General features: G+C 31.3%; 6 protein-coding genes across 10 annotated transcripts; 4 read left to right on the plus strand and 2 right to left on the minus strand.

The window, feature by feature from the left end:
• The first annotated feature begins 10,184 nt into the window (after positions 1-10,184).
• Positions 10,185-12,277, plus strand: LOC108343780 (nudix hydrolase 18, mitochondrial). Its single transcript, XM_017582166.2, has 5 exons — positions 10,185-10,478; positions 11,027-11,126; positions 11,232-11,315; positions 11,424-11,552; positions 11,670-12,277. Exons 1-5 carry the CDS (start codon positions 10,303-10,305, stop codon positions 11,784-11,786), a joined length of 606 nt encoding a protein of 201 aa, XP_017437655.1. The 5' UTR covers positions 10,185-10,302; the 3' UTR covers positions 11,787-12,277.
• Positions 12,278-20,964: 8,687 nt separating this feature from the next.
• On the minus strand, positions 20,965-21,972 carry LOC108345463 (NDR1/HIN1-like protein 10). Its single transcript, XM_017584055.2, has one exon. It carries the CDS (start codon positions 21,743-21,745, stop codon positions 21,122-21,124), a length of 624 nt encoding a protein of 207 aa, XP_017439544.1. The 5' UTR covers positions 21,746-21,972; the 3' UTR covers positions 20,965-21,121.
• A 2,995-nt stretch (positions 21,973-24,967) lies between these two features.
• LOC128193606 (uncharacterized) lies at positions 24,968-27,834 on the plus strand. The gene is made up of 10 exons (XM_052867473.1): positions 24,968-25,213; positions 25,294-25,497; positions 25,575-25,784; positions 25,866-26,525; positions 26,609-26,868; positions 26,949-27,116; positions 27,194-27,298; positions 27,401-27,449; positions 27,532-27,627; positions 27,716-27,834. Exons 3-10 carry the CDS (start codon positions 25,746-25,748, stop codon positions 27,803-27,805), a joined length of 1,467 nt encoding a protein of 488 aa, XP_052723433.1. The 5' UTR covers positions 24,968-25,213; positions 25,294-25,497; positions 25,575-25,745; the 3' UTR covers positions 27,806-27,834.
• A 951-nt stretch (positions 27,835-28,785) lies between these two features.
• Positions 28,786-31,908, plus strand: LOC108344046 (pentatricopeptide repeat-containing protein At1g62720). 3 transcript variants are annotated; one of them, XM_017582512.2, is made up of 2 exons: positions 28,786-28,875; positions 28,962-31,908. In XM_017582512.2, the coding sequence occupies exon 2, from the start codon at positions 28,993-28,995 to the stop codon at positions 30,553-30,555; it is 1,563 nt and encodes a 520-aa protein (XP_017438001.1). In that variant the 5' UTR covers positions 28,786-28,875; positions 28,962-28,992; the 3' UTR covers positions 30,556-31,908. The 3 variants fall into 3 exon arrangements, with proteins under 3 accessions (XP_017438001.1, XP_017438000.1, XP_017438002.1); XM_017582511.2 differs by having other exon boundaries at positions 28,793-30,561; positions 31,273-31,908; XM_017582513.2 differs by having other exon boundaries at positions 28,794-28,869.
• Positions 31,909-34,772: 2,864 nt separating this feature from the next.
• Positions 34,773-35,735, minus strand: LOC108344015 (NDR1/HIN1-like protein 10). The gene has a single exon (XM_017582476.2). The coding sequence runs from the start codon at positions 35,425-35,427 to the stop codon at positions 34,804-34,806; it is 624 nt and encodes a 207-aa protein (XP_017437965.1). The 5' UTR covers positions 35,428-35,735; the 3' UTR covers positions 34,773-34,803.
• A 3,898-nt stretch (positions 35,736-39,633) lies between these two features.
• On the plus strand, positions 39,634-49,582 carry LOC108344043 (uncharacterized). Of its 3 annotated transcripts, none has more exons than XM_017582506.2 (11): positions 39,634-40,035; positions 40,891-40,959; positions 41,253-41,345; positions 41,498-41,619; positions 42,895-43,090; positions 43,195-43,370; positions 43,971-44,100; positions 47,578-47,738; positions 48,393-48,475; positions 48,593-48,710; positions 48,883-49,582. In XM_017582506.2, exons 1-11 carry the CDS (start codon positions 39,748-39,750, stop codon positions 49,097-49,099), a joined length of 1,653 nt encoding a protein of 550 aa, XP_017437995.1. In that variant the 5' UTR covers positions 39,634-39,747; the 3' UTR covers positions 49,100-49,582. The 3 variants fall into 3 exon arrangements, with proteins under 3 accessions (XP_017437995.1, XP_052722961.1, XP_052722962.1); XM_052867001.1 differs by having other exon boundaries at positions 39,897-40,112; XM_052867002.1 differs by having other exon boundaries at positions 39,897-40,112; positions 41,263-41,393; positions 42,993-43,090.
• The last annotated feature ends 2,160 nt before the right edge of the window (positions 49,583-51,742 follow it).

Consider the following 51,742-nt stretch of genomic DNA (forward strand, 5'->3'; position numbering starts at 1 on the left):
TTAAACAAACTAACCCTTCACTTTTTATTTAATCTTTTATTTTCAAAACTAGTTTATATATATATATATATATATATATATATATATATATATATAAATAGTGAATATTAAAAACATATTTTGTAACATTCCAAAAATATAGCGTACAATCATATCATAAAATACTCACAATTAACAATATTAAAGTTCAGTTATGATAGAAAAATGGTACGTTTATGACCGAACGACCTTACAACAATACTCCAGAATTTAAACTTTACAAAACGAAAGACTAAACCGAACGGTTCCAAAACTATGCTTACACCGAACAATTATACAAAATAAAACTAATTCTAACGATCGAACGGTCCTATGGTTCAACTTTAACGTTCACTTCTTCCAAAGCCTCTTCCAGCAAACACTCATCCCCTTCTGCTCACATCCACAGGATGATCATTGCAATAAGAAGAAAACCGGACGGACAACATGACAAGACAAAAAAGTAGGGTAAGCTTATGTAATTTAATTAATCCAGTAAAACATATAATTCACACAAAATCTCAGATTTAATAAAATCAATAGGTCAATCATGCAACAACCAATCATACATTTCCCACAATAACCGAAAGGTAATACATGCAATGACCGACCACTTTACTCTGACTGTCCGGACTGTATGAATTCTGTGTAGCTACGACGTTTGTGCACCCGGGTGATGTAGTAGCTAGGATGCCCTCAACAGCTGCCACCCGAGGTTAGTCCGTTATACCTCGCCCAAGTTCACCTTATGGACTAGGACCTCCTGTCATTATCACACATGATTTACTCCTCTCTACTTGAGAATGAGTAATCACAGAATATCAGGATAAACGCCAGCTAAGCATAGCCACATTCATACTCTACCATTCAATAACCAATCCTGAGATATTTCTCCCTGGAATACTCCTTCATATCCATATTATTCCATTCATATCACACTTTAAATACCATCATACTTAATCATCAATACAATCAAACCGAACCAAGAAAAAAAGATCTCATCTTAGAACAGAACTGAAAGAGATAACATCAATCTTAGAAGCAAGACCGAACGAGAGAATACTTTTTAGGCTAACCTAACCGAACACTTAGTGTAAGACCGAGCAGTCTTTCACTTGTCCACAGAACAGGACCGAACGGTCTTTACTAGACAGAACTCCAAGAATGTACAGAATACTATAGAATACATATAATTAGACCTAACCGAAAATCATGAAAACTTTTATCAGAGAACTAAGAGTTTAAACCGAACACTACAAACTAGGGCCGAACACTATTGAGCTTGGCCGAACACTCTTAATACCTAATGCAGATATATTACGGAATATATTATAAGACCGAGCGCTTAGATCGAAACCGAGCACTACTGAGACCGAGCGCTTGGTTTAAGCACTCTAAAATTACACAACAAGTATAAGTTGGTTAAAAACACTAACATACGAAATGCTTATTTATAAACTGGAAAAAATAATTATAGGATCAAAGACTTACATTATCTGTAGAGTAACCTAACTAGACTGACTATTCAATGAAAAATAGAAAACCATTAATTGATCAAACTCTTAAATTTCAATTATACTCAATAGATCACCGATCGGTCATTGACTGAAATTCTCTCTACAAAAAGAGAATCCAATCCAGACCGAATACCCAATAGAAAACCGAACGGTCAAGACTGACTTTCGGAGACAATTACAAAATATTGCAGATTAAGCTCAAACCCTATTCATACCCAGTTTGCACCATGTATAAACCATCACTCATATACAGACAATCATACAACAACATTGATAATTCATATAAACCAATTAACTAAACAAAACATCATACAAACATGCCAACATTCAAAACAGAGAATCATAATTAAATTACAAGCTTCCCTTACCTCTAAACCCAGCTGAACGATCACGGTTGCAGTATATGGCTCACCACTACCAATCTTATACACTTAGAGTTCACCGCTTACGAAACTAGACCATATAAAAGACCATAATTGCTATCAGAATTTCATGGAAGAAGATAATAATCTCATGCAACCAGAAACTTGGTTTGCATGTGCCAGAAAACAACCGTGCTAAGAGATGAATGAACTTACAAGCTCAAACCAACAACTTGATCGGTGCAAAGTGAAGCCCTTAACACCAGGAAGACTCAGGCGTTGCCTGAATGATGATCGGAAGAAGAAAAAGATGAGAATTCGTAGAAAGAAGAATGAGAATTGTAGAGAGAAGGAGGAGAAAAACTCTGAAAGTTTGAAGAGAGAGAAGATGCATGCATAAGTGACTACCGTCAACAAACCGATCAGCCACTCAGCTCTGCACACCTGTCTTCCGCTAACTACTGATTTTAATGGTTCTGACATATTTTATAATATTTATATTTTTAAACGTTTTTAATTAGATAAATTGAAATAATTAATATATTTACATGTTAAACTATTCTATTATAACTAATAATTAGAATTTAATACTTAAGTATTAAATTACAATATTGTTATTTACACTTTTAAAAAATATAATTAAAAAAAATATTAGTATTCACACTTTTTAAAAAGTATAATATAGAAATTTTAATCTTTTAATTTATTTTGTATTTTAATTTTCATTTGAAAAAATGAGTCAAGTGACTAATCCATCAAATTGATGGACTGGCCGAGTTAGATCAAAACAAATTAACGAGTTGAAATTTTCAACTCCCATTTTGGATGGGTTGATGGATCGGCTCGTCAGACCCAACTTCTTCTGTAATCTTATAGTTTTTAAAATTTTAATAAAAAATATATTAGATATGAAATTGTAATGCTACCAATTGTATCGTCACTTAAAAAATCAAGTGATTATTATCATTACTACCACTAATATAAGTAAGGTAAGTTATCATATAATGGTTTTCATATCATTGCTTATTATGATTAAGAGATTTTTGTTTTCACCCCTATTAATATAAATGATATAGATCATTATATTTATGATGATTTTCACATCATCATTATAAGCATAAAATGATCATCATTGTCATACTAAAAATATTTTATTATCTAAAATACTTCTAAAAATAATAAAAAATATTTATTATTTGACATTAATTACAATTTTATTTTATATTATTCATCAAATTTCACATTTCTAAAAACAGATAATAAAAAAAAGATAGTAGTTGTTTTACTGAGTTAATAAAAAAATGGAATGACAGATATCCAATTGAAAAACATAAAAAGTTTACTTGATACACAACTTTTTATAAAGAACTCATAATATAATTAAATTTATTTGATGAATGTAGAAATCAAAGTTTGACAGTATATTTTTTTCAAAATAAGAACTATTTAATTCGAATAGAATTTATCATGGATAATTATAATGATATAAATTTTTATTTTGCTGTATAATATATAAAATTTATATTTCATATAAATTTACTAACCATATGCCATTTATTAAAAATTACTCTTATATATGCCTTTATTTATTTAAAAATGAGACAAAGTTCATGTAGCTAAACTTTACAATATATAGAATTTATGTTTTAGATTTTCAAGTAACAATTTAAAGTTATATAAGCTACTTTTACCTAATGATATTTTTTCTTCTCAATTACACTTTTGGATACTTTGGTTAGTGTAATCATACAAAAGGGATAAGTTGATATTTGAATGTAAAAGTTTGATATTTGAATGTAAAAGTTATTTTTTCGTGTATAGGGTTAAGTAACTCTTAACACTTATACAATTTTTTCTAAGTTTGTTTAGGAAGTCATGTCCTTCTAAGTTTGTTCAAGAAGTCATGTCCTTATTTTGTCTTCGTCTTCACTCCAATCGTTCGGAGGGGTATCTGTCAAAGGTTCTCTGATGTTTAAGTCAGTAAATCATCCGTATAGGAGTCAAAGCTAAAGTATTAAATGCACAGTAAATGCGATTACCTACATCTTATATTTGACCTTTTATTTATAGTTTTTGAGATGAATTTGATTAGGGATGGCAAAAAAATCTGTGCCCGCGAATATCCGCGGAGAAAATCCGCAACGGATAGTTGGTATCCGCGGGTTGCGGATAGCGGGTTTTTTAATACCCGCTTATAAACGGATCGGGTGCGGGTAGTATACTATCCGTACTCACGGATATCCGCTACCCACAAAAAATAAAAATAAAAATTTAATTTATATTTTATTAAGTTAAATTTAATTAAAATTAACATTAATTTATATTTTATAAGATTAAATATAATTAAAATTAAATTTTAATTTATATTTAATTTAATATATATTATATTTTATATATTTTTTGTAATTTTATTTAAGTTTTATTATAATATTTTATAAAAATATATTTTTTTAAATATTTGTGGGTATCCGCGGGTATCCATGGGTATACGTGAGTTTTAAAATATCCGCGAATATTTTTTAAGCAAATATCCATGCGGGTAACGGGTGGATTTTTTTTTCGGATCGGGTTGCGAGTAGGCACTATCCGTACCCGACGCGACCCGTTGTCATCCCTAAACTTGATATTAGTAAACCTTTAATTTCGGCTCAACTTCGACCCATTACCTTTAATGAGTACTTATTGTACTCTTTAATCTCCAAAAGTTAATTATTAGACTGAACCATCTGGTATTGATTGAGTACCTCACATATTCTAAGGTTGTTCGGTTCGTACATTCAAGGTTGTCCGACCCTACGGTACAGTAGTAAATGAATATTTGTAATGTATATTTATAAATAATAAGTAAGAGTATTTTATTATTGGTTTATTTATGAAACAAATATAAATATTATAGTATTTTGAATTTTAAATACTTGAAAAAAATTATTAGTAAATTTTATTTTAGTATCTTTTTAATAAAATTCAAGTAATTGAAATAAAATTATTAATTAAAAATATTAATCATTGAATAATTATTTAAAATTTGAATTTATTTAAATCTTTAAAATTTAAGTTCTTTTTAAGATATTAATTTTTAAAATTTATATTTTAACACAACTCAGAAAGTTGTTGTTTTAGAGTAATTAAACCTATTTATATTAATAGTTTAATGAGCAATTTATTTGAATTTGAATTGTACTTTAAAATTATTTTCTTTTATTTATATTTATATTTTAAAAATTTGTTTTAAAATAAATTTATTTTTAAATTAGATATATTCCTTGGTATCCACGTCTGCAAGTAAAATACGGATACTATCAGGAGGAAAGGCGACAACAAGAAAATTAATTTTTTTTTACTGTATCGCGCATTACTAGTACCGACCAATCAGCTATCAATCTTAATCATACAATTTTTGTCTATTAATTTTAATTACATCAATTTAGCCTTCTAATTATAATATTATAAGATTTTAACTCTTCCATCAATACAAATTTGTTAATGAGATTGAAAGTTGTTTAACTTCCGCGCCTGCATGTTTTTTAAGTTGATGGATTATAATAAAGAAAAATGATATTTTCACACATATAAATTCTTTTATACATATTATATTAGTTTTTAAAACAATTGCAAAAAATTATTTAATAATTATTATTAATATTTTATTTTCATAGTATGTATCAAAGTAAAAAAATGTGTTACTGTATCATTATTTATCCTAAAACAATTCACGTTCCTCAAACTAAATTGTGTGCACTAAATTTGCTGCTGGTTTAGTTGTGTTGTCCAACATTAAATCTTACTCGAATGGTGGATGAAGAGCCATATACAGCAAGAAAAAATTATTTAAAAAAAGTAAAAAAATAATAATTCTTTTACATTAACCCTGGAATTTAAACCTAAAAGTTCACGTAAATTTATAAATTTAGTTCCCATGGCTTCTCTGCAATTTTTTTTTCAAACTAACTTGTGTGCAGTGAATTTGCTGGTTTTGTTCAAGAAACAACCATGAAAAACACATCCCTCCTCCCATTTGAAAACGGTGGACTCACGATGAGGACGAAATTCGTATTTTCTGTAAAATAATAAAAAATTCAAAATATATATATATATATATATATATATATTTATTTATTTATTTTCTGTACCACGTCATTGTAGAGTCGTACCTTATTAGATATATTTTGGACAGACGAGAAATCACGAAACAGAGACTTGGACGAGTGGTGTAGTTTTTCTGTATTATTCATATTTTTTCTTTTATAGAAAGGTCAATAAATGTATACAAAACTGCGTCTATTTAGTTCCTAAAAAAAAGAAAAAATAAACCTGATAGAAAAAAAAATGACATTTTAACATATATAAATATTTTACATTATTTTTTTATTTTTAAAAATATATTCTTTTATAACGATTTTATTTTGTATTATATGTTAAATAAAAATGAAAGTGTGTCATCATATTATTCTTTAACATGATTTAGGAAAAAAATGTGTGATAATTATTTTATGTGGTTAAGTTTTTTAAATATTTTATCTTTAAAATACAATTTTAATCATTTAGATAAATTCTTATTAGTTTTTAGATATTCAATAATTAATGAGAATAAACGAGAGATGTTGATGCTGAAGTTCAAATAGTGTACATGTATATCCGGTAGGGTGACTAAGAGTTATTTTTTGTACGACACAATCATGAGATTCAAACCAATAATAAGATGTCTTAAATATAGTGACTTACAATGTTAACAAAAGTTCTCATCATCACTTTATTTGGATGGTTTGAGAAGTGAAAAATAAAAAGTAAAAATCTAAGAATAAATCAATATTTTTTTTTCTGTTTTTCTTTATATTATTTAATTTGAACTCATTATTTCCTTTTACTTTTTTATTTATTTATGTTTTTTAAAGACCATACATTAAAGAGGAAAGAATGGAATCAAATAAAAGAATAAGATGATTGGATTAAGGGGAGAAAAAAATTATATATAAAGTATTTTTTAAAAGGTAATTTGATATTAAAATAATTACAATGAAAATAAAATTCAAATTAATATAAAAGATATTCTCAAATTTCAACAGATAAAAAATTAAATTTTATCCTGTTTTTTATTATTTTATTTTCATTCTTATTGTTTTATTATATTGTAAAATATAAAAAAATACGTTTCAGTCTAATAATTTCATATAATTTAAAATTTAAAATTAAAAACAATTTAAATATATTTACATTCTCTAACTTTTTAAGACATTTTAATGATAAAAATAAAATTTGAAAGGAGACTATAGTTTAAATATAATAATTAATTTTAACAATATTATCTTAACATATTACTGGAATCGAAACAACTTTTATATATATATATATATATATATATATATATATATATATATATATATATATATATATATATATATATATATATATATGATTGAGATAAAAAATCGATTAATGTTTATTAATCTTTGAAATTTTATTTGCATTTCATCACATTATTGTAAGAAAAGTTTAAAAACAAAATTGATCTCATTTTCCAATTATTTTTATTTTAAAATTTTCCACATATTTTTATTATTGTAAACAAACATGATCTTAATAGTTTCCATTTTTATTTCTTTCATTTTTCACTTTCTCATATTCATTGATTTAAAACATTTGAATTCAAATTCAAATCCATATTAACATGATAAAATCCTAATCCTCCAAATGAATACGAAAACAAATATAGAGTTTTCTAAAACTTTTTTGTGTTATTTTTTTACAATCTCTTTAAAATAAAATATAAATTTCTGATGAAAAGAAATTATAATTATAAAAAAAAATACTTTTTTAATAATTTTTTTATAACTGTTTATATGATAATTTATGGTTGGTGTATTTTAAATATTCAATCTAATCAAATAATAAAAAATTATAAAAAAGATGGTTAACATTATTCTTATCAGAAATTAAAAGAAGAAAAAAAAAAACAGATATCTCCGGACCATAAAGCGTGTGGGTAGGAAGTGTTGTCAACTCAAAGTGAGTTTCTTTCCACTTCACTTTTTGAAAGCGGCCCTTCATTCACAAGCCGCGTCTAACCATAAACCTAACCATACTTCTGTTTCTGAACACGTTCTTCCATTTTTACCCTTCTAATTATTTTATTGCAAGAACACCAACTTCCATTTTCTCACCAATGCCCTCAATTTGTGACTTTTCTTCTCTCTATTTTTTTATTATCATGCAACAATTTTACAAACCCTAATCATTTTCGCAACAATCACTGTATAACACTAATTTAAAATAAATAAATCAATCTACTTGGTAGAAAAAGTAAAAAAATAATTGTGAGTTTAATTCTTTCTACTAATATTAATAATAAAATTTTTATAAAAAATAATTATTAATTTTTCTTATTTTAAATATATTTTTTCTTCTTCAAATTATATAAATAAATTATCATTTTAAACCAAAGAATAAATTGCTTATAATCTTCACATTTCCACCTTATAATCTACATTTCTTCAAAATCATAATTACTGCGTGATCATGTTTAATTAATAGGGGATTTACATGTGATAAGTGCTAAACATGGGTGTGTACTTATAAAAAAAATGGAAGATAATGTTGTGACATAACATAAGAGGGAGTTGAAATATTGGAACTTTTCTTATTAACAACTATAAGTAAATTACATAACTAAACTTTTATATCATATTTAAATATAAAAATATTAGAATTATATATTTTTCTTACACGTTGCTTACTTTTAAAAAAAATTGTTTGTTTCTTCTAGAAAAGAAATATTTTAATCCCTGTGTTTAAAACATAAGTTGTTGTTTATACGAAACTTATTTTTATGCATATGAAAATTAATTTGAAATATAATATTCTTTTGAATAGTTTTGTTTTATTTTTTTTACTTAGGTTCTCTAAATATAAAATCGTTCTGTTTTATTTATATGAAGTCGATGTGAACGCATTCTATAAAAAAAAAAAAATCTGACTGTGTCAATTCCGTAAAATAAATATTACACCTATGTTTCCGAAAGCTGGTAAATGTTAACCCTACCAAAATGTGGTGCAGTCTATATTTTTTTTAAGTTAAAAATTTTAAAGATAAATTTTTGTATTATATTATTTAAACCATATAAATATAAAATAATTCAGAACTTAATGTATTGATTATTATAATTAAATTTTAATTATTAGTTATAATAAAATGTAATGATAATTTTAGTTTACTTAACTAGAAATATTAATTAATTAATTAACTAATTAATTAAAAATTAAAAAAATATTCATATAATTGAGTTTGCATTATAATTATATATATATATATATAATAATTTTTAGTAAAAAACTTTCTCACTAATTAAAACTTTCAATCCATATTGTAATAGCATATAAACTTGCTGTCTTATTTTTTTTGTATGAATTTACTTTATTTTATTCTTTTCTAATACCCTTATGTTTTTAATTAAATACTCTTTTAATGGAAATTAATTATTTGATAATATTGTAATAAATTAAAAACTTATGAAAATCATAATAAGCTTTAATTTGTAATGATATTTATTTTTTTTACTTTAATTTTTTTTATTTAATTAAGTTTCTCTATAATAAATATAATCGGTTTTGATGTTAAATTGATGTTAAACGTCAAATGTAAATTTGTCACATGTAAATATTTAAATCACCTTTTATTTTGAAATTCTTTTAATTTTAACATGTAATAAAGACTGAAATACGATATTACTTTGAATTTAATTCAAAGTATTATAAAAACAAAGACTTAACTAATATTTATTACAATATACAAATTTAATTAAAAAACATAAAAGCTAAATTATTAATTAATTCTTATAATAACTAGTACATATAATTGTGCTCATTGTGTGTATAAGAACAAGTATGAGAATTAAAAAGGAACACTAAAATATGTAAACTAAAGAATAATTATAAATATCTATGCCTAATGGTAAATAATTAATTATTACAGTAATTTACTTTTGTAATGAACAAACCATAAAACTACTTATCACATGTACAGATTAAGAGAAAAGAGAGCGTTTCTAAACGTGGGAGAAGAAACTGGTTGGTGGAAATTTGAAACCCTCAAACGTTTTTAGAATTTTCTACCTAAAAAAGAAAGAAAGAAATTACCCCAAAAAAACGTTTCAATTGAAGAAAGCGCGTGAGTAAACGTACCGGTCATGCGCTGTGTCTTTTGAACGCTGTACTTATCTATACGCGCACACTTTTACACACATCTTCCACCCAAGAATCAAACAGATAGTTATATATAAAGAACCTCTTTGGCTGTCCCATACCATAATTCATGTCTGTTGCTTCTTTCTTCTCATCTTCTTCTCCCCTTTAATTTTATTATCGCTACTCCACTTTGCAAACACTACTCCAACAACAACAAGATTAGCGTTATGGGTCTCTTCCTTTCTCGGAATCTGGCTTGCAAATTCATATACCCTTTTCTTTTCTCCAAGAGAGTTTCCAAGGATTTGTTTCCCAAGCAGTTGGAGAACATGATGTCTCTGGTGTCCCCTCGTACTGGCAGGCATTTGCAGCGTTATGACCAAGGATGTCGCCAAGTTGTGGGGTGTGTTCTTGTTCCTTCCCATGCCTTTTTCTTCCTGTTTCTTCTTCTGGGGTTTCATCAAGTTCTGATTTTTAGGGGTTTCTTAGTTTCTTTCTTTCTCTCACTAAATGTTTCTCCCATAGTAATTTTACACTTTCCAGGGACTGGTTTTAATTTAAACTTGTTGAATTTGTAAAGTTATATTTGAAACGAGTGTTTCAAGAACTGAAATGAAAGAAATGGAAAGATAAGCACATATCAGAAAACAAAAACTAATTTTGAAAAAAAATAACCAAACTTACCAGCATCCCAGAGTCGAAGATGGTGGACACGCTTTGAAATTTTCAATTTTTTTCTCAATTGGGGGCTTTTTGTTTTTTGTTTTGGAAGAGGGTTTAAAGCGTGTCTTTGATTTAATCATTGATGGCCGGTGGCAGAAAAAAAATACATTTTTTGTAAATAATAATTTTTTTTGGTTTGGTGGGTTTGAAGTTAAATTTGTCCTTTTCTGTGTGTATATTGAGTTGTTAAGCTGACTTGTTCTGTGGGGTGTTTTTGGAAATGAACAGGTGCATTCCTTATAGATACAAGAACAATGGAACAAAAGATAAGGAGTTAGAGGTTCTTGTGATTAGTGCTCAGAAAGGCCATGGAATGCAGTTCCCAAAGGTATTGATTTTTCCTCCACATCTTGTATTGTTTTGAAGCTTAACTTTGGTTCATTTCAACCCTTTTTGATCTTGTTACTGATGTTAGAGTGTTATTTGGTCTCAGGGAGGTTGGGAAATTGATGAATCCATGGAACAAGCTGCTCTAAGAGAGACTATAGAAGAAGCTGGGGTTATTGGCAGTGTTGAGGTAAGTGTGTGTGAGCAAGTACTTTTTAGATTGGGTTTTTCTTCAGCCCTTAAATAATAGTGTCTTTGAATCTTACCTTATGTGTGGTGTTTGTTTGTTCTCTTGCAGAATAATTTGGGTAAATGGTATTACAAGAGCAAACGGCAACCCATAATGCATGAGGGATACATGTTCCCTTTGCTTGTTAAGAAGGAATTGGATAATTGGCCAGAGATGAACACAAGAAAACGCAGATGGGTAAGTGTTTAACCTATTTTTCAGTTGTCAAATTCACTTTCTCAAGAGCAATATATCTTAGTCATTTAACTTTGATTTTGTTAGTGTTCTAATGTTTAACTGATATGCATCATGCAGATGACTGTGGCTGAGGCAAAAGAAATATGTCCTTATCCTTGGATGAAAGAGGCTTTGGATGTGTTGGTAATGAGGCAAAATCAGCTGCAAAAGGATGTGGATATGAGTAGGCTGTAAATTATGTATGGGGTGTTTGGTTTAACGTTTCAGATGTGATTTTTCACGCCTAGAGAGGAAGTAGTAGGTTATAACTTTTGCATCTCCAAGGTGGTTTCTTACTTCTCAACGATTTTCCAAACACGGATGTGGCAGATAATCGCTTTTGGAATCCACTAAGTGGTAAAACAGAAGCACTCAGAAGCTGTTAGTGGAAGAGAAACTGAGACATCATAGCCATGAAGAGAGAAACCTGATTTTCAAGGTTGCAATTTCTCCCTTGAGTTTGTTTCTGTCTTCAAATTGGCTATAGTTTGAAAGTTTAGCTGAGTTTGCAGTGGGTTTAGTTGAGATCTAGCCATAGAAATCAGCTGTAGATGTACAAAATCAATTCATTCTTTGATTCATTTCATTCTTTCTAATGTAATGTATGTGTAGGTCTTGTGTAGAACACATTCTTCCTGTATCCAAAAAAATGAAAAAGAGAGTAACTTCCATCTTGTGACTGAAAACTACACTACACTTATCTTCTGTTACTATCACATATCTGAGACTTCAACAGCTTTTCTCCATTCATTGTGTGACTGGTGAGTTTGTGTAGCTAAGTTTAAACCTTTTGTATTCTACTGTAAAATGTCAGAACTAAATAAACTTATGATGATAGGAACATCACTGGCTCAACTCTGATCTGATCCTCAGTGCATCAAACACTTCATTTGATAATTTTTAATGTTTTTTCAATGATTCAACTTGAATGGAAGTGTTTTATGGAGTAGGGGCATAGCATGATCTGATATGAGGTCTCAGAAACTGAAGCAAATTTTATAAGCATAAACTGAATAAAATTACATTTGATGTTACACAAAATGAGTTCTGCTATTTTTGGTGATGAACCAAACACAAAAGACTTTGAAGCCAATTATTATGTTGAATAGCATCAAACTATGGAATCTTTGCGGCAAAACCTTTTTGTGGTTATGTTAGGTAAAGATAGAGTGGTTGAGTTGAGAAGTGAGAACACAAAGACAATGATTGAGTAGAGAATATACCTAAATTTGTTTTTGATAATCTCTTCCTAATAAAATGATAAGTATAAATAAAGTGAAATACTTTCTCCTAATCATATTTAATTAAAACTTCTCATCCAAAAAAAATGAATCATAATATAGGGTGCATACTTGGCTAAGCACAATCAATTACAAAGTTTCTTTATAGCCCCTTTCTATGACAATGTCATTGTTAGCAATTTCTTAACAAGGAAACATATTTAAGACAAACAGAGTCCTAATCAGTTAATTTATTAAAGCGTTTTTATAACTACCATAATTACCACTTTCTGCTGTAAAACATTGAAACTATCCTAAGAAGCTTCTTGTCATTTTTTTCAAAGTCTGAAGTGAGAGAAAGTTGTGTTTTTTAATGAAAAACAAAATCACGAATTAAAAAATCATTAGACACAAGGTAAGACTTTTAACTTAGGCCGGCCAGCTCGGATTATTACAAGTTAATTTAAATTGGAAAACTTTATTTTTACAAATTATTTAAGTTTATGATTAATAACATGAAATGAAACACTTATATATATATATATATATATATATATATATATATATATATATAGAGAGAGAGAGAGAGAGAGAGAGAGAGAGAGAGAGTATAGGAAAAGGGTACTCTTTGTATGAGTGATGAAAACATGAAACATAAGAAAGGACAAAGCATGCTACTAGGTCAAGCAATGAGATGATAAGGTAACATTATTACATGATTCTTATTGGCCAACCTAAAAGGTAGATGGAGATGGGTATTTATTTATTTATCTCTCACTCTATGGATGGCCATGGGTTTGAAGCCAATGATGTTGCCATCACCATTTCATATTATCAATCATGCTTGCAAAGTACCTTTCCAAAATGATGTGGAAAACATCAACTCTGTTACAATTCCTATATATAGTGATAGACCTTATATGGGTGGGGCTAGTCTCCATATTCTAACTCTGTCCATAGATTTATTATTTTTTTAGTTTTTTTAAGGTCAATGTGTTATTGGTGATTAAAGATAGTATTGTTTTAGAATACAGATTCAGTATATATATATATATATATATATATATATATATATATATTTTAATTACGTAACTTACAAATAATTACCTTGTGATCAAGAAAACGGAGTTTATCAGTTTTATACAAAAATTATATATTAAAATTATGCTTAATTTAAATATATAATTGTCTTTTTAAAAATTACTGCTCAAGATTTGATATTTATTTATATTAGAAGCGAGTTTACAAGTGTAACATCCCAAAAATTATATATGAACTACATTAATGAGACATCACATAATAATAAGATAGAACATGTACAAAACATAAGAACAAACCGAACGGTTATACAAGCGATGTATAAACCGAATGGTCCTAAACTAAGAGGTTGGAGGCTCCTCGCTCAACACCTGCTTCAGACGACACTCTTCACACTCTACTCACACCTACAGGGTGATCATTGCAAAGGAAAACCAAACAGACAAACAAGACAAGACAGAAAAGAAGGGTAAGCTAGTGTAATTTAATTAATCATGTTAACATGAAATTTAGACAAACATAATATAATTATACGCATATAGATATCATATAAGCATGTTATGACCGATCACTTTACTCTGACCGTCCGGACAAGTATGAATATGTAGCTATGGTTGTTCATGCACTCGTGGGAGGTAACCTGAAAACCTTACGATTACCATAGCTGGAAACCCAAGCTGCCACACGAGGTTAGCCCTTCATCCCTCACTGTAGCTGGAAACCCAAACTACCACATGAGTTTTGTCCGTTAGCTGGAAACCCAAGCTATCACGCGACCAAGCCTCCTACTATTCTCACCACCTGCCTCACCATTCTTTACTTGAGACTCGGTGACCATTAGAATGTCAGGATGAACGCCAACTTAGCACGATACCCACATTTATACTTTAAAATTCAATAACCATCCACGATACATTCCTCCTTGGAATACTCTTTCACATCCATATTACAAATATCATATCATACTCTCGCTTTGACATCATTATAATAATGCATACATAAGCCATTAAAGCAACTGAAATAAATATAAATATATCCCGAACAAAAATCACCAAACACATATAAACAATATTGAACACCCTATGAATGTTGGAGACCGAACAATCTCTCACTACCTAAAGAACAAGAGCGAACGGTCCATAACAGGTATGGCTAAAGAGATGGTCGAGCGATATTTAAAAACCGACCACTATAAGATACCGAGTACACAACATGACCGAATACTACAACCAGTCTAGGAACTAAGTTAGATCTAACGCTTATGGCTTAGACCGAACACTTATATTTTAAGCCGAACACCTATAGCTTAGGTCAAACACCCATAGCTTAGGCCGAACATTAAGATATAACCAAACGGTCATTAATGGGTAAGATCCATAAGAGGTCGAATGCGGTTAAGACCGAAAGTTATGATTAGACTGAGCACTAAATTCAATTGAATATTGACACAATACCGATCGGTCATTAACTGAAGATCCACAATAGCAGAACTCAGTTAAGACCAAGCACCAGAGAAAACCGAACGGTCAATGAAGGACCCTCAGCGAACTGCATAATTCTGATGACTGCAGAATTATGATCAACACCAAATCCTTACCAATTCCCTGTATTATTCCCAACTTCTAATCCTCCAAACTTGTATCATCCATATCTATACACATTAATTAAGAGTATCTAAGCCTTTCTAACATCATTAAGAGAGTTTCATCTCAGATTTGAGAGTCAATTCTGTATAATCATGAACTCAAGGACCGAACATCAAATTTTCTAGTTTTGGTACAATTTGAGTGACTTAAGGGTTCTAACAAATATTAAATAACTTAACCAGATTTTCCATACAAGCCAAACTCATAACAGACACAAATTTTCCATTTTCACTACCACACTTCCTCACAATTCACTCGACCAATGAACCAAAATTATGCAGAAAGGCATTCAATATGAACACAACACACACTAACAATTTCGAACACACAATCATTCAATTTCACATACATGCAGAACCATCAAGCAGTATTTTCATACATAGTAAATCATAATTAAATTAACTAGCTTCCCTTACCTCTTTGACCGAATAGAACAACGTTTATCTTCTCCAGAAATTGCTTTCACACCAGAAAATCCTAGAAACACCTATAGTTTACCGATTGGTGAAAAAAGACCATCCAACAGACCAAAATGAAGTTAGAAAGGAGAAGATAAGGTTGAAGAACACATGCAACCAGCAGGGCTACCTTGCATGTGGCAGAATTTTCCAGATTTTCACAAAAACTCAAGAAACGAAACTTACCCGTTCAAAACACAAGTTTGATCGGTGAATAAGAAAATATTGACACCAGGATGACTTAGGCACAATCTGATTGTAGATCAGATGAGGTGAGATGAGAGATTTTTTTAGAGAGAAGGAGGAGAAAAGAGGACAGAGCTTTGGAGAGTGATAATGGTTTCTCAGATAATGAAACCAACTTTGAATTCGACATTTATATATCAATATTATTTTATTATTAAATGCTCGGTCCCATTATCTGATGTCACTTGTTCACTCCCAAGGCTGACTCCTTTCCGTCTTTACATGAAACACTTGACCCTCTATAAATTAAATTTTCTAGGTTCTTACATTCTCCCCAAGAGATTTGAAGTAGAAGACAAGTTTCTAGATCTCTTAGACTACTTTTTAAACGTTAGACATTGATTTCGACCTTACACTCCAAAACAAAGAGATGTTTTTAGATGTAAGAGACAAGTCTCTTGGGTAAAACCGTCCAAGGAAAAAATATCACATACTTGTTTTGTTTTGAGACGATGAGTGAGGTGCCGGTCAATGGATGTTGATGAGGAATATGAATGAGTTTTTGGAAAGTAAAGGGAACGACAGGGTCAACTATTGTGTTGGATGAATGATTGTGTGTGAGAATGTTGTGGAAGGAAAAATGGAAGTTATCTTTCCATTTGGAAAGTGATCCTAAATTTGTAAACAATATTAGGGTTATATCAATTTTTCCTCGAGCGAGAAAAAATAAAGTTTAAATTTTCATTTGAATTTATTAAGAACTAAAAGCACAATTTTGTAATTGTTCCACAAAATTAAGTATAGATCTCCTTTTTATCATTTTACTTTGTTGTTATTCCTATCTAATCTATTCATGTTTTCATTCTTACGATTTTTTCCCCATCACCAACCTTACATATGACACCCTTATCAATACAGAACTAGGTTTTTCAATCAAGATTATTCATTAAAAAGGTAGCAAATATACTTCCTACTAACATTTATAAAAAATGTATTTTTTAATTGATCGAAACTGTAAAATATCAATCATAATAAAAATATATTTTATTTTATTTTAGAAAATAAAAATATTTAATTATCTATCTTACTAATATCTGTGACTAAAGACTCATTAGAAACCAGTAAGAAAAAAACAGCACACCCATTGTTGGACTTTGTTTTTTGTATTATTCTTTTGTGGTGCCTTTAAACTATGTTTCAATATATATATATATATACTAAAACACTAGCGTCAGTGTATGATTTTGAAGAAAAAAATTCAATAGAGAATTTGAACTTTTAATAGCTGTTTTGGTGTAAATGTTGTCCGGTGTGTTTTTGTTGCTTCTAAATGTCTGGGACGCTCTCTTCTCCTCCATTGTTGTCGTTCGCGCTCCTTCAGCTCGTACCGCTCATCTACTTTCGCCAACGAAGGGGGAGGTACCTGCGAAGATACTCCGACGCTCAAGTCAGATGTGAGTTATGGAGCCTCAGCTCTCAAGAAAGTGATTATATTATCACTGTAGAATATTATTTAGAGTTCCTCTGGCCTAAGTGGAAAGGACTTTTGCCCTGTCATTGTATTTATAGGCCAATAAAAATAACCTTACCTAAAAATCTGGTTAGTTACTCATAAATATCTTAACCGCTTAAAATATCTAAAATATTTTATCCAATAAATATCTTACTATACAATAGCTTTTCCAAATAGAAAGTAATAAATCCGTCGGTGATTGTTGAATTTTCAGGCAAATAACTTTTTCCTCCAAAATAAAATTTTAATAGTGAATAAAACTAAAGAAAATTAAGAACAATAAATAAAATTATCTCACTTTCTATTAATTTCTAATATCTTTCGCATAATTCATCTTTTGCTTTTTTTCTTTCCTTGTTTTTACTTTCTCACTTTCCATATTCTATTCAAAACAAAAACATCAGACACCTTCGGAGTATTTGTTTTGTTCTGATACGACAAGAGCATTGGTCAATGGAAACTGATCTGTATATGAAGTTTTGAAAATTTAACTTAGTAGATAGGTGTAAGGAAATTAAAGAGAGACACACTTATGAATAAGATCCGAGGAAGAGAAAAACTAAGTTATTTCACACTTCAAAAAATTAGCTTTAAACTATCCAACCAATGGATGGCTCAATCATACTCAAACAAAGAACACTGAGTAGAATTTCATTTGCTGTTTCATAGTGTAGTAGGTATTCATTTTCTGTTTCAGATTAGTATATGAGTATGATAAGTCTAGTGTAGTTTTGATTTTTGCTTTGCTACTTAGTTTGTACTAACCAGTTTTTCTTTTGATTTGATTAGCAACTTGAGTTTCTACTAACTAGTTTGTAACTTTTCTGACCTAGTATGATTTTGGTATGCTGTTTTTACTAGTGTATTAGTTGATTTTGCATTTACTTTTTGCTAGCTTTGACTAACATTTTACTATGATTACAGTTTTAATAGATGATTTTTGCTGATTCTTTTTGCTGTTTTAAACTTTCTGCGCTAGTTTTGATTGAGTAGTTAGTTTTACCTGGTAGCTTTTATTTTTATTTTTTAGTGCTATTTTCATTTCAGATTTAGATTTAATTTGCTGACTTTATTTTGACTAACATGTTTACTAACAATTTTCTTTACTAACCTTCTAACCAGTTTCTGATTTTGATTTAGTTGTTAACCTTGTTTCTGTTTTGCAGGTATAGCTACCAGCTCTTATTTTCTCCTTTCAGTTGCAGCTGGTTTATTTCAACCCTTACTTTTTGATAATTTGGTTCTTTTAACATGTTTGCTTTACTGATTTTAGTTCGTAGATTTTGTTCTTTTACTTTACTGATTCTAGTTCGCTGTTTACATTCCGGTACTTGATTTTACTACTGTTTTAATGTCTCAATGCTTTCTAATCAATTGGATCCTGTTCTCAAGTTCATTTCCAGTTTTTACAGTTTAGTTAGTTAATTCTATTAGTTTAGGTTTCATGCTTGGTTAGAATTAGGAATTTTAATTCTGCATTTTATATTGTTAAAATTCTTCATTCCAGTAGTTAATTAGGATGAATTTACATATGGTTGCATGTGAATTTTACCATTCAATTCAGTTCTACATAAAAAATCAGATTATGCATTTGCTGTCATTAGTGTTGTCACCCTAATACAGTGGTTTTGCTGCCATATTTGGTTTTCAGCCGTGATTTTGTGAATTTTACATTGTTAGACAGTTATTCGTGCATAGCATTAGTAGATTTAGGTATATGAATATGTTCGAAGAATTTCCATTGCATAATTCGTAGTTTTCTTTCTCTTAGGGATTTTGTCGAACACATTATGGAAATTAGGTTTTCTCTGTGACATTTTATCAAACACTTTTGTAATTCACTGTTCTGCATTGTTTTAGGTAGTTTTAATTGTTAGAACATGTTTCTTTGCATACTGTCATGCATTTTAGGTGTTCAGACATAATTTTCATGCATTAAAAATCATTTTACAGATCATTGCATCTTGTACATATAGAAAATCATGCTCACTCTTTTATGAGTAGTTTCTGCATTATACTAAAACTCTTTCTAATATATTTTAAAACATCAAAATTAGTGTCTATTAATGTATTTTACAAACACAACATAGGAACAATACAGAAAAACTCAATAAGTCCGTCCATACATTAAACAGAAAAACACATCCAAAGATGCATCCACTCCTATATCTTGTTCTGTTTACACCAAAAAAGACAAAACAACAGAAGCAACAAAACAAGAGGGTAAGTTAGCTAAAAAATACATATATTCACAATATGAGAAACCATGAAAATAGCATAATATTATACATACAATCTGATTCTTCTAGACTAGTTTATCCAAATAAGTACAAGTGAGTAGAATTTATGATGAAACTATGCACTTGTTGTGATGGTTAAATAACTTGTCCACTCGAACTATCACATACAAAATTAATCCCTCATATAGTCATAAAACCTTTGAAGCCGTTCTCATAAGAGGATTTTTTACCATTCTCACCACTACCTAATCATTTAGTGGATAGAAGATCGTATGATACCATTAATCTCTACAAACATGTATATATGGTTTTAATTACAACAACTCCATCTTATTTTTAATTTGTTGTCTGCTTTTACATGTTTATGCAGAAAACACTGAATCATTCTGTTTTCTGTTTAAATGCTTGAAAATACAAATCATGATAAAAATAAGGTAAGAATTAGGCACCTGAATATAGATAAAAAAGATATAAAAGAAAATGCCTCTTAGAATCTCTTAGTGTTCATATTAATTAGCATCACCTGTGGGTGTTTCAGTTCAGAGTTGAAACAAGAATAAAATTGAGTACACTTTTTTTATATGACAGAATATTTTGAGATAAGGACTTGTGATTAACTTTTAAAATAATTAAGAATTTAAGAGCTCTTATTGTAAAATTATATATATGAGGTGGATCGCCATTATTGTCAAAAAAAGAAATAATTAATATTTAAATATAAAATTCAAATACAATCAGATGTAAAATATTATAAAATATAGTTCAATTAATGCTTAGCAAGAGACACCGATTGGTTCCAATGTGAATACATTTATTATTCCACTTTTGACATTTCAAACACAATATACAACATGTCCTTATCAGATGTTCTAACTTCCAAAACCATTCATTAATGTCTTACAGATCTTTAATGTTAAGCAACATGTCAACTTAATTCTATATAAACAGTAGCCATATGAATTTCCATTAAGCCAGAAAAGACAATGCTCAAGTTATATAAATAAACATAGTGATCAAGCACAGACTAGGAAGTAGGAGATCAACAGAATATTACATAAGCAAATCAAAGTGGTACATCAAAAGAAAAATTTTCTTTATTTTGGTACACATGACAGTATTTTTCTTTGTATACATAGATATATCTTGGTAACATTTAATTTACAAATCTCTGCAGATTTGTGAATGGAAAAACTGTGTATGTAAAACTAAGTTTTCATACGAGGTTTCTTCTATGCATCAGCATCACGATCAGAAAAGAAATAGGCACTGCTGCATCTGGTGACAGAAAAAGGAGATGCTGATTTGCCATTAGAAATCAAAGGAACTCTTAAGCGACGACACTGAACAATGGGTGGATTGAAACGAGAACTCTTGAACCTTGCATACTTGGCTCTGATATTAAGATCAAAATCCACAGCTAAGTCCTTGTGAATCCCAGCATTTGTCTCCTCTTTATACTCACCAAGTTGTTTAGCTTTGAGCTTAATGAACCTCTGCCCTACAAACACTGCTTGAAGGAAGGTGGTGTTCTTGTGGCCTTGGTCAAAGGGTGTTAAGCTCACCCAACCAAAAGCATTATCTTTGTACCAAGCTATTGCTGTGATCTTCCTATAGTACACTATGATGTTGTTGTTGGGATTTCTCACTGTGACATTGACCTTGAAGTTGTAATACAAGGTGTTGTTGCTTGTGGTGAGGTTGAACTGTGTTAGAGAGGCATCGGTTACGTGGAACTTGACACTTGAAGGAGATATGATTATCCAGAAGAGGATAAAGGAAAACATGAACATGAACATAAGGGTGTAAAGTGTGAGGAAGATGTAGCAGAAGCCGCAGCGTGGTTTGAAACACATGATGATTGATTATTAGGTGTAAGTGGTTGATGAACATAAGCGTATTTGTAGCAGTTGCCATTGATGGTCTGTTGCTTGATCTTTTTCTTGGAGATTTCCTTGCAAAATACAAGTGACAGGCATTGACTTTTGCAGCTGAATTTTTTTTTCAATAAATTTTGAAATTCATTGAAATTTTTTTTAATGAATTTCAAGATTTGTTGAAAAATCTTTTTTAAAATTGTTGAAAAAAATTTAAATTCGTAAAAGAAAAAGTAAAATATATATTTTTTTAAAATATAAAAGATAGTTTTAAAATTTTATAAAATGCAAAAAAAAAGGAAAAATGTTGAGAAGCAGAAGGAGAAACAATCCTAAAGAAAAACTTTTCTTCAATTGTTTGGTTAACAAATACATGGAGAGATGAAAGTACAAAATATTTTATGTAAGAAAACAAAAGGGGTTTTTCATTATTTAATAGGTCATATATATATATATATATACCATCTAGTTTTAGGAATATATGTTGTCATTTTGCAGATCCATTTTCTACTCTGGTTTGTGATTAAAAATTGGAGATTAATTTAACATTTTAGTTTTTGGTCACAAATACTTAGTTTGTTATTTGTGCTATATTTAAGATTCAGAGTTTGTGGTTATTGGTTTTTTTATTACGAGCAATAGTTCCAAAATTTCATTAGCAAAAATTTGACATGTATCCCATCTAAGTCAATAAATGTTATAGCTAGGCCTTGTAGAAATTCCTGATATATAATAGATAAAAAGGTTTAATATGGAGGTAGGTATGAATAAGTGAAACCAAATATTCGTTCTAGCTTCCAAAATAAATATTTCTTAATAATAACTCAAAATAATTTAATTAATAAAATAGAAAAATAAACTTTGAAATACAATTGAATTTTTTTTTAATAAACATATGTATAATGGATTATTATGTTAGAATAAATTCATTTGAAAAAACATAAAAAAATGTGTAAATGGGTCAATATTTTTTTGCGTAGAACGCGTTTAGTATAAAACCCTACACAAATTAAGTATTCCATCTTTGACATTTTAAGCTCGACCATGTCCACGTCAAATGTTCCAACTGCATTGAAAATCATTCATTAACATTATACAAAACTTTAGAAGAAGATAAAGAATTGATTGATCATATATTTAATTTGTGCCCCCAAGTGAAATCCATGTTAATTTCTATGCAAATGGGGTCTGTGTGATGCATGATGCAAAAGTGTTGCATAACATGTGTATGAATGCACTGATAGAAAGAAAATGTTAAATGAATTTGTTAATATACTGATTATATTTTATAGTAATACATATTAGACGAGTGTGTTTATATTATTACTATGAGTATAACAAAAAAACATTAGACAAGTAATTTTATATATTAATCAAACAAGTTAAAAAGTACTAAAGTTATTCATACACAAATCATATTAGTTTTGTTAATATATTAAATGAGTTTGTCCATTCACTGATTAAACAAGTCTTGTAATAAACATTAAACGAGTTCGAACATACATTAATTAGATGACTTTTTCCATACATCGATTAAAAAAAGTCTAGTTACAAACACTAAAAAAACCTTTGTCTACACTGATTAAACGAATTTATTAATACACATTAGATGAGTTTGTTCACTCACGGATTAAATGAGTCTTAGAATACACACTACATAAGTATGAACATACACAAATTAGACAAATATAGAAATACATGTTATACAAGTGTGTCTATATACTGATTAGACAATCCAACAATACATATTAATGGAAGAGTCTAACAATACATATTACATTAAATGAGTTTTTTATGCATTGATTAGACAATCTACCAATACACGTCAAACAATGGGATCAGGTTATGATTTTGAAAGAGTTCATCATAAGTTTTATGTTGTTGATCATATATGTTGTGATCTTAGGAAGCTTATTACTGACACTGTTGCTATTATTGATTTAATTGAAATTTCTTCTCATTTTAATATTCTTGCTTCAGCATTTGCCATTGAAAGTTTATGTTGCAGATTTGGATTTTAGTTCTAATACTGCTAATATTAATGTGATGCTGATTTCATTTTTGAAGTTTATCATATTGGAGCAGATACTCTTATTGTTTATGATTTTAATAGTGTTCCTAGAGCAGTTTTCACTAGCCTTAGTGTTGATGCTGATAATTCTGCTTTTTCTGTTTACTGTTTTGCTTTACTAATTTGAAATTCTCTTTAGCTGATCTGAACATTGCTACTTTTGTAGTTTTTCATTTATTTGTTAATTTAAAAGCTTTAAGAATCTAATTGCATTATAGATTTGATGTGACTCTGAAGACTGTTTTGATGATTCCTTTTACTACTTTCTTTCATATTTTCTGTTTTAGTTTATAGTTACTATGTTGCTTTTTGAATTTGCAGTTTTAATTATGAATATTAGTAGCTTATTTAGATTGTTTTAGTTTATTGTTTTGTTTCTTTAGACCAGCACCTGAAATTGTATATTCCATTTAGATAAACATCCAGTTACACGATTACTTAGAGTTCCATTTTCTTGTAGAGTTCTAAGGGATGGTTTTGTTTCAAGCACTAGTGTAGAATTGGCCATTAACGTCACCCAGTAGACGTCCATCCACAAAAACACCAACGTAAATAATTGACCGGTGGCATATCCGTAAATAAGTGGGACTGTAGATGTTTGTTGTGAGGGGGGCCGGACGTCTATAATATTATACACGTCGGGGCCCCTCCAACGAACGTTTAACAGGCTGAAACAATTAACTCTTCAACTACCATGTCAGCAACTTAAACGTCCGTTGAGGGGGGGGGGAGACGCCTATAATATTATACACGTCGGGGCCCCTCCAACGGACGTTTAAGAGGCTGAAAAAGTTAACTCTTCAAACAGCAAGACAAATATTCTAAGTAAATGATCCAGCGAATAAAAAATGGTCAGTGGTTTTAGAAGGAAAAAACATGCATGGACATGATGATGACGATTCTCTTGATATACTTGAGACAACATCTGTTGCATCTAGACCCATTGAAGACCCAGTTGATGACATTGCCGATGTCATCCAGGCAATTCGTAGTGATCACAATGAAGGGATTTGGGAAAAAACAATATCTTAATAGGTTGTGATATTTTTTGTATTGACTTTATATGTATGTTCATCATAATTGAATTATTACTAACCTTGTATAATTTTTCAGGTATGTCGGCCTCAGACTCAGGATCGGGACAAACCAGACGTGGTCGAGGCGTCACACGATTGCCAGATGTGACATCTGGACGCGTGGATGGGCAGAGGAGACATGTTGACATCGACCCCAGATCAGGTCATCCATCAGGGCCAAATGCTGATAGGTTTAGGAGTTATCTGGGTAAGTTAGCAAAAAGTCATGTCTCTATCCTTCATGCAACTTGGGATGACGTCCCAGAGGTCGACAAGAACTTCTTATGGCAAGATATTCAGGTATGTTTACTTAAAAGATTTTTGATATACTTATTTCTTTCATGTTTTCTTATCAATAACATGTTTTTTGTTTTAAACAGCAACATTATGATATTCCAAACACAATACAAATTAGAAAGAAAGTGTTATCGCATATAGCGATAAGATGGAGGGATTTCAAGACAAGGCTGACACGACTATATGTCTTTGGAGACAGGAAACATGAAAATCCATGTCAGCAATATACCTTCACAGAGGAGGACTGGATACAGTTTCGTGCATCTAGAGAGTCTGACGAATGAAAGGTATGTTTCTTAACATCTGAAAAGTCTTTCATTGAGTTTTTATGATTTTACACTTATTTATATACATGGTTTCACAGGGTAAAAGGTTAGCTGCCCAAGAAAGACAAAGGCTAAACGATGCACCACACTTGTTATCACGAGGTGGTTATGCAAAACTAGATGCCTTGGGATTTGAGTCGCCGGACCTTGCACCTGCACCTGCTAGGTACGAGCTGTGGAAGGCTGCTCGGACTAAATCTGATGGGAACATGACATCTTCCTCAGCTGCCTTGATCTCACAAAGAATTGTAAGTTCAAATTTTAAACATTGTTTGATTGTGTATCTATCACAACATGTCTTCTAAGTAACTTAGTCTTTTTATGTGCAGGATGAGTTGGTTGAGCAGCAGACTCAGGGAACATTTGCTGGCCAAGGTAGGGACGACATTCTAACAATGGCCATTGGAAAGCTCGAGCACCCAGGACGTGTACGTGGAGTTGCTAGGGCGATTGGTCTTCCTGACTACTTTGGCCCTACACAGAAAACCACAACATCAATGAGTCAGGAGACACTGAGGCAGATGGACCTTCAGTGGGAGGAAAGACTCAACCAAAGCATGAGATCAATGGAGCAACGATTCATGGAGCAACTACAAGAACAAAAAGAAATACAAAGAGCGCTTGAAGAGAAGCTGCATTCCATGATGCAAGGCAACATGGGGACCGCTGAAACTCCCACACCACCTCGTGTCAGCACTAGAGGATCATGCTCTGCTGTAGAACCTACTCAGTATAGCGGTCAATATGAGCTGTTGGTTGATGGGGATCCCCCACGCATTGTGGCTGTCGGACGCGTGCTTGAGGGAGGGCAAACTATTCATGGTGTTCCCATATTACCCCATCACGTGCGTGTGACGATTGACGAGATTCGGGATCCCCAGGCTCAGGTGCCTGTACCCACTCCAGAAATTAATTTATTGGGGGAGGCCATAGGATCATTTATAGCCTGGCCTAGAGCATTGATCATGTCACACATCGCTACTCCACAGGTATAATGTCTTTTTTATTAGTATTTCTATGTTTATTCTTCAAATATTTGTTGATAACTCTTTGATGAAATTCTTATCTTCAGTTCACACGTCCTCAGAAGCAGCCGATTCATGATACAGTCATACATGAAGATGATGACATGGCTGAAGCGGAGGATGATCCTCTATCAAAGCTAATGACAAGATTACCCAGGTTGAAGAAAGCACCATTAGAACTATACTGGGATTTGAGAGTATTTGGTCTTCCCCCCCTTGTGCCAGTATATATCACATTGCCTGATGCATTGGAGGTGATTGGGGGAGACAGGATGTTGAATATTTCCATCATTCAACTGTGGTGCATGTAAGATAGTTAATTTTGTCTTTCATATTACTTTTATTTAGATTCTTATAGTTTCTAACAACTTAACTTTGTTGTTTTAGGTACATGGACACAATCGTTGTAGACCAAGGTCGGTCTTCCATGTACGGATTTGTTGAACCTCAGACTATTCAACCTTCTAGTAACACACTTGAAAACAGACAACATTATTTGCAAACATGGATGGATGAGTCAAAAAGAGACGTATACCTTATGCAATACATTGATAGGTAGGTGTTGTTATATGTAAAAGTTCATTATTAAAGTTTCCTTAATTAGTTAAATAACTATTTGTCCTTCGTGATAGGTCGCACTGGCAGCTGATGGTCATCATTTCCAAACAATGTAAAATTATATGGTTTTGTTTGTTGCATAGGAAGATGAAAAATGACTTGAGAACAATGCTTCAAGGGTAAGTGTTTCTCCAAAAATGACTTTGAATTTGATGTTCACCTTAAACTTTTATGATAAATATAGTTATATTAATTTTACTTTGTGTTTTCAATCTATACAGAGTTATTGGTAAATCTCGAGGTCAACTCGTTCAAATTTTGTATCCAAAGGTTGTAAGTCATTTATAGTTCTAATTCATTTCCTATGTTATTGAATGATCTAAATTCTTAACTATTTAGTTTGTCATTTTAGTGTAACCAGCAGCTAGATTCATGGGAATATGGCTTCTATGTCATGTGTTGGATTAAGACCATCATTCGAGCTGTCATTACAGATGACTGGAATGAGGTAATGATGTATACCTTGAATACATTACAAATCAAATTCATCTTCAAACATATATGAAACCATAATGAATCTTTCTTCAATTTTGCAGTGCTTCAAGAGTACATCTCCTATACCAGAGGACACAATTAGGCAGATAAGGCAGGAGTGGACAGCTTATCTTCTGCAAATATGGAGTTAGAAATAGTTTTATTTGTTGTTGAACATTGCTTAGTTTTAGTTTAAGTTTATATCTTGATAGTTTTGGTAGTGGATTATTTTTTACATTAAGTAGAACTTTCTTTATATGAAACGCATATATATATATATATATATATATATATATATATATATATATATATATATATATATATATATTATACTATATTGTTCTGGGACAATTTTTTGCTTTTCAGGTGTGGTTTTATTGCAAAAATAAATTAATTTTTTTTAAAAAAAGTACCAGTAGAGGTCGGTTAGTGCACTAACGGACGTCTATAAACGTCTGGTAGTGCACGAACCGACGTCCAACCCCTATCCCTAGTACAAAACCGTTCAGGCATATGGCCGTCGGGGGATACACCTTGGACGTCTGTGTAGACGTCAGGGCTCATACAGCGGACGTCTACATAGACGTCGGGGGTACACATCGGACGTCTATGTGGACGTCCGAGGGGTATATATCGGACGTCTACACAGACGTCGGGGCTGATAGACGTCCGATGTGTACCCCCGATGTCTGACTAACGTTACCCACAAAGACGTCGGGAGGAGATCGGATGTCAAAAAGTCAAAAGAACATACGTCTAAAGTACTTTCTGCATCAGTAAAGTTTTCAAGATGTTTTTCATATAGTGACAGTTTAATCCAATAATAATTATCTAATTTATCTATCTATTTTCTCTATCAGTATATATAATTTCTCTGTTGATTATAAATTTTAGTTTCATTTCAAAGTAACTTTATATCATAATATAAATTATCAATTACAAAATATAAAATATAATATCTAATATATATTCTTAAAAACATCTTTCATATATTTTAATTATAATATAGTTCATAAACTAAAACTATTTATTATATGTAAAAATAAGTATGAATCTTAGATAATGCACAAAATTTTAAAAAAATAGTATATAAAGGATTGAGAGATGCCGTGAGAAACAGAAAATTCAAATCTATTTATGTGTTTTTAGAGAAACACTAACACCCACTCTTTTGTTTCAGCACAGCATTGGACTCCTCTCCCTCTCTAACCTAACAGTTAAGGTTCTTCCTTCTGTTCCTTTCACTTACTCTATCACTTTGTGTGTTTTTAGAGAAACACTAACACCCAATCTTTTGTTTCCTCACAGCATCGCACTCCTCTTCATCTTTAACCTAACAATGTCACTCCCAATATCAAAGTTAAGGTTCTCTCTTTCTTATTCCATTTCCAAGTTTTCTCCTTTTCTTTCAAACCCTTCTTCCTTCTCTTCCTTTCACTTACACTATCACTCTCAGCCTCCTTCACCTGACCATGACAATGTTCACGACGTGGTCTCCCAATTTCGTCGCATGTTTCATATGCGTCCTGTTCCTCCCATCTACGAATTTGGGCAGATTTTGGGATCTCTTACACGGATGAAACACTATTCTACAACTATTTCCCTTTTTAAGCAAATGGAACTCAAGGGTATTCAGAGTAATTTTGTCATACTCAACATCGTCATCAATTGTTTCTGCCACTTACATCAAATGACCTTCGCTTTCTCTGTATTTGCCAAAATTCTCAAACTTGGTTATCATCCAAATGTCATAACCTTAAGTACCCTCATGAAAGGTCTTTGTCTTAATAGTGAGGTCAAGAAAGCACTTACCTTTCATGACAAGGTAGTTGCACAAGGATTTCGACTTAACGAGGTTAGTTACGGGATTTTGATCAATGGCTTATGCAAGGTAGGAAAAACCGGAGCTGCCATCAAATTGCTCAGAATAATAGAAAGTGGATTATGTAAGTCTAATGTGGTAATGTACTCCACTATAATTGACTCTCTATTCAAAGATAATCATGAAAAAGAGGCTTATGATATGGTTAATAAAATGATATCAAATAATATCATGCCTCATGTTTATATCTATAATATAATGATTGATGCTTTGTGTAAGGAAGGAAAGATAAAAGAAGCTAAGAATGTGCTAACTGTGATGGTGAAAGCTTGTGTGAAACCTGATATTGTTACCTTTAGCACTTTGATGGATGGAAATTTTTTAGTTAACCAGGTGCAAAGTGCTAAACACATATTTAATGCTATGACCCAAATTGGAGTAACTTCTGATGTTTACAGCTACAGTATCATGATTAATGGATTATGTAAGAGTAAAAGAGTGGATGAGGCCATGAATCTCTTTCAGAAAATGCACAAGAGGAACATGATTCCTGATGCAGTGACTTACACTACTCTTATAGATGGTTTCTGCAAATCTGGGAGAATAGCTGATGTTTGGGATCTTATTGATGAGATGCATGATAGAAATCAACAATTAAATCTAATCACTTACAATTGCTTGATACATGCTTTATGTAAAAACTGTCATCTAGACCAGGCATTTGAGTTATTCAAGACAATGATGGAAAAGGGAATCCTGCCAAATATGTACATCTGGAACACACTTATTGATGGAATGTGCAGAGGAGGAAGACTTGAGGAGGCACAAGAGACCTTCCAAGATCTTTTAATTAAAGGCTATCCTTTAGACGTACATAGTTATACTATTATGATCAATGGTCTTTGTAAAAAAGGTTTAATTGATGAGGCATTTACCTTATGGTCCAAAATGGAAGACAATGGCTGCTTACCTGATGCAATAACTTTCGAAATAATGATTACAACCCTTTTTGGAAGGGATGAGAATGATAAGGCAGAGACATTTCTTCGTGAAATGATATTTAGAGGCTTGTTGACATGATAAAAGGTGAAATCTCATTTCTGTATTTAGTTACATTTATGTCTTGCTACATATTGTACTTGAATGGTTTGTATATGTTGTGTCTGTTTGATCAGAGAAGTGTGACCTTACGCAATTGATGCTTGTCTTGCTACGATTTGGATGTGAAGAGTTGAAAATTTTTAACTGTTTTTTTTACATTGCATTGCATTGCATTGTCTGTCAAGACCAAAACCCTGACCTCCCTCCATAAACTCTAATGGTTTTTTTTTTTCAAGTTTATTTAACTTTCTAGAGGTTCTCTACCACTTAAGTAATTGAGGAAGTGTACTATCATACTATATTATCTTATTGATATTGATATAAGTCATGACAAGTTTCAAATTGTGTAAATAAGGTTCAATCCATTGAAAAGAGGGCCCACCGGTAAATCCATGTAATTGAAATTTTGGATATTTTGTTATAGGTAGCATATGCAATGACTCTTTCTGGCTTTTACTGCAGCGTCCCTGTCTCTTAAATATTTTACCTTGAAGTTTGAAATTGTCTACTATATTAATTGCTAATCATGGTGGTGACAACATAAGGATCCATGTTAGAAGCAGGCTTTCTGTCCTCAAATTAACATTTACCTTTTTTCTGTGTCTCTTCCAACTCTAATTTTTTTACCTTGAAGTTTTGAATATTTTGTTATCAAGTTGTAGCATATGCCATTACACTTTCTGGCTTTTGCTGCAGGATCCAGTCTCTTGAATATTTTACCCTGAACTTCTTCAACAAATCCTACAGTATCACACCATCCTTCGTGTGTGTATGATTCCAAAATAGTTGAGTTGTTATCACTTTATTAAGTTATGAGGTGCCTCCAATTGATAGTTTCATAAGAAAACTGCAATTAAATTAACATTGTATCATAAGAAACAGTAAAAGGTGGCATTTTAAAGATACAATTCTTTGTGGGATTATAATCTGCATAAGAAGTATGAAATTGTCTGCTGTATCAGTCCCCTGATAGACCCTGGGAGACTGGGACTTCAAGAGAAGTGTGAAATTGTCTTTTTTTTATGAGAAGTGGACTTCAAGAGTCTGGGACTGTCCCACATATTCTAGATATGTTTTTTTTATGCTTCTTGCATATATAGTTTACATCTATTATGATAGCCTATATGTTACTGTCTTATATATCTGACAGTGTTTTATCACTCCAATTCACGTGCTGTGTATAAACATAGTCAAATCTGTTGCAGAGACTTAAAACTAGTCACAATATTCATTCACTAAATTCTTGGAATGCAGGTAAGTTCATTTAATCATTTCCTGCACATATGAACAAAATAAAATTGTGTAGCAGAGCAAACAGTTCATTTATGCATACATTTGGCGTATCATGTTCTACAGATAAACTTCAAATTTTATTATCAAACTTTGTTTTGTCATATTCTATTGAGCTTTTTGACACAAGTTATCCATTCATTCCAAGTCCAGAATCCACTGATGGGTGAAAAAAAGAAATATTATATTTTTAATTCAATATACAATTTTAATCTTGTTTATTTTTTTTTATGTACCATGCCCAATTCATCTATATAGGTCAAAGGCAAATGGCATTTTGATAAGAACACTGTAATTGGCCTAATTTATTTTACCTCACTAAATTTGTTAGAATAAAATAACTAATGTAATATAAGAGTACATGTCTAAAGTGTGAACTCAAGAATCAATTCTTGTTATTATTGGTGAAGTCATTCTCAAACATACAAAGGACAAACTGAGGCTTAAAAGACGTCAGGAAACAACAATTCCTTGGGTGGTCTAAACACGTGTTCATGGTTCCCAGAGGATTGTGGTCTCTTCAATCATGGAGGTGACTACATAAGGATCCTTGTTTCCATTATTAATTGCTAATCTCATAAAACATCATAAGATACCAAAAGATGATGAATTACCCAAGAGAAGGTGTTGATGTCTGCAGTTTCATGTTTTCCAGTTAGACGACTCTCATTACCTTTTCCATATCCTGCAATGTGCTCTTTGTGTCTCAATCCAAACTTTTCCGTGGCCTTCTTAATCACCCCATAACCACCCTCTTTCATTACATCTCTCAGAAAATCATACATTTCAAACAATAATAACTCAAATATATAACTCTTCATCTTCAGCAGAGATTCCAACAGAAGGACCAACTTGGAATTCCCTCTACAAAATAAGCATAAAATTATTAAATATTTTTAATTTTTAATGAAAGCCAATCACATTGTAGTAATAAATAGAAGACTCATTAGTTTTCCAAAAAAGATAAGTTTGTTCATTAAATCACACCATGGAAATGCTTTGATAACACTATTATCAGTCACTACAATTTAAGTATTTAAATTTCTGATTGTACCTGGCATAACCTCTCTATTGATGCCACTAATGTTAATTCCTGCATAAACACAAGCTTTGTAATGTGCATCTTCAATATCACGACCATAGGCTTTATCAGCACAAACTCCACAGTAGTATGGTCCCTGTTCAAGTTAAACATTGATTGAGTTAGAATTATGAAGAAAAGAGAAGAGAAATGCATAGATTAATTCAAACAATAATTGATTATTTTCATTAACATTAATTTTACCCAATTAGTATGTTTTTATAAATTAAATTCTATTTATGTAAAACTTATTTGACACAAACACGTGGTTCTCTTGTGTTCATTACACAAGAAACTTGAGATTTTGACAAATAAAAATACATTAATAAAATAAGTTTTTAATAATTTATTTGATGTGTACACATAATTAAGTTTACTAAGTTTTATATTGAGCACAAATTTTAATGTACATTTAACTTTTACAGACTGTTGAGACTTATTTGAGGTTGTAAAGAACACATATCACCTCTAGAAAGAAGTTGGAGTTCATTGCGCCAACTATAAGTAGTTAATCTTTTAGATTATTGAAATACAATTATAAAGTTTATGATATTTTATGAATTTAACTTGTAGTGTTCACGTCAACCGGAGAGCTTTGAGTGCGAATATTATGTGATGAGGCATATGTAGAAAATCATATCCGCAAATGTTCTTAACTTATGGAATTTGGTAATGTGAACATTTTATAACTAACATCTTAAGTATTTATTACTATAAGTTGACTCAAACTATTTATTGTGTAGATTTTCGGTGACACGTCTCTCATGGAGCAAAAGATCCTAAAGGAAGTTCATAAGTAATGTGCTTTGTTCCTTTTAAGTGTTTATTGAAGATGATATTAGGTATTTTCTGAGGTTTTGTGTAAATATTAGATGTATTCATTATTTGATGAGATTATTTTATATGTAAATAGTAGAAAGTATAGTCATTATTTAGTTTCTTTTATATGCTATCTTGGGCTGTTTTAGACTGTTGTGGTCTAAATTTTATGCAGGTTTGTATATGGTAAGTAATACATACAAACATGCTATTAAAAAAAGTGAAACTTTTTATACTGATTAATGTTTGGACCAGTATAGAAAGTGACATTCTATACTGGTTAAGATTTTTTTTTATATTGGTTGAGGCCTTAACCAGTATAAAAAATTAAGCTTATTATACCAGTTAGCACTCCAACCTGTATAGAATGTCAAACTTTTTATACGTGTTAGTTAACGAAAAGGTATAAAAAATCTGGATCATATACAAGTTTATCTTGTCCTTAACGAACTTTCTATACCAGTTACAAAATGGTATAAAAATGGACTTTTTATATCGGTTCTAGAATTGGTATAAAATTGAATAGTTTTTATATTTTTTTTATTCTATTTTGATTCGAAAATTGGTATGAAAAATCTTTTTTAACTGGTGTAAAAAAATTTCTATAATAATGTACTTTGAAAATCATTCATTAACATTTTTCAAAACATCATAGGAAGATAAAGATTAATTGATTGGTCATACATTTAGTTTATGGCCAAGTGAAATCCATGTCAAATTCTATGCAAATGGGGTGCGTGTGTGCATGATGCAAACCAAAGTGCTCCATAAAATAGGCAAGTTTAGAAAGCCACCATAATGGATTTTTACCTCTAAAATTACATAAAAAAAAATATGAAAAAATTTGGTTTGCCTTTCAATCGGTTAATCTTTATTTGGATATACATGTTTGCTTTCGTTATGCATTAACTATATATTTATGTCTGTTTCTATATTTATATAGATAAACATGTAACACTTTTGATAACTTTGCAGATGAGGTAATGAAAAAATTTGTACAAATTAATTGACAATATAGGGTGTTATATATAGAAGTTTCATTCAGCTTCAGCATCACGATCAACAAAGAAAGAACGACCAACTCTACAGTTTCTGACGCTAAAAGGAGGTGATGATTTACCCTTAGAAATCAAAGGAACACTCAAACGCCGACACTGAACGATGGGAGGATTGAAACGACTACTCTTGAACTTTCCAAACTTGGCTCTGATTCTGAAATCAAAATCCACAGCCATGTCATTGTAAACCTCGACACTTGTCTCTTCTTTATACTCACCAAGTTGTTGACGTCTGAGCTTAAGCAAACTTTGCCCTTCAAACAATACCTGAAGGACGGTGGTGTTCTTGTGGCCTTGGTCAAAGGGTGTTAAGGTTACCCGACCAAAATCATTGTCTTTGTACCAAGCTATCGCTTTGATCCTCCTATAGTACACTACGATGTTGTTGTTGGGGTTTCTCACTGTGCCGTTGACCTTGAAGTTGTAATACAAGGTGTTGTTGTTTGTGAGGTTGAATTGTGTGATGGAGGCATCAGTTACATGGAACTTCACGTTTGATGGAGAGATGATTATCCAGAAGATGATTGAGAAAACTATGAACAGCAATACGAGGGTGATGAATGTGCAGCAAATGCAACGTATGCAGCGGTCTCTGCAACACATGGTGTCACTGATTTTCTAAGGTTTCTAAGGTGATTGGTGAAAGATGGCTTAACAATTTTTTTGCTTCTAAGGGTATTTGAAGGAGTTAACCATTGATGGTTCTGGTGTGGCTTTGTCACTGATTCAGGTTATTTCTGAGAGTTTTCTTACATAATACAATGCAAATGCAGAGAGAGGCATTGACTTTTGAAGGCCAAGTGAAGAACTTTTCAATGGTTTGATTCACAAGTAACAATGAAACTTAGAAGAATAAAATAGTAATGGCATGTGAAGAAAACAGCAAAACTAGGAAGCTTAAACTTTTAAAGATATGGATTTGAATAATGGTCATGAGATTCTAGCTATTGCATTAATTTTATCAATATAATATATTTCTAAATTAAACAGCAAGATATATTAGAACAAATTCATAGACTCGATTGAAAAAATAATTAAGTTTACTAAAAAAATAATAGTTTCAAGATCTATTGAATAATTTAATCATTTCTCTCTAAAAAATACTGAGGATTTATTTACTATGTACATACTTTAATTTATTTTAATATTAGATGATACAATATTTTCTTAGACCAACTTTGTTTATGCAAATTGAAACTTGGTGTTTAAGGTATGTTTATATATTTTCTAACTACCTAATTTGTTTTAAAAAAATAGCCACTTTCTGGTACACTGGAAATAAACTATTGAGTCCAGGAATGCCTATGCAGTTTCCAAGAAAAATAACAATTCAGAAAATTAAAACGAAATATTTATTTATTTGCACCACAACATTCGGTTCTAGCCTTCTAGAAAAAGCCGACAAGAAGAAAATTAAGTACATATTTACGCAATTTATTTATAAAAAGGGGCTATTCAGGTTATTTTTTTAAAATGAATAATTAAAAAAAGTTAACAGATAAAGTAATTTAAATACAATAGTAAGATATTTAAATACAATAGTAAGATATTAGGCCAAGTCTTTGTAGGTTGGTCGTAGTAAGATATTATCCGTTCTACTTCAAGTCTTCAGGATTTACTTTTTTATTATTACTTTAAAAAAAATTTAATAAAGATATTTTTATACGTATATAAATTTACGTTTATCTCTTGTATTATCTTATTATTGATTTTTGTTTGTATTCTAACATATATGATATTAATCTTTGTCAGTCTTAATTTTTTGGTGGATGAGACTTTAGATAAAGTTCGGTTAGTCAATCTAGCTTATGACTGAGAATCTAGCTTATGACTGAGAATGATATACACTAGTACGAAAACAACGTATAACATCACGCGTTCAACATCTAATAACAAAATAGACAACGTTAAAAATGACCGGTGATATGATTGTAAATAAATGCAATAATTAGACGCCGTTTAGGCCTCCCAACCCATATGTATTTACTAATGACGTCTGACGATACCCATAAACGACGTTAAATTGCATCTTGACTAATATAACGTTCGCTTAGGCAACAACAAACCCATACCAAAATAAATGAATATGAAAGGCTCCTTTGTTGCCCTATAGTTTCACTTTAAATAAAGTTTCCAATCCTTTGAAAACCCTACACCTCCATTCACAAAACTTTTACAGAGCTTTCGTAACCAATAATCATTTTGTTAACTTTTTTTCTCTGAATTTCTATTAATTCCTTTAAGTTCACAAAAGCAAGACACTTTTTTTTTTGTCATTGGTTCATCTCATTATGAAAAGTTTTTGTAAAACTTGAAGGTATGATAGAAATCCAGAGAAAAAAGTTAACAAATCTGTATTTCAAAAACCTTCTCCATTTTACATAACCCGTGGTTCTTTTTCTGGTTCTTTTGTTATAATGTATTTCTTTTGGTTTTGTTTTCATCTTTTACCCTATGTTTTGAAAAAATGGATTTCTTTTTTAAATCCTCTAAGGTATATGACGTCGGACTAAGTAATTATTCGACGTCATATGATATATTGACGTCGACCACTGACAATGTACACGCCATTTCGTACATCGTACATTTGGATGATTCATTTTTTAAGTTTCTTGAAGTTGTTTTTCACATAATGAATCAGTTTGCTTTGAAATCTGATTGTAAAAAACAACTCCAGGAAAACTTAAAAAATAAATCATCCAAATATGATAAACATTTAGACTGTATTAGATCAAACTATGCAACTGTAGTGATATTTCTTAAAATCGTTTCACCATTAACCATACTGTGAACCATGGTTGAGTTTCCTGAAAATTTTCCTTCCAGTAAGATTTCATCACATTTGTATGTCCCAAAACTCATTTTCCTGTCTTCGAATTTCAAAGTGCACCTTCATTGGTAGATGAATGAGTACTGAATGCATGTGCACTTTGAAATTCAAGACAACAAGTTGCTTTTTGAAGAAGACAAATGCTTTGAAATCTGAAAAAAAAAGAATAATTTACAGGAAAACATAAAAATAGATCCTAATATGTTCAATAGGAAAACCGTTCTGAACAAAAGTAAGTCATGTGCATGGTATTTGAATATGAGTTCTGAACCAATTTGACATCGAACTCCTTCTCAACTCGATGTCAAACCCTTCATTGTAACTACAATGTAATAAATGTTCTCAACTACCCTTTTCTCATACCCATATGACGTCGGACCCCAGCCTAGTTCGATGTCAAACCCTTAGTTAGTAACAACAATGTAATTAATGTTTCCAAATGCCCCCTTTCCCTAAGCAACATTGACGTTGAAGCTTAGTCGTATCCGACATCAACACCTGCGTTGGTAACAACATCATAATTACTGCTCCTCCTAATTGCCCCCATCCCCTGACATAATTGACGTCAAACCCTAGCATACTTTGACGTAAACTTGTATTGGTAACTAAAGTGGAGTAAACATTCATCACCTTCAATGTTCGAGGTATATTGACGTCGGCCCGTGACAACGACTGACATATTTGGATGATTTACTTTTTAAGTTTCTTGAAGTTGTTTTTTACATAATGAATCAGTTTGCTCTGAAATCTGATTGTAAAAAACAACTTCAAGAAAACTTAAAAAATGAATCATCCAAATATGATAAACATTTAGACTATATTAGATCAAACTATGCAATGGTAGTGATAATTCTTAAAATTGTTTCACCATTAAACATATTGTGAATCATGGTTTGAGTTTTCTGAAGACTCTCCTTTTAGTTAGATTTCATCACATTTTTATCTTCCAAAACACATTTAGCTCTCTTCGAATTTGAAAGTGAACCTTCATATAGATGAGTCTTGAAGATGAATGTGCACTTTCAATTCAAGAGGGCAAATTACAATTTGAAGAAGAAAAATGCTCTGAAATTTGAATGAAAGAAAAATCTTTTAGAAAACATAAAAATAGATCTTAATGTGTTCAATAGAGAAACAGTTCTGAACAAAAGAAGTCATGTGGATGGTATTTGTAGATGAGTTATAGACGTCGAACCCAAGCCTAGCTCAACGATAAATCATTCAATAATTAAGGCATTTGTCCTAAGCGAATTTTAGTCATATGTGAAGTTAAACCTTTTATTGATAACAACACTGTAATTAATGCTCCCAATTATCTTCAAATTTGATTTTAATTTAGAAATAAACAGAATTTTTCCATTTAAAAAAAATTATAGAATCGAGACTATAAAAATACAAACTAAAATCATGACAAAAAGTAACATGTATCCCAACCACTATTAATTTAACATGTAACAACTTTTTTTAAATTAAAAAGATCAAAAGAAATCATAAAAGCCAAAAACTCGTAACATCACTTTAACTTTGTTAGTACAACAAGAAGATGGTATCAAATCTCTCAAAATAAAAACTTAATTGAAACGCATAAAAATAAAAAGAAAATTGTCTATTTGAGATTTCTCTGGACAAAATAAATAATTTAACCTTCTCTTAAAGATTGATTATTAAAAACTATTCGACCATTAATAAAGTAAAAATAAAATTAATAAAATAACATTTTTTACAACTATTTTTTTATGATATTAAAAATAAAAATATCTTAATACTTATTATATTAAATTCAACCATTTACTCCTTATTTAATTAACTTTCAAGATTGATTAATTTATATTCCTGTATCCAACTAAACAACCATACATATTTTCTTGTTACTCACTCAGTTTGATTATTAATCGTCAGATATAATAAAATTAGATTAAAATTTATTTATATTTTAAATCAGTTTCATTTTTTATTTATTTTTTTCTTGTTATCGAATATGGAAGAGTATCAATGAACTTCACCTCTATCTCCCTAACCCCTCTAAAACCCTCTCTCATGAATCATTGTCGTTAGTCCTTTCGTCCATTCCGAATCAATTTTCTTCCGTACCCATGCCATTGATTCGCACTACTCCACCGCTTCCTTATGCCATTTCCACACTCACTAAACTTACCAATGCATCTCTATCATCATCTTCCACTCTTTCTGCTGCCACATTCGGTTCCCACCTCCTGCGTAAAATTCAGAACCCAATTATTGGGTTTTCCGCAACCAGGAATCGCTCGCGTGCTGCGCTGATCAGAGCCAAAGCAGGGGCCGATTACTATTCCACCTTGAACGTTAGCCCCAGCGCTTCGCTGCAAGAAATCAAGGCCTCCTATCGCAAGCTGGCGCGCAAGGTTCCCACTTTCTCGCGTGTTTGCGTGCCAATTTTAATGGGTCGTGTTTGGTTTTGGGGAAAATGGAGCAAACTAGGGTAATTGGAATATGCGTTGTTATGTTTATGGGAAATTCATGTCATAACTCAGCATATTTAGGTGTTCTATTGACATTAATAGTTGTAATTTGATATTTCTGAGTACTTGTATGAAAATGTGATACGTGATTTGGTGCATTCATAGTTACAGTAATATACAACTTAAGGCTGTGTTTTTTATTATAAAGCCATGCATGAGGGATGCTAGTAATATACTCTCTAACACACTCTTTTATACACCTTCTATTAATAACGTTTTATTGGATAAAATTTTTTTGAAACTGCAAAATTAATAGTAAATTCATTGAATAAGAAGTGCCACTTACAAAATTTTGTAATTATTCATTTCAGTCATTGATACAATGCGTTGTATGATGAAAGCAATTAACAAATCACACATGCGTCTTCATCCAACAGCTTACACTTTTAGGGATTGCAGCTAATGTTGCTGGCATCTTTTAACAAACCATTATTGCCTTCACCCAACAACTTGCTTTTGGGAGTATTGATTCATGACATGTTGGAGCTTCTATGACCTTGTTGTCTAGACTTCAATTTTTGTTTCTAGCATGTTCCTTCATGAAAGTTTAAAGCCATATGGACAATACATAGGCTCATGTTTCTTCATGAGCCTGAGTATTGTCCCCACTTTAACCTCAAAGAGCTCTTGTATCTGGGGACATGTTAGATGAAAAATGGTCGATGTTACTTTATCAAACAGTTTAGTCTTTTTGAAGAATTGATTTTTGACTGTTTGATTTTTAATTTTTGGGATCAGTACCATCCAGATATGAACAAAAGCCCTGGGGCTGAGGAGAAGTTCAAAGAAATAAGTGCTGCATATGAGGTAAGTCTTGCCCTAGAATGATGCTTTTTCTATCATTGGTAATGCTTGCTCAGGCAGGACATATTTTTAATTCACTAAGGAGCTTATTTTACATTTTTTTGCACTGTTAATTTTTTAATATCTGTCCTGCTACTCTTTTATGATCTGAACATTGGCATTGTAATCTTTACCTGTCTGGGATACAGTACTGGATTAATGAAATTCATATATACTACTTCAGGGACAATAACCGCATATGTAATATACTTTCATCTGTCCCTTTTTATTTTTGTGGTGACAAGTTTTGACTATAGGTCCTGTCAGATGAGGAGAAAAGATCTTTATATGATCGTTTTGGTGAGTCAGGTCTTCAAGAAGAAAATGGAGGGTCAAGTGGTGCTCCAGGGGTGTGTGCATATTCATGTCTTTCACTTTTTGCAATCTCAATATAACTGGTGACTCTTTTGATATGATGATATATTTATACAGGAGTATCACATGTCCCTTTTTTTCCTTTTCCACCTCATTACTTACTGTTGATGGCTTATGAATTGATCAGGTGGATCCTTTTGATTTATTTGATACATTCTTTGGTCGTTCTGATGGAATATTTAGAGAGGGTGATGCAGGGGGCATCAACTTCAATTTTGGTTACAAGAGAAACCATAGTCATGATATTCGGTAACTATCCTCTCAATATGTTGATTAATTTCTGCGAATTAACTATTTACTGGACTCATTATGAGTGAGAGTTTTGAAAATTTTGTTTGTTCTTATTGAGCATTCTCCTACCCAAAGGGATTTTTTCTTCCCTTGTGTATAATTAGAAGAATTTTGTCTAGCAGAAGATAAGAGAATGGCCAGCAGAAGGATGAGGTGTTTTCCAGAATAAACTAACGTATCCCAGTGTCATAAGCTCCTCACTACATGAAGAAATGGGAAAGGGTCATTGTATGCAGCCTACCTTTTTATATGAAAAGATGTTTTTTGATTTCAACTTGTGACTAACTCTGATCACGAAGGCACAAAATTACTGTTGGACCAAGGCTTGCATTGAGTTGTTGTCGAGAAACAAAATCAAATAAAATAAAAGATAAAGAAGAACTAGCACAATGAATCTCTCAAATCACTTGGAATAATAATTATAAAATACCTTGAGTCAAGTGCCAAATAGCAGGCAGACAAAGTTATCTGCTGTACAATTAATTTCCAAGAAAGCACTATAAATCCACAAAGTTAACCACTTTTTACTGTAAGAATTCTAAACTTGATTATTGAAAAAGGCTCGCTAGCTGCAAGAAAAAACTTGGTTATCCAGTAACAGTAAGCACTGAACAGTCTTTGCCCTATTTCCCAAAACTCCAGATAACACACTATCAAACTGCTTTGTGTCTGAATTTAGATTCCAATAGAGTTTTGTAGGGTTTACTATTTCTCCAACTGGATTTTAGTATTGATCTTATTGTGTATCATAGGATGGGAATTTTTTTTAGCTTTCATTAAGGCCGTAACTACAAAGAAATCACAAATTTGAAACATGGGTAGGACTCAGATTACAAATAATGTATAAAAAAAGAGTGTTACAGGCAAAGGATAGAAATTATCCAAATGTCCAACTGTTGAACTGGAGAAAAGTTAACAGAAATAAAATAACTACTCAAGGGAATATTATTGTAAGTAACAAATTATCAGTGAAAGTCTGTGGATGTTTAGTATAATGTGCTTTTATAATTTGATTAAATGAATACTCAGCAAATATAAGTGATTTAAGTAGAAATCACTTAAATCACTTAAATGAAAGAAGATGGTCAAAGTTTGTCTGCACTTAGAATATATTGCCCCTGGAAGATATTGCGCATGTTCCTACCTGTAAAATGCCATTAAATATGACCTTCATTTGATTCCAACAAATGTGTGTAAAATTTGGCATTAACTTTATTTCGTTCTGTCATGAAGATATGACCTTAATTTGAGCTTTGAAGAATCAATATTTGGAGCACAAAGGGAGATTGAAGTTTCCTGTTTTCAGACATGTGACACTTGTGATGGTACAGGAGCCAAATCAAAGAATTGCATTAAGCAATGCATAAATTGCGGTGGCAGAGGGGGAGAAATGAAAAGTCAGAGAACACCCTTTGGAATGATGTCTCAGGTAATCTAAATTAAATAGATTTAATTAGTGAGTGACTGTGTTGCCAATGATTTTTATATTACCTGAGACATAACATGGTGATATTTGTAACATGCGATATTCAGGTTTCTACCTGCTCTAAGTGTAGTGGCCTTGGTAAAATAATCACAGATCACTGTCGAAGGTGTGATGGCAGTGGTCAGGTGCAATCCAAAGAAACAATCGAAGTGGACATTCCTGCTGGAGTCAATGATGGAGACACAATGCAAATTCAAGGACAAGGGAATTTTGATAAAAAGAGGTTAGAAGGATTCCTATGAATTTTTCACTTCCAACAATGTTTCAACTTCATTATACAGTGAGCTGTTGGGTGAATTCTACTTTGGTTAGTCAGTTTGATAAAGAGAAAATAGATTTGCATTAAAGACTGTGAAGCATCTACTTTATTATCATTTAATAAGTAAATATGAAATTGTTTCTACATCTGGATGGTCAACTTGCCAACATTAAATGTGTAATTACTCTGTCCATATTCACAGTTTTAAGCAAACTCGCCAACTCATTTACATAAAGTCACAAGTGAATGGCCCAAAGATTTCCTACTACCAATTTGATTAATTGTCCCATTTCATTCCTGTATTCTAAATTATCAATTTACTACTAGATTAACCAGATCTGCTGATACCATGATTATCTATTAATGATGGATTACCTCAAAAGCATTCCAGATTATCATGTGTCTCAATAAAAAATGATATCACTTAATTTGAGACACGAGAAGTTACTTAAATAAAATTAAATCTCGTTTTCAAAAAAATATTTTATTGGCAACCTAGATGGGTGAGATTCACTGAAAGTTTAACTTATCTAACTGCTATTAATTTGGCACATTTTATTTCAGGCAAATTACTGGGGATCTTTTTGTTGTCCTGCATGTAGATGAAAAGCAAGGAATTTGGAGAGAGGGTCTTCATTTGTACTCAAAGATTAACATTGACTTCACAGATGCAATATTGGGGTCAGTTAAAAAGGTAATATCAATTACCCTCTTTGCGCTCGTAAGAAAAATAAATTTGTTGGGGCAAAATTTAGAATCACATTGGATAATTATGTTATGTATGGATTTTATGTTAATTGTGTTATTTAGAGATTTATTCTTCTTTTTAAGGGATCTTTCCCTACTTTAAGGATTGCAATAAGTTATTTGATTAGGACTTTATTAGAGTCTTTATAGGCCTATCACATCCTTAGTTGTCTTTGGTTAGTTGGTTTGACATTGATTAACCTAGAATTTGGACATTGGGGGTAATTTAATTCACTAAGTTGGCTCGTAAAGTGAGTTGTGAGACTAAGCAAACCCATCAAGGTTGCAATTAAGGCAGGCTGGGTGTGACCATAGGTCCACTATTATGGGACTTTTCCAAGACAATCCCTTCACACATAGTATTATGGGCTTGGAGCGCAGCAATGTAGGTGGCCCAACAATAGATCTAATGTAGACTTCAATATCATCGTTAATATCCTCTTAAGCTTTTGTTGTAAGCAACCGATCCTTATAAATATATGAATCTGAATAAGTAGACAGATCTAAGATAAGATCTCTCAAACTCTTTCTCTTTAAGTTGGTGCCAAAGCAAGTTGATCCCGCTTTGCCTGTCTTGTCTGGCGAGTAAGTGATTTCCACCACTACCTAATTTCTCCAACCTCCTCCGTTTTTCTCTGGTGACCACATGATATGAAACTCCTCTTGGAGCTGTGCCCAGCCGTAAGAGTGGTTCTCCCCAACATTGACTTAACTTGGTTAAATTCAACAAGATTAAAAACTAGTATTACTTTTGACTGACTTTAGCTCATAATTTGAATTAGAATACTAATTATGCACATAACCATTCAATAGTTGTATATGATACAATTGAAAATTGTTTTAGACCTAAATAGCCTACTCATAAGTGATCAACTAGAGTTGGACTAATATTTGACGAAATATGGATCTTGACCCACTAAAGAAATCAATCAATAGGATTTCTCCAAATCAATGTTGAGGGTCATTGATCTGAATCAAAATTATGGGAGATACATTTAATAAAAGACCTAATTAAATATGATTATAGGACAACTTATGCATGCTTTTTGTTGATAGATTACCTTGGCCACGCAATTCTAATAATTTGTCATTGTAATCACTCCTTGAGAACAACAATTTGTCTTGAACAAATTTCCTAGAATGATACATAAATCTTAAGATTGTCCTTAGATGTGATTGTTGAAAGGATTAGTGACAAAACAGGTCATGGAGGATGGTACACTCAAGGAAGAGAGACCGAGAAGGAATACAATGAATTCCGTGTTATATACATATATGAGTATTTTTATTTAAAATGAAGAAAATATCCAGTAATAAGGAAGAAAATCAATATCTAATAAAGGAAAATATTTGGTAAGACGTCTGTATTAAATCATATCATATCTCTAACAGTCAGAAAAAGTTATATGTCCTAGAATGGCCTATTCCCAAAGTATCTACTTCAAATGCCCTTATTAGAGCTGACAAAGATATGCTCGTAAAAGGTATCAAGTTGCCACCCTTGATATTAGATGTCGTATGATGGTCATTGTGAATAGGAAGTTTCAAAAGTACCATGAGAATAATCATACAAAGTACACTTGAAAAGACTACCAAGGGAAAGCATGTCATGAGAGGTTTGACTATCAAAGTTCCTTTATCAATATAAGCTGGCAGATGATTGAATACCTTGAGAGGCTTGGGTTTTCATTAGGCCAACAGTTGACTCTTGATATTTTTCTACAATCATTCCTAGAGGAAAGATGCAAGCTTAGGAAGCCCAGGAATAGCCTAAAGGGAAAAAGACAGATAAAATTTGCACCTGTATCTTGAAGCCAATGGCATGAGTGGCTAAAGAAATAACTTATCTTCTCTTTGGCAAATAGGACATTGAAAAAGAAACTTTGAATGAGCCTTGAAAGAGTATGAGAAATAGGGAAGTGAAACATCCACTTTTGCATCTTGGGTATTAGATATTGGATGTGGATTTCACATTTTTTTTAGTGTGTCTGATATAAGACAGTAGGAGTAAAACATTGGCTAAAGGTAGAGTAGACCTATCCATGGGAAATAAAGTAGGAATTGTTGTTTTAATGGTATAAACTTTATATTGTACTTTACCCCCAATGTGCTTATTTTAGAACTTGATCATTGTTATTTTGTTTACAATTAGCAAAAATATTATTTGCTTCATATTCAGATAAAAGGAATTTTTTTAATAATAATAATAATAATAAAGGGCAAGAATTTTATTGATTTATATCAATGTTATCATACCATGGTTTGTTGGCCTATCAGACAATCCCATATTGCGTCATGCACAAATATTTAGTCTCACGCCTAAAATGCTAGTCTTTGGTGTAAGGGGGGTAGGTAGGAGATCTCACGTTAACTAGAAATATGGTTAAAATATTAGTATATAAGTGGATACAAACTTTACTTTATAAACCGGTTTTATATAGTTAAGTTAGGCTTAAAATCCACTTTTTAAGACTAAAATTTATTTACCAGTCTAGGAAATTCATTTTGGGCAGTTTTACCTTCTCATGCACACCATAGACAAATTATTAGAATTGTTCGCAGCCATGATAATCAACAAAAGTTATGCATAATGTTGTTTAATGAGGTCCTTAATTAAGTGTATATCTTATTATTTTGACTCAAATCAATGTTATTTGCGGAGAAAAATCGGTATTCATGTAGCAAGTATTTATGGTGAGTTCCATTGGGAATGAAAACAGGTCAAGTTGTTAATTGGCCTATGGCCCTGTACACTCCAAGCATACCATGTTAAGCCTGGAGTTTTTCAAAAACCTATTTACTTTTGACCATGCAAAAAAGTTTTTGAAGTTATTAATTTTTTACTGTAATGATTTGAAATTATGGACTTAATTTAAGAGATTTAGTCACTTACCTTACATGTAAGTTTAGTCTCATTTTAGAGGTTGGCTTACTCAGACCATACTATAAATAGGCTTGTAAATAATAGACCTTCAAGATATATCAAGCTTATGCCTTGTAATGTCTAGCCAAGCCTAGTCCATTTTCACCCTTAGTTTACAATTGTTACTTAATATATTATGATCTATTAGGATCTGATAATATTACTTTACCATTTTTAAGATGTGCTAATATACAAGTTTAATCATTCTGTAGTTCCTTTCAAGCTTAGTAAAGAGTTTAAATATTTGATAAAATAAGGAATATCCTAACTTGTATTTGAAGGTTGTTTTTGCGTTATACTTAGTACTTCAAGTAGGAACTAGTCCCTATTATAATATTGAGACATTTCATTTATGTTCTTAAAGGCAGAGATCATATACAATTTTAAGTTCTGTTTGCATTTTTAAGAATAGTTCAGTGAAATTATTCATGACATTGAGGGATATCCTGTAGCCTTTGTGTCTTTAAAGGCTTTTTTAACTTCAAACTGAGGTGACTTCAGGTTGAAACAGTTGAAGGTTTACGGGATCTTCAAATTCCTTCAGGGATTCAACCTGGAGATTCAGTGAAGTTGTCACGTTTGGGAGTTCCAGACATGAATAAACCATTTGTCCGAGGCAATCATTACTTCATTGTGAATGTTCTTATTCCAAAGGATATCAGGTCTGTATTTTTCTTAGCATTGTTTCTTATATCCCCTGAGAAAAAGTTCATCCCAGATTGTCTTGTAGAGCTTTGCATGTACTGGAAATTTCTTAGTTTTTGTTCTTCGATTGAGGTTGCCAAGGGCAGCAATTTTTAGTTCCTGTTTTATTTCCTTATCGATTAGAGGCCAGAACCTTTATTGCACTTCTGTGGGTTTCATTTAACGTTGCTATTGGAGAACAAATTACTCCTTGTCTTATAATCCCAGTTTCCAGCAATTACAGTTGAAAATAAGACTGATTTATTATTCTCAATCATGAAAAATACATTCTCATATCCTCTATTTGTAATAATCTAATTCTCCTAAAAAGAGAAATAGAGAAACTAGGAAAACAAAATAAAATAAAAGATTATATATCTATTTCCTCTAATTAGGAAGATTCTAAAGATATTTTCTCTAATTACAACAGTTACAGTAGACTGATCTGCAGTTTGCAATGATCATTCTCCTTCATGAGAATATTGAGAACATATTTACTTCAAAGTCTATTGCCTACAAAACACATAATGCTTTCTGCGTAATGGAATACTTTTGTTTTTTGTAAATGTGTATTTATATTTAGTTTCTGCTAGTTATCATTTCCTTTTATCTTTAAATTGTGCTTGTACCAGTGGCACACAACGTGTTCTTGTTGAGCAGTTAGCTTCACTAAGAGCTTCTAACAGAAGGGATTCACTGTCTTCGGGTGACAATGGTATTAGTTCTTTATAATCCGATACTTCTGGAATTAAAAATGTATAACAGATTAAAATTATGCTGAACATATTTGAACAAGAAAAATTGTTCGTTCTTTTTTAACTGTGCTTTCCAGGAATACCTAAAGGAAAGTTCAATGAATTCACTAAGAGGAGGGATCCGAGGGGTGATGGTTCAAGCAAGGGAATAAAAAATGTTGACTCTCTATGGGGATCGATCAAGAACTTCTTAAGGTATATCCCAGTTGTGGTATATGTGCAAATGCTGATAATTCAATCATGAATAATTTCACATGAATGTTTAGAATTGGACTTTGGTAATTTATCTTAAACAAAGTAAGAAATCTACACTACCATCCTTCATGAATAACATAGGTAAGACTCTTAATAATCTTTTTATGTACAGTGGAAGACAGTCCGATGAAAGGTTTGCTTCAATTAGCATGGATACATCAGCATTAATACGGAGATATGCTGACCAAAGACCGTCTGTCCTTAATTTCTCTTTTGTTGCTTTTGTTGCTTTTGTTGTAACTTGGATTTTTGCCTTGATAGCAAAGTCTAAGTACTCGATGCTTCAGAAAAGACCTGAGTCCTTAAATAGAACACTGAAAAAAAATTAAAGGCATGCTTGGTTAGAAAAGTAGAAATTAGGGTGGGGAGTGAAAGTGGAGGGGTGGAAAGGTTTTTATTGTTCAGGCCTTGATGTTTGGTGGAAAGATGTGAAAGTACAAAGGGGGGAAAGGTTTAGTTTGAGCTTATTTTCAAACTACAAAAGACCAGAATTGAGAGTAGAGTAAGGATGAGTTCCACTACACAACACCCCAAACCATTGTTAATTTTCTTCTGAAATTCTCTCCTATTTATTTTAGCTCTATATACCCCTGAAACATTCTGTTGGAGCCAAGACTGTAGCCAGGCCAGGGCAAGGCGCCCTGAAACTTTCCCTTCAAGTTGGCATGCATTGTGAATCCTTTTTAACGATCACAAACTTGCTAGAAAGTCGGGAAAAAAGTTAATAACTATGTGATTGCTTAGCATTGTTCTATATTGTATTTGGATTTGGTAATTTTTTGTCAAGTTTTTAATCTAGTTTGTTCCCGTTACTAACATTTTTTTTAATCAAAGCTGAATTTGTTGGCTGAAGATTTAATGTGACGAAATTGTAAAATTTATAGTTTGCATTCAGGAACTGCTTCATTAAATTGCGATGACTAGTGTTCCAATTCTCATTGTTGAAACATATTTATCACGATGATATATGATTGAATCTGTTTTTTTAGCTTTATCAAAGTGTCAATTAAGTTTCAGGAATTGATTGGGTGCGCATTTGTAAAGTTAATTTTGAATTAAGTTTTGTAGAATGGATTTTGAAGTAAATTGTTATTATGTCTTTGGTATTTTTATTTCTAAATTCATTAATCAAATGAGTTAAAGTCTTTCCATGCTTTGCACTATCTATTTACAGTCGTCTTAATTCAAAATTAACATTGATTTAAATCAATCTGTCTTTCTAAAATTAAACATGTTCTAAATATTTATTTAAAATTATATGAACTGATATTTCAAAACAAATTTGACCATTTAAATGGGATTCTAAACATGCAGTAAAAAAAGTTGTCAATGGGGTTCAGTACTTCAATAAAGTTTAAAATAAAATATCAACTCCAATGTAACCTAGGTTTCTTTACAATCTGGCACATAAATGTTGGCCTTGGGTCTACATTCTACAAGGTGAGGTGCAGAGAACTCTTCATTGTGCATATAATGATTTGGCCAAGTACTATATATTAACTTTCATTGAAATAAAGCTGCATCTGAACCTCTCCACACATAACTGCTTAGTATTCTGGTACCTCTTCTGCATTAGATTACCTGAAAAAATTTATTTACTAATGCAAACTAAGGATTCTTAATAAATATCCATCAATATTTGTCTTGTCAATCAAGCTACACAAATGGAAACACTACCTGTAACATGAACAACTCATCAAAGCACCAAGTACATAGCTGGCAAAATAATGGTTTGGACAAATCCTGATGCAAAAGTTTCCCATCTCAACTGAGATAAGACAGACTGCTAAAGCCCCTTAACCTTATTTAATCACTCAAAAGCTATATAACTTTGTCACTTCCAATCATTATGAACTTTAACAATTACCATTTTTTTTAGCATTAGTGGGGTTGTTGTGTTAAGGTTCTCTCTTTTTCTCCCTCCTCTCTCATTTGTAAATGTAAGAGACTTCACAGTTGTATTGTATATGAGCTAGCAAGGAGATCACACAGAAAGGTTTATATATATATATATATATATATATATATATATATATATACATATGATTAAGATATGTCCCCACAACTTATTTGTTTATGGTCAGTCCAATTCCCACTATAAGAATGTTGAGAAATATTCTGCTCCATTTTTTTATCTATCTTCAGGAAATCCAATGTAATCATATTTTGTAGTAGAGTTTCAACCATTTCATCTAAGTTGTAGTTGAAATTAGAATTCCGTTTAATGATTCAAAAGCCAAAATAGGCAAATCGCTTTAATAATTCAACCACCTCAGAACCTATAGTTTCTGTTACTCAAATAAAAAACCGTAGTTGTCAATTCCTTCATGTTGCTAAAGTCAAGTTTTACGAATTAAAATCATTTCAAATTGTGCAAATAATTAAAGAACTTTGAATATAATTGCTCATACTCTTCCAACTTACATTTACTTTTATGTGTATTATCAATTCACTGATAACATCATAAACCACACTCTTTGTCATTTCTCCAACAAAGAGCTAACATTTCAATAATCTTTTCCCCATTATTTTATTACAAATGGATATATTTATCCAATAACAATTTTTCCATCTTTTAAAGAAATTATATGAATAAGTAACTACTCTTTATGATGTTTAGTTGAATCAGTCTGCATTAAAATGAAAACCTCCACTGAATACATCATTGTTAAAAGTGTTACTTTAAAATGTAACTATAATTGGGACAATAGTCCTATGCAACTACTTAAGGTTAGATTCAGATATCTAAGTTCAAATTTGGAAATACGTTTTAAACATATTTTTAAAAAATTGTATCTTTTATTCTAAAGCATATTTTTTCAAGAATTTCAATTGTAATCTAAACATGTCTTAAACTTTGAAGAAAATTTAATCCTAATTATCATGAACTGTTTTGTTTAAGCGATTCACTGTATACATTTTGATATTATGACTTGCGATATTTACAATGATTAATGAATAACAATATAAAC

This window comes from Vigna angularis, chromosome 8, assembly GCF_016808095.1.
Source record: "Vigna angularis cultivar LongXiaoDou No.4 chromosome 8, ASM1680809v1, whole genome shotgun sequence".
NCBI classification, from domain to species: domain Eukaryota; kingdom Viridiplantae; phylum Streptophyta; class Magnoliopsida; order Fabales; family Fabaceae; genus Vigna; species Vigna angularis.

Excerpts from the sequence above, each read along its gene's own strand:
- LOC108344015 (XM_017582476.2), bottom strand. The coding sequence starts at position 35,427 with ATGTGTTGCAGAGACCGCTGCATACGTTGCATTTGCTGCACATTCATC.
- LOC108343780 (XM_017582166.2), top strand. The coding sequence starts at position 10,303 with ATGGGTCTCTTCCTTTCTCGGAATCTGGCTTGCAAATTCATATACCCT. Across the intron at positions 10,479-11,026 it reads GGATGTCGCCAAGTTGTGGG|GTGCATTCCTTATAGATACA; the intron begins GTGTGTTCTTGT and ends GGAAATGAACAG. Across the intron at positions 11,553-11,669 it reads ACACAAGAAAACGCAGATGG|ATGACTGTGGCTGAGGCAAA; the intron begins GTAAGTGTTTAA and ends TGCATCATGCAG.
- LOC108344046 (XM_017582512.2), top strand. The coding sequence starts at position 28,993 with ATGTCACTCCCAATATCAAAGTTAAGGTTCTCTCTTTCTTATTCCATT.
- LOC108344043 (XM_017582506.2), top strand. The coding sequence starts at position 39,748 with ATGCCATTGATTCGCACTACTCCACCGCTTCCTTATGCCATTTCCACA. Across the intron at positions 40,960-41,252 it reads AAATAAGTGCTGCATATGAG|GTCCTGTCAGATGAGGAGAA; the intron begins GTAAGTCTTGCC and ends TTTTGACTATAG. Across the intron at positions 44,101-47,577 it reads TATTGGGGTCAGTTAAAAAG|GTTGAAACAGTTGAAGGTTT; the intron begins GTAATATCAATT and ends AGGTGACTTCAG.
- LOC108345463 (XM_017584055.2), bottom strand. The coding sequence starts at position 21,745 with ATGTGTTTCAAACCACGCTGCGGCTTCTGCTACATCTTCCTCACACTT.
- LOC128193606 (XM_052867473.1), top strand. The coding sequence starts at position 25,746 with ATGACATCTTCCTCAGCTGCCTTGATCTCACAAAGAATT. Across the intron at positions 25,785-25,865 it reads CCTTGATCTCACAAAGAATT|GATGAGTTGGTTGAGCAGCA; the intron begins GTAAGTTCAAAT and ends TTTTATGTGCAG. Across the intron at positions 26,869-26,948 it reads ATCATTCAACTGTGGTGCAT|GTACATGGACACAATCGTTG; the intron begins GTAAGATAGTTA and ends TTGTTGTTTTAG.